Here is a 72,089-nt window from a genome sequence, read left to right on the forward strand (position 1 = left end):
AATGAGCTTTTCGAGATAGAGGAATGATGATATACAGGACCATTCCATAAAAGAACAGTTAATGACATGATAACGAATAACAAAAAAATAAAACTAAAAATAAAAAACCTCATCAGGTCACTTTCCATTTGGAAAGTCGGTGCACTCAGCGACTGTTATGAAATTTATAAATGATAGAGCATAGCAATCAGCCAGAAACATTTGCGTCGATTATGGGGATATTGATATTGAACAGAGCACGGCAAGAAAATGGTTTTCTTGTTTTAAGGAAGATTGTTTTCACATTAGTGACTCTTCACGTTGAGGAAGACATTGGGGTTTAGTGAAGATCGTTTAAACGCATTAATCCACAGTGATCCACGTCACTGTACTCTAGAACCGGCAATGCGATGAACTGTAATCTTTTCACCGTCATTTGACATTTGTACGCAGTAAGGAAGATTCAAAAACCGGTGCATTGTATCGCATGCTCTAAGCCAATATGACAAAAGACGGTGGGTGACCATGAGTGCATCTCTGCTTGTTCGCAATTGGCTCGTGAAGAACACCGACCATTCCTATCCTGTATTGTTACTAATGACGAGAAATGATGTCTTCATGCTAACATCAGAAAAAGAAAGGAAGAAATGGTTGATCCTAAACAAAGCAGTAACTCTCCGTACAAAGACCTCGGTACATCCACAAAAGGTAACCTTATGCATGTGGTGGAACAGTGACGGTGTAATGTACTACGAAATGCTTTCCCTAGGTGTGACCCTCACCGCTGACATTTATTGTCAACAACTGTGACGTCTTGCAGACACAATCCAAGAACAACGACCAGGAAGACGGCGTGCAGTGATGCTATTCGATGTCAACGCCCGCCCGCATTGTGCTAGACTGACAAGTAACACTATATGGGGTTGGGTTTGGAAGTCATACCACACCCTAATTATTCATCTGATCTTGCGCCCTCAGATTTTCACCTTTTCCGCACTTTATTGAACAACCTACATAGAACTTCCTTGCCGCACGATAATGCAGTCCGAACACGGCTCGACGAATTCTCCGACTCAAAACCACGTGATTTCTACAGTCACAGAATCGAATAATTACCACAGTATTGGCAGACTGTTGTAGATACTGAAAGAGAGTATATTACTGATGACTAAAGTCCCTGTTATGTGTAAACTTACGGAAAGACGCTACGAACTTAAGCACCAATCCAATATATTTTGTCTGGTAAGTATTGTCAGTTACTTTGCTGCGATAATAGCAAATCTCATCTACTACTTTTAGGTTCTCATTTACTAACGTAATTTCTTCAGCATCATCTGATATAGTTCGATCTCATTCCATTGCCCCTGTTTTACTTTCGTTGATTTTTATCTCGTAACCTCTTTTCAATAACACTGAACTTATGTTAACCGCTCATGCACGTCGTCTGATGTCTCTGGAAGAATTGCACTACCGTCAGCAAATCTCAACGCTTTTATTTCTTCTCCCTGAATTTCAATTCCACTTCTAAATATCTACTTGGTTTCCTTTACTGCTTATTCATTGCATAGACTAACAGAGCGGATAGGCTACAACCGTGTCTCATACCCTTCCCAACTACTGTGTTCCCTTCATGTCATTCGATTCATATAACTCCAGTTCAGTTTCTGCTCAGGTTGTAGGAAACTTACCGCTCTCTGTATTTTACCCCTGCTACCTTCAGAATTTGAAAGGTTGTATTTCAGTCAACATTGTCAAATGTTTTCTTTAAATCTACAAATGCTTTGAACGTAGGTTTGTCTTTCTTCAGTCTATGTTCTAAGGCAATTTATAGGATCAGTATAGCCTAACATGTTCCCACATTTTGCCGAAACTCAAATGGATCTTCCCCGAGGCCGGTAACATTGATTTATAAAATTGATAGTTCGGTAGTATTCACACGTGTCGTCCTCGTTAAAATCTGAGCGTATTTCACCTTTCCGAAACGTGTTCCGTTTGCTAGTAAATCTTCAATCTAATGGAAAAGCAGGGCTGTTATTCCCTAGGGTCCTATTTCGTTCGTAGTTTTATATTACGATCAGTTCTAATGTTATTGAGGTGTGCATCGATATTTAGCAGAAAGTGGTAAGCAGTCAAATCGAGTAATTGTTCAAGAACGTTACAAGTAGAGGAAATACAAAATCAGTACAACTAGGAAGGAGGTTTTACTAGTGGCTCCCCTCACGTATAGGGAGAGAAATATGAGATGTGCCACGATTTAGGCTTGAAGCGGGGATTACGCAAGGCGGCGTGCCGCCAGCGAGCTCTGGTTACGGGAAACCAGAGAGGACCTTCACACGTCACCTCTGTCGCGCCAATCACTGCGCCGCCGCCGTCGCCGCTGCCGCTGCCGCCGCCGCCGCCACCACCCACGCAAACACGCTGGGCAGCCTTCCAGCGCGACCAGCGTCTATCTTAAGAGTGCCGACCGCTTTCTCCAGGCTCGAGCCACGTGCATTCGTGTTCGGGACGAACGGAACCAATGTCTCTGAATATAGCTTCCCGCACTTAACCTAAGCAGACCGGGCAAACAGTTATCCGCAGGAAACATCACTCTGATACCGGGTGACATCTCCTCCAGCCTTGATAATTTAGCTCAGGTATGCTGTAAGCAGTCGCTGACGATTACATCCCGTAAAAATACCAAACTGCGGCGACGCTTCGCCGGCTAATCGCAAGGGTCCCAAGCGTTTAATGTCCGGTGACTGAACGGACCATTCAACGTGCGATAGTGTTCTAGAATGTTTGTCAGATGAGGAACTTACATGTGCGTCCCTGTAAAAATGGCTGTTGTCATCTTAGAAGAAAGGAATGTCCACAGCACACTCATCATAAAGGTATAAAAGAAAGGGCAACACATGCTCAGCGAGAGTGCTGGAGAACACATCCTGGTCCATGTTCACAGTACCCTGAATGAGTGGGCAAAAGATGTGGTACGATGAACACATCCACATCGTTACAGAACCACCTCTGCTTTGTATTGCACCCTTCACACATAGTATGTTAAACGCCTCATTCTGCCATTAGTGCGCTCAACGTTCTGCATCATTTATAAAGACTCAAAATCGCCTCTCGTCGGACTACACTACTCGCCTCCAGTCAGCTACGGTCCACTTTAGTGTTGTTTGGCGCATTACAGAGGTACAGCTGTATGTGCCGCTGTCAGTAATGACCTTTAGCGAGGTATCTCGATGTCCATTGCATGTAGCGCAGTTCTCTTCGCAATGCCCACTCGGAAACTATTTGAGATGGACCTCTATTCACCGACAGCAGCATTTCCTGTCGGGTTTTAAATTAACTGTCATTAACAAGGCGTGACGCTCGTTTTCGGTTCTTGCCGGTTACGACCTTTTTACCACCAAAGTTCTCAGGGTGTGTCTTATAGCTGCGAACCATTCCTTCTAGACGTGAACAGTTCACATTGATGCACCAGCACTGGACAGTACACGTAGATACACCAGCAAACAAGGTATACGGTAGCTCGTTTACGCCATTCTGTCACCTCTCAACTTCGACTCATATTACTGCGCTGATTCCATACATTCTCAAGAAAGTAAGAATGTATTGATTGTTGGTGTTAATAGCGATCATCCTCCTTTACCTCCTCTGCATTACTGCAGATGACGTGTCACTGAGCACATTTGTTCTGTGCATGCAGTACACGTGAGGCGCCTAGTTGTTTCCACTGCGCTGTGTGGAATACAAAGGTTCTGTTATAGTTCACTAACCTGCTGTCTTCAAGTTGATGTCCCCAGCGCAGAAAACAGCACGCAGGTCGTAGTTTCTGTATCTTGAGGCTGAAACTGACTTTTGGCGAGGTTCTGTTCTGAAATAATGTATCACTTCTTTGGGATGCCACACGCGTATTTTAATATAGCCACACGAGAAGACTACATGATCTTAATACAACACCTTCTGATACAGCAAAGTACATGATCAAACACAATGTTTACGAAAATGTATCTTTACACTATTTGTGGCACATGTCTGTGCCTCATGATTACCGGAGTGAATCTTTTAATACTGAATACTGGCAAACACATCCTGCCACAGACGACATGACTGTACATCTCGACTGCCTAATCCAAAGTGAGGAACAGGAACTTAAATAAAAAATGGAAACACATCCTACGACAGACCACATGTCTGTTCTTCTCGACTGCCTAATCCAGAGTGACGAACAGCCGGAAAAACTTCGCGTGCCATACCAGAAAAGGCGTGACCCGAACGCTTCCGAAGTGCTTCGTCTGCAATTTCGTCAATCTTTTGTTTTTGATTTAAATTGTTTTTAATAATTCTAAAATGACTGATTGATACTCAGCTGTTGAGAGATACTTATATTAAAAAGTGAAGTCATTCCAATGAGTAGTTTAACTACTAATAATAACTATACTTTAACGTTTTGGCGCCCTTGGTCCGAACACAGCAGGAAATCACAGAGCAGTGGCATTATGCAGGCAGTCTTTCTCACGGGAATGATACCGAATCTAACATCTGTCACAGGTACCTTACACCACATTTCGTCATCTATATACTTCTTGCATCTCCATTGCTCCGGGAACAGCTTCTTGGAGTCTAATATGATGGCTGACCAAGCCAGAAATATTACACAGTGCATACACATTATTACACTGTAATGACTTAACGTCAGCGCCGGAAGGTGACATGACCGCCTGGTACCATTTCTACACCTTCTACAGTGGTCCAAAGCGACCACAATGCTCTTTTAGTGGGGCGAGAAATATTTTTTCCAGAGAACTTGCTTGCGCAGTTACCTATCCAACGTTTCGACCTCCAAGGTCATGCAAGACACAAAAGAATTAAGACATGTAGCTGCTAGTGGGCACTGATTTACGTCAAAGTTGAAAACTTTCCCCGTTGTTGTAAATTAATGTTCACTAGTAGGTACATGCCGTAATTTCTTTGTGTCTTGATTGATAATAGCTGCAAGATCCAAATAGTGTCCGTCCTTTCGGACATGCCGGAAAGAACAGACACCACATGTACACTTGACAGCAAAAATAGTGGGTCACTGCCGAATACAACCAACATAACGTAGCTGTGTTGCAGGTCCTCTAAACACCAAAACCCCGTCGGGTACAGTCGTTTGACTACACACAATGGGTACCGCAAGAGACTACTAAGAGACCAAAGGTCTTTATGGCAGTCAATCTAAGCGTCAACTAATATCGTCATACAAAACATATTAGAAAACACGTTCTTAGCGATGAGACACCCCATAACACTCATAAACTAACCTTAATTATAACAAGTGACATTCCAAAAGTTCTGAGAAAACGGATTATTTTACATATATCGTACAGTAATCCTTAGTCAAATTTAAATACTTGAGATAATATATGGAGTTACAAAGCTGTACGGCAATTGGAAAAAAGTTTTTCGCTCTCTAAAAGGTTTTCCATCCACGTGCTGAAGGTCGCACAACGGCAAGTGGCTCTGGAAACTGGATATTGGACGAAACAGTAGAAAAACGCGATTAACGGCAAGCACTCTAAGGAAATCTCAACATTAACAGCGAATCACCAGTAATATCATTGTTCTCGTAAAACATCAACAGCTATGTGTACACAAATTTGAACTTTAAATGACATGACCAACGTCGTCGTTCTGGATAAACCCAGCACCTATAGCCATTGCTAACTAAGCTAAGCTTTGTTTGTGCCTTATTGAGACCCGATCACTAGGCATAAAGAGACGTGAAGTACAGACGTTTGCACCAGTATCAGTTATCAATTCAGATCCTGAAAATAAATGACGAAAATGTTTGTACTGAACTGGGAATCCTGTCATAACAGTTGCCGTCCTGGGAACTACCCCCAACGACATTTAATATGGTGTCATTCACAAGGAACAAAGTATGCTCATGTTTAAAATTAAAACGCCATCATATAAAGCTTGTGACAGGAATGCGAACCCAGCACCTAATCGGATTGTTAACGAAGTACAGTCATGCTCAAAAGTATCCGAACGACCTGGATTGCATATCGCCTGATTCCCATGACACCCACATAAAGCAGCTGTCTAGCAGGTCCTCTAATCGCTCCTTGATACAGTCGTTTGACTATTGAAAATGGTTCCAACGAGTCACCACTAGAAATCACTGCTCTGTATCGCAATAACTCAGGATGTAAAGTAACACCACGATACTAAAAATATCAGGGAACACCTCATCATAGATAAGACTGTCCTTAAGGCTTGTAAGCTCGCATTTATTGCAATAACTGACATACCCGAAATGTTAGCACTCTCATTATTACGTCACATAGGTAATGCACGTAGTAAGTTCGTCGTATTCATGATTTCCTCTTCAAAGTAACATACAATACTTGTAATTTAACACAAAATGTCATTAAAATTTTTCGTTATTCACGAGCAGCTAGTTGACAATATGTATGAACTTCAAATGACACGACGAGCCGACTCGTTCTGCATATGGATTCAAACCCAGGTCATGCAAAATAAGATTCGTGGCGCACGGAAATTAACAGTCATTCCTGATTAGGCATAAAGAGAGTGATATACCTCGATTTTAGACAGTATCAGTTAACAAATATCAACTTTAAACTACATAACGTAAACATTTTTAACGGTCGCGAATTGCTACTTAGCATTTATTGTCCCTGTTAACGAACTACGAGTGATGTTAAATACTGCTTTTTCACAAGCAACTTACTTGAAACGCAGTGAGGTAAAGCTTTGTGTTGGACAGGGATTCGAACCCAGAACCTAATCGGATTGTTATTGAAGCACAATCAACTTTGACATATCGGATTTTCTCAGCAGTAGCTAGATGTTTTAACTGAAATGACGAGACAAAACATTAATTTTTTCCTTCCCAGTACTCCAACCCGGCACGTATCGCTGTTATATTCTAGAGAAAAGGAACATTAAGTATGGGTTTGTTACACCAGCAGCGACATGTGAGCATGTTTGAACTAGAAATAATATGACGAAGTGTTCGGTGCTGACTGAGAATCGTACCCCAAACATATCGTTGTTGACTACACACAAAGAGACGATACTTACCGAATTTTTCTCCACAGGAAGCTCGGAATAACATCCTTCAACTTACAGTGATCTCGCAAATAGTTCTGTGTCTCACTGGGAGTCAAAAACGTCAGATATCGTTAGTGTTGACAACGAATGAAAATGCATTAAACATAAAAATTATTATCCACCAGCAGATAGCTGTTCTCATGCTAGAGCTTGATAATATATAGTGATAAGTTTAGTGCTGGGCCAGGATTCCAACCCATTCATGCGCAATATGTGGATATGTTGAGGAATCTGCAGTTTTGAACAAACAACAAGTTGTAGTCGATCTGTATTGTCACGAAGGGATCAAATTCCGCGTTAAGGGCGGTCTGAGTTGCATTCCCAGTTCGGAACCAATTTTATCGACACACAGAAGCTCAAATAAAAGACGGAATAAGTGTCCTGTGACCATACACAGGGTTTGTTTCGTCACTAGAAATAAATAACTAGTATAAGAAAGGTTACTGGTGATAGAGTTTCTACATGTCGCCACTCCTTACTTTATTGTGGTTCCACCTAATGTCTACTTGGTAGAGAAGGAATATCATGTTTAATGTGATTTTCAGACCACAATGCCATTATACCTTCTTCACTTGGCGTACCCAGAGGAGAATAGAACCTGCCTCACCCTATCAAAAAACATCGGCAGTAGTTGGAATCGAACCGAGACCAACATCATATGAAACTATCATTAAAAAAATGGCTCTGAGCACTATGGGACTTAACTTCTGAGGTCATCAGTCCCCTAGAACTTAGAACTACTTAAACCTAACTAACCTAAGGACATCACACACACCCATGCCCGAGGCAGGATTCGAACCTGCGACCGTAGCGGTCTCGCGGTTCCAGACTGTAGTGCCTAGAACCGCTCGGCCACTCCGGCCGGCGAAACTATCATCAGTCCAACAGACCACCAAACCCTCTTCTCTACGACTCATTTCTCTATCATAACACTGTTGCGGCACACAAGATGAGAATTCTGACACACAGGCTCCCTGTAGTGGTTTGCAGGGTGTTCAGTACATTCATTTACTTGGTTGACCGAATCGCAATGAACTAGCGGCCTTGGCTACCCAGTGCATACATTCGACTCTATTTTGTAATCACCGAAATAAAATAACGTAACTGCCACATACACAGAACTGGCAACGGTGTAGGATGCAGAAATTTAAATAGGAAGTGTTCGTTTCCATTTGAGCTACTCTATTGCGCTATCTGTTTGTTGAAACCATCGTGCAGTGCAAAAGAAATGCTGTAACTGTCTGTCTCTTAGAAGTTTAGATCCGGCCATATGCATTATCTCACAGCACTGTGGAATGCCGAAGTTCTGGAGGAGCTGTTGTTCACTTCCAGAGGTGTTGTAGAAACGTTACAGCCAGTAGCGTAACGGTAAGCGTCGCGCATTGTTAAGACGTCGCGTGTTCTATTATATTCGCTACTACATTTTTTTAAACGCAATTCTACTGTGTGCTGAAATTAACAATTTAATGGAACTTTGAACATAATTCTCCTCACTTCTCAACCCAAAATAGTCGCATGTGGATAAAAGGCTAACTTCTGCGCCATTTTGTTCTTTTCAGGTTTAATAGACGGCCAGGCAGCAGATACGTCTGGAAGCTATTCTATTATGTATGGGGAGAGCGCATCGTGACAAAATAGTCAGAAAAGTGTTGTCTACATTAGCTGTCGTCTGGTAGTGGCATTTTATTCTTCTTCAAACCTTGTTTAACTCAGACCTTGTTTAACACAAACCTTGTTTAACTCAGAATAAGGTTTCTACATGCATGTAATCAATAAACTGCATGTGCATTGTCAGACTGTTACAGATAACATCAGAGAATTCGCATATATCGTTGATGATTAATTTCTCTCTCATGTTTAGTATTGTTTTAACAACACTAAAAGAAACCTTACGAAAACTGTGCACTGTATTGTAAGAAATGAAATAAAAGTACCTACGATAACCTTACGACGAAAGTCTGTTTTAACAAAACTGAGTATCTGTACACAAGCGTGCCTCTGTCTACACGGATTCGTAAAACACTATTCACTTAGATTTCGATTGGGTCTGTGTTTAAAGGGTATGCTGTGTCATACTCAACAGGTATGCAAATGTGGCATTTCATAAATAAAGTTACGTATCCCTAGAAACCCAAAATTTGCTTTTCAGCAGCGGAAAGAGGCGTTGCCTGTTGTGCAGCTTTGTAAGCTTTTCACCATTGCACTATGAGCTGAAAGTATTTTCTTACGATTTGCTTACCGATGTTCGATCTGACTGCTTGCAGCTCTTACACAGAAGGGATAAATACGTTACATTCAACGAGGCTGGAACCGCGAACAGTAACAGTGGCGTTTCCACAGGTCAGCACGTCAACACACAGCTAGCGGATAGATTTGATTCGCGCCTTCCTCTTACGAGGCCAATAGTGGCTAGAACTCGTAAACCGCTATTTACAGGACGAGATTAGTTGCGATTGCCGCGTTCAATGACTTTGCTGGGCTGAAAACCGTGAATTTACAATCTTCTGTTACACCTCAAGCGATTACAACTCAGGTTATTCTATGAAAATGACACGAGAAATCAAGTGAACTTTGAGGCTTAATTCCGTGCACACCAGGAAGTAACTCGTCGATCATGGAGTTGCCAAATATACCTTGCGTTGTTGCCAAATCTCAGTTACATTAACAGCCGGAAGAAGACGAACCGATGTGATCCTACAGCGGGCTGGAAAGTGACCATAGCTGGCGCCTCAAAGACGCGGCTGCTACGCCCTGGAATACGTAATGCGTCTGATTCGCATTTCCGTGACTAGGTTTAGGGCCTAGAGCTTAGTTGCTAATAATACTCAGAACTGACTGCTACTAACAAGGGAACCTCCCCATCGCAACCCCATCAGATTTAGTTATAATTTGGCACAGTGGATAGGCCTTGAAAAACTGAACACAGATCAGTCGAGAAAACAGGAAGAAGTTGTGTGGAACTATGAAAAAAATAAGCAAAATATACAAACTGAGTAGTCCATGGGCAACATAGGCAACATCAAGGATCATATGGGTACAGGAGCGCCGTGGTCCTGTGGTTAGCGTGAGTAGCTGTGGAGCGAGAGGTCCTTGGTTCAAGTCTACCCTCGCGCGAAAAGTTTACTTTCTTTATTTTTGCAAATTTATGATCTGTCCGTTCGGTCATTGACGTTTCTGTTCACTATAATAAGTTTAGTGTCTGTGTTTTGCGACAGCACCGCAAAACCGTGCGATTAGTAGACGAAAGGACGTGCCTCTCCAGTGGGAAACGAAAACATTTGATCCAGGAAAACACGTCTGATATATTCTATACGACACTGGTGACGGCATGTGCGTCACATGACAGGAATATGTTGTCGACCCACCTAACTTGCACACTTGGCGAATGGGTAAAAAGATTCTTCTTACCTTGCCCGATTTAGGTTTTCTTGTGGATGTGATAATCACTCGCAAAAAAGTGATGAAAACATAAGAGTGTGTCACATAAACTGCAACAAATGATTGCAACAGTTTCACAGTCGCACAGTTTTCTCTGTGCTCTGTCAAAACATATGTTTTTAACGTTTTCAAATTTTTCCGTGTATAGACCGTCAAATCCTGCATATGTCCAAGCAAATCTGAACATATCCTGGAATTTTGGAGAGCGAAATTGGTTGTGTGTGAGTGCCTGAACTCTGATAATTGTCTGAAAATAAAAATTTAAACTTTTTACTGGAGGGAAGATTTGAACCAAGGACCTCTTGTTCCGCAGCTGATCACGCTAACCACGGGACCACGGCGCTCCTGTGCCCACAACATCCTTGATGTTGCCTATGTTGCCCATGGACTACTCAGTTTGTATATTTTGCTTATTTTTTCATAGTTCCACATAACTTCTTCCTGTTTTCTCGATTGATCTGTGTTCAGTTTTTCAAGGACTATCCACTGTGCCAAATTATAACTAAATCTGAGGGGGGTGTGATGGGGAGGTTCCCTTGTAAGCATCATAAATCAGTAACTCTCATAGTTGTTTTTATATTTCTTTCGTAAGTGTACTCAAAACTAAGAAACTCATTCAGAGGCCGATAGTCGAGCACAACAAACAATTAAAAATAGAAAAGAATGTGTGTGTGTGTGTGTGTGTGTGTGTGTGTGTGTGTGAGAGAGAGAGAGAGAGAGAGAGAGAGAGAGAGAGAGAGAGAGAGAGAGAGAGAGAGAGAAGGTAAAAAATTGTTGTAAAGAAATTGAATACTGGTATGTAAAGAAATCTTTCATTAAAATGACTCGTTCGACATCATTACGAAATGTCGTATTCATGATCTATGAAACAAGTATTAATCTAATCTAATCATGATTAGGTTCTGGGTTCGAATCCCTGTCCAACACAAAGCTTTACCTCACTGCATTTCAAGTAAGTTACTTGTGAAGTAGCAATATTTAACACCTCTCGTAGTTCGTTAACAGGGACAATAGATGCTGGGTAGGAATTCGCGTCCGTTAAAAATGTTACGTTATGTAATTTAAAGTTGATATTTGCTAACTGATATTGTCCAAAAATGAGGTATATCACTCTATTTATGCCTAGTCAGGAATGACTTAATTTCCGTCAGCCACGAAATCTTAGCCTGCATGATTGGTTCAAATGGCTCTGAGCAATATGGGACTCAACATCTGAGGTCATCAGTCCCCTAGAACCTAGAACTACTTAAACCTAACTAACTAAAGGACATCACACACATCCATGCCCGAGGCAGGATTCGAACCTGCGACCGTAGCAGTCACGCGGTTCTGGACTGAAGTGCCTAGAACCGCACGTCCACCGCGGCCTAGCCTGCATGACCTGGGCTTGAATCCACATGCAGAACGAGGCGGTTCGTCGTGTCATTTGAAGTTCATACATATTCTCAACTAGCTGCTCGTGAATAACGCAAATTTTTAATGACATTTTGTGTTAAATAACATGTATGGTATGTTACTTTGAAGAGGAAGTCATGGATACGACGAACTTACTACTTGCATTACCTATCTGACATAATAATGAGAGTGCTAACATTTCAGTTATGTGATTTATTACAATAAATGTGAGCTTACAAGCCTTAAGGACAGTCTTATCTGTGACGAGATGTTCCCTGATATTTGTAGTATCGTGGTATTACTATACATCTTGAGTTATTGCGATACAGAGCAGTGTTTTCTAGTGGTGATTTTTTGAAACCATTTTCAATAGTCAAACGACTGTACCAAGGAGCGATTAGAGGACCTGCTAGACAGCTGCGTTATGTAGGTCGCATGGGAATCAGGTGAAATGCAATTCAGGTCGTTCGGATACTTTTGAGCACGACTGTACATAAAATCAGAAGTTAAATATCAAATGTTTTCACCAATAGCGAAATGCTGGAACCTTAATTGACGATAGAATTGTTTTTGCCTGACAGGAGTTTCGAACCCAGCATCTAGCACCGTCGTTTTCTAGCCAGGAACAGACGATAAATAGTTATTGTTGGTTCACCAATAGCGAGATGGGCGCATGTTTAGCTAGACATCAGGCGACGAACAGTTCTGTGCTGAATGGAATTCAAACCCCGCACACGTGGTCATGAAGAAACCTTAACTATCAAATTTTTTTTCCAATAATAGCTAGAAATGGCATGTTTTTACTTCCAATGATGTGATGGAAAATACTCTTCTGGCTAGAAGTTGAATCCACATGTCGTCGTTGGTGATCACAACGAACACAACGTCAAACCCAAATCCGTTTTCACCAGTAGGATGGAGAGGAATGTTTGAACTTGAAAAGATGTAAAGAAACGTTTGATCTTGTAATGTTGTGATAAAAAGCTCATCATGTGGCTGTGAGTTGAAACGAACACGTTGCAGCTGACAACTCACGAAGAGACGATGAAAATGCCACTATTTTTCACGAGTAGTTCGGTGTGCACATGCTATGGCTTGAAATGAAATAGTGAATATTTTGTGTTGATCAGGATTCAAAACAGATAGGTGCCTTTCGAGGAGGCGTAGAAAAATTTGCTATCTTGGGGAACACAGTGAAATCGAATTCGAATCCCAGTCCAGCACCACAATTTTTCGACGTCTCACTTTCAAATAAAGTAAGAGCCTTGTGAACTTACATGGCCATTGGTTCATTAAATGAAATACGTTTTCTAGTTTACGACGGCTTGCTGGTGACAGAGTCTCTGCCTTCCGGGGTTTCTACATCTGTCACAGCTCAAACGAATGCCGCTCTGCCCCTGTCGGCAGCGAAGGGATGTTATCTTTACTGCGGATATTGAACTACGGAGCTTACTGGCGTTCTGCACTTGTTGTTACTAGGGGTGAAGGAGAGCTACTTGAGTGTGTTAGAAATCAACGCCTGACGTGAGATGTGAACCTACACGTTTTACACATCAATACAAGATTAATCCACCAGACCACAGAAGCCCCTGTCAAGCACATAATTATGAATTGCAGAGTATTCATTTATATGTAGATGCAGATGTCAAGGGACGGGTAACAGGAAGGAGGGTGGGATCTGGGAATGGATAGAAGTGCAGAAGTGCAAAATATAAGCGTGAAATGCTTGCAAAGTATTGCTTACTTAGATGTGTGCCACAGTTCGTTTTATCTTAGGACCGAGAGATAAGGAAGGACTGTTTTCAGAACGAAGAATGAGTTATAGGGAAGGGGAGACCAAAGAATACGGTTTCATAGTTGTTGAGAGGAATGATAGAGAGTAAAGACAGCAGCAATTAAAGGAGAAAATGTAGCGTCATTGGAAACCGCTAGATTTGTTTACAAAGTTTTGGGGGAGTGTAATAGAAGGGCACTTGCGGCGATAGTGTCAGAGAGAGAGAGAGAGAGAGAGAGAGAGAGAGAGAGAGAGAGAGTGAGAGACAATAGAAGAGATATTAACAACGAGTAAACATAAATGTTCAAATGTGTGTGAAATCTTATGGGAATTAACTGCTAAGGTCATCAGTCCCTAATCTTACACACTACTTAACCTAAATTATCCTAAGGACAAACATACACACCCATGCCCGAGGGAGGTCTCGAACCTCCGCCAGGACCAGCCTCACAGTCCATGACTGCAGCGCCTAAGACCGCTCGGCTAATCCCGTGCGGCGAGTACACATAACATGAAATCGTTGGCGTATTGCGTGGAGGACGGAGGGTGTATTCATGGATGGAGGGGAAGAGAGAGACGTATTTAAAATAACAAAAACTACTGTAACAGAGTCCAACCACGCTGATTAGTTTGTAAGTATGTGGACAGGGTATTAATGAAATCAAAATAGAATACTTAACAAACTGTATATTCAAAAGAAACACACTTGAATTAAAAGGGCAACTCAAAGGAAAGCTAACCCATATTGTATCTTTTCTGTTGCTACGCGATCTTCCACTAGCTCCCAATGAGGAAAAATGACGAAAAAGAAGACATAACGAAACATTTTAAGAACTCTAATATTTTATCCAGAATCCTTCATTATTTTGTACTTCTATCACGCGTCTTGGCATAGAATGTATAAGCCGTCGGACTTAACAGCCTGAAGAAGCAACTTCCTCCCAGGCTTTCAGAACGCAGTCCCAAAGAGCGTCCGCAGTAGTTGGTTGGTTTCGTGGCCAGTTCTCTGTTAATGTTCTGGCGACCTCAGCTCACATGTTTTCCATGGAGTTCATATCAGCCGCCAGTGGCGGCCAGTCCATGACGTTGATGCCAATCGTGGAGAGCCGCTGCTGAACAAATGCAGACTTGTGAATGGGAGAATGGTAATCTTCCAATGTGACGTCCCCGTCTTCGTACGGCATTCGCACTGAAGGAAGCATCACATTTTCCAATATGTGGGCATACTGCGCGCTGTCCAGAGTTCCTTCTATCCTGTGAAGAATTCCCGCCCCTCTCGCAGAATTCCAACCCCAGCAGGTAACAGATAGCCGGCCACTTCTTCTCGTCGTGGTTACATATTCGCGTCGATGGCGAGTCCCTTGCGGCCTGTAAGTGATTCGTGGACCGTCGTTACTGGTGGACAACACCTTCTCATCAGTGAAAATGACGTTGTCCCACGACGCCCTCAGATGGAGCTCCGCAAATGCTACCTGGTATAAAACGTTGTCTTCGCTGAGCTCTTGTTTCACGGCGGATCGTCGTGCATGCAGTCCAGCGTCCCTCAGCCTTCGGCGAATCGTGTCACTGGAGCCGGGGAAGTTGGTCTCCCGCCGCAACTGCTTCGCGTTCAGAAAGGGATTTTCTCTGCTCCCAGACACTGGGTCCCTGTCTTCCTGCTGTGAGATCACTCTCTTCCTGCCTGAGCCAGGAGCCCTGTTGGTGGTGCCTCTTTCAAGGCAGATCCTCCACCATCTCGTTGCAGTGGTATGTGGTACGCCATACCATCTGCCAGCTTCTCTGATGGAACATCCTCCTTCCTCAATGAGAGCGACGACTCTACCTCGACCGGCCGAAGTGGCCGAGCGGTTCTAGGCGCTTCAGTCTGGAACCGCGCGACCGCTACGGTCGCAGGTTCGAATCCTGCCTGGAACATGGATGTGTGTGATGCCCTTAAGTTAGTTAGGTTTAAGTAGTTCTAAGTTCTAGGGGACTGATGACCTCAGATGTTAAGTCCCATAGTGCTCAGAGCAATTTGAACCATTTTGTGACTCTACCTCGAATAGACCTCTCCCAGTGAACCATTACGGCAGACAGTCTGATGTGTATTTCTGCTTGCCGCTCTTATACTGATTCCAGTAGAGGAGGTAAACATATTTACGTCAAACGGAGCGGCAGAGGCAGAGGCATGCGGCGCAGCCGTGCTGGCTCGTCCCGGGCTGTTGGCCCACCAACGCCACCGCCAGCTCGCTCTCTTGCGTCTCGCCTCGGCCAGCCTGGCTGGCCCTAGCTCGCGAGCCGCGGCTAGTACAGACCCGGGCCACATGGCCACGATCACTCCTTGAAGGACCAAAAGTTATACCTAACCTACCCAAGTCTGTAGTACAAACTAACGCAGCTACAGCTATTATGCTATAACATGTGCAGGCACACCTAAAGTTGACGATTTATTCATATATTTGGCGAACAATACTTTCAAAAATACATTCATTTTAAACATAGCTACCACAAAATATTTCACCTAGCTAGCAATAGCATGACGCAGGAAACTATACTTTCTTGTAAGCGCTGTGCATTAGATGTAGCCTCAAGAAAACGTGTATTCAACAACGACAACTAAGCGGAATGTAAAAGTAAACAGGTTTGGCGGCAGATTCTCCAAATAATATTATATACTTAGTATATAATACACGTTTTGTGCACTTATAACATGTACTCAGTATCTCTGAAACAATACGTGCCGCACGACGGAAATTACTTTCTGCTGAGGCACTTCATTTACATCTCAATGATACACGAATACTAGAGAACATTGCACTTTACGGCAGTCAATCCACTTGAAAATTAACATTATGATATCGCAGATGTTAGGCAACACGTTACTAGGGATGAGTAAGACCTTAAGGTGCGCAACTAAACATGCTACTCCTAGCTACTACTGAATATGAAGTTGATTATTAACGTGTCTTCATAACCATGTGTGCGGCGTTCGACTCTCAGTCAGCATAGACGTTTTCGTCACCTTATTTCTAGTTAAACGTGTGCACATCTCGCTGATGGTGGACCAACATTGGACATTTCTCGTCTGTTCCTGGTTAGACAACGACGGCGGTAGGCGCCGGGTTCGAATCCCGGTCAGGCAATACAACTTCAGTCGCCATTTAAGGTACCAACCCCACTACTGGTGACAAACTATAATATCTACATTCTGATTTTACGTTCTTATTCAACAATCCGATTAGGTGCTGGGTTCGCATCCTTCTCCCCAGCATTACATGATGGCATTTCAATTTTAAACATGTGCATCCTTTATTCTTTGACAATGCAACGCTATACAACGTCTTTCGAGGTTAATTACCAAGAAGGTAATTGTCATGTTAGGGTTCCTGGTTTCGTACAAACATTATCGTCATTTACGTTCAAGTTGAGAATTGATAACTGATACTGGTGCAAACGTCAATATTTGACGTCTCTTTCTGCCTAGTGATCGTGTCTCGATAAGGCACAAAGCTTTGCTTGGTTAACAATGGCTTTACGTTCTGGGTTTGCATCCGGATCCAGAACGAAGACGTAGGTCATGTCATTTAAAGTACAACTTCGTGTACAAGTAACTGTTGATGAGTAATGTGAACAATGATATTACTTGTGATTCGCTGTTAATGTTGGAATTTCTGTAGAGTGGTTGCTGCCGTTAATCACGTTTTCTTTTAACTGCTTAGTATTACATAAAGTGATGCGAAACCACTCCCCGTTGAACGTTGAAAGACGTTCAGCATGTGTTGGGTAAGCCTTTTAGACAGCAAAGAAATTGTTTCCAATTGCCATACAACTTTATAAATCCATATACTGTCTCAAATATTTAATTGTGCCTAAGGATTACTGAACGATTTATGTGACAAAACTAGTTGTCCTATAACATTTGAAATGTCACTTATCGTAATTAAGTTTAGTTTACAAACGTTAAGGACTGTCTGATCTCTCCTGTACTATCGTGGTGTCACTTTACATCTGGACAGATTGTCATAAAGACCGGTGTTCTCTGGTAGTCTCTAGCGGTACCCATTGTGTATCTTACGACGACTGTACTGTGGAGGGTTGCGACTATGTGCAACACAGATATGCTATTTTGGTTGCATACATTCAGGTGCAGCCTACACGTTGGAATTCAGGGGTGACCCACTTTTTTTGCTGTCGAGTGTACATATCAAAGAGCATGCGTCGATTCCATTGTATGACAGCAGTCACCGTACGCTTGGGCAGTTTGGATCAAGTTCGACTAAGCCCCCAAATGTTGTATCTCTGTCATGATTTCGTCCACTCATCGCCTCCTGCCACTCGATCATTATAGCTTAGCCTAAATGCTCTAAGCTGTCCAGGCACACGACAACCACATCTACACTTGATTTTCATTTTAGCATTGTAGATGCTGGTTTACTCACTTTCATCTTCAGGGACATATGTTTCATCTTTTTAGTTTACTTAGTCCTGTCATGCTAAGACTCAGTCAGAAGGCGTGATGCACAAGGGCTATATAAGAAAGAAATCTCCTGGAGTTCTCCTGTTTTTCTGAGGCTCTCTCTTGCTGTCTATGCCTTCCGCATATGCAGCTCATGTTCTTTCTAGAGTTTCCATTCGTCTTTGCCGGCCGCAGTGGCCCAGCGGTTCTAGGTGCTCCAGCCTGGAACTGCGTGACTGCTACGGTCGCAGGTTCGAATCCTGCCTCGGGCATGGACGTGTGTGATGTCCTTACGTTAGTTAGGTTTAAGTAGTTCTAAGTTCTAGGGGACTGATGACCTCAGATGTTAAGTCCCATAGTGCTCAGAGCCATGTGAACCATTCGGCCTTCATTTGCAGTCTGGTTATCAACTTTAAATATATCAAACAATTGCTAGGTGTATTTTTTTGGAATATGGAAATACATTAAACTCTTCATTTAAAAGATTGGCTGTGGGCACATTACTTGATGGGCTACATTTCTCTTTCTCAGCAAAGACTCTAAATACAAATAATTTCAATGTGAATCGAATCGCTGAAATTATCCTCTTCTCTATCGTACTAAACATAAATTTTAGCTTAAAACATGAAATATACAAATACGAAACGAACATTATTGATTTTATCGACTTTTACCGTCTCCGTAATTATTGTAAATGTGAAACTCCAATTCAGATTCCACCACATTCAAACGTCGATGGATACGGCCCGTTATATCACTGAACGGAGAGATTAACTCAACCGTCCACATTTCCCACGTATCTGTCTTCTCGCCCCCACAATCTGAATAAAATGTGGTTGGAGCTTCAGCTCATCCAGTTCATCGTTCTTCCTTCTTCTCCTGCCTATCGTATCTCGCTCTGGGCCAAATAGTTCCCAAATTTTTCGTTCAAGATCCGCAATAGTTTTCCATGGTTTCATAAATCACATCAAACCAACCCCGAAAGAGTCTTTAAGCAACGGCGTAGGCCGATTCCGTCCGCATCATTGTTGAATCAAAGCAAATGCAGCGTCTCTTACGACCTAAACTCAGACCAAGCTTAAGCACTAGTTGGTAGAACAATTCTACAGAGTGACAGTTATTTAACTACACAAAAAAAACGTAAACTTGTTACAAACTACGACGTGTCCATACTTTATTCAACATGTAAACGACACTACAGATATTCGGATTTGGGTTATGACGTGTTCGCCGGCTGGAGTGGCCGAGCGGTTCTAGGCGCTACAGTCTGGAACCGTGCGACCGCTACGGTCGCAGGTTCGAATCCTGCCTCGGGCATGGATGTGTGTGATGTCCTTAGGTTAGTTAGGTTTGAGTAGTTCTAAGTTATAGGGGACTGATGACCTCAGAAGTTAAGTCCCATAGTGCTCAGAGCCAAATTTTTATATGACGTGTTCGATATGCCTACCATCATTGGCGATGATGTGGTGCAAACGAATAGCGAAATTCTGCATGACCCGCTGAAGTGTCGGAACATCGATGCTGTCGATGACCTCCTGAAAGGCTGTTTTCAGCTCAGAAATGGTGTTGAGGTCATTGCTGTGCACCTTGTCTTTAATGTAGCAGCACAAAAAGGAGTAGCATGTGTTCAGATCCGGAGAATACGGCAGCCAATTGAGGCTCATGCCAGTGGCCTCTTAGTACCCCAGAGCCAGAATGAGGTCTCCAAAGTGCTCCTCAAGGACATCAAACACTCTACTGTTTAGATGGCGTCGAGCTTCGTCTTGCATGAACCACTTCTTGCCGAAATAAGGGTCACTTTGGATAATAGGGATGAAATCATATTCCAAAACCGTCACGTACCGTTCGGAAGTTACATTGCCATCAAGGAATATCGCACCGATTATTCCGTGACTGGGCATTGCACAACTCACAGCCACCCATTGAGAGTGAAGAGACTTCTCGATTGCGAAATGCGGATTCTCAGTCCCCAAAATGCACCAATTTTGCTTATTGACGAACCCATCCGAATGAAAGAGGTCTTCGCCGTTAAACCAAACCATACACGTGCATACTAATTCCCATAACACCCTACCGCTAACCGTACGGTTTGACCGTCCTCACGCAAACATTTCAGAAATTAAGACGATTTTATTTCACATAGTTCAGCAATTGTCACTCTGTATAAACCAGGGGACCGGTAATTCAAATCTTTTTTATTATTTATTATTATTATTATTATTTACATCTCCATTGCCGTTTATCAGGAACCTCTTCCCTTGTAAACGCTAGTCACTAGTTATGGGCTCATCAAATCCGAAATGATCAGTTAAGCATTTGATGCTACGTGCAAGTAAGGCAATGAAGTGAGCGTCATATCAAGAAAATCAACGACATGGGTCATAGGTCAGTTTTACCTTCTGTGAAATGGAGTTAACAAAAAACTACAAATTAATAATACTTAAATAAGAGGGCATTTTGCATGTATGTTCTGTTCCAGTATGTTTCGCTTCATTAAAGTACAATGAAGAGTTGTAGGAAATGAGTTCTCAAATGAAAATACAACATTCCTGGACCGATTCCCATGGAAGATGTTTTTGTCTTCTACACGGTGGAGAGAGTTCTGAAGGTCTGGCCATCAATTTTATTTAGCACACTGCTTATGAACAAAAGTCATCCTCTTGCTACTGAGATCAGTGCAATGGGTTCAGTGCTACTACTGCCCAGCACTTTATTTCGTTTAGTAGTACGTTTGTGACAATATGTCTTTCTTTATCTTGGCATATAAATCCTCTGGGGGCTGAACCGCACAATAACCCTGGGTTCGTTGTGGGCGGAGGTGGGGTGGGTGGACTGCTGTGGCCTGTTGTGAGGCTGTGGACCACTGAGGGCTACGGCGGGACGAAGTCTCTCCGTCGTTTCTAGGTCACCAGTTTAATAATACAACACACACGCAGTCGAATTTGGTGGCCAAGGCATCTTGATTCCACCATTATGCTCCGCAAACCTTTGTAGCACGATTCTGGGCTTGCGACACAGACAATTGTCCTGCTGGCAGCTGCCATCGGTGTAAGGAAAGACATCAAGATGGAGGGATGTAGTGGTCCGCAGTAATGTTCACCTAGTTCACAGCTGTCGTCGTGCCTTCGATTACTAACGCAGATCCCATGGAAGCCTAAGTGAATGTCACCCACAGCATAATATTGCCACACCGGCCTACGTCCGTGGCACGGTGCAAGTTTCGAACTGCAGGTCGCCTGGGTGATGGCGTACCCACACACGGCCATCAACCTAGTGCAAAAAGAATGCAAGTTTAGAGCAGCAATTCGCCTCGATAACGGCGTATCCAGACACGGGCATAAACCTATCGTAAAAATAGACTTGATTCATCCTATCAGGTGACACGTTTCCATTGCGCCTCGGTTCAATCTCGATGATCCTGTGCTCACTGCAGTCATAATTGACGATGTCGTTTTTGTCTACGTGGGAACACGTAGTGGTCGTCTGCCGCGATGCCCACGGTCATCATTGTGCGCTGAATGATGGGCTCCGAAACACTGGTGCCTGCTCCAGCATTGCACTCTGTAGTCAGATCTGCCACAGATCACTGCTGTCCTGCTGTACAGAACAGCCGTCCTGCGAGCTCCACGCTCTGTGATGAGCCATGGACATTCAACATCCTCTCGCCTGCTCAAGGTTTCACCGTCCTTCAGCCACCTTCCTTAGGTGCTGGTGACTGCACCACGCAAATAGCTGGTTAGCTCCACCTTTTTCAAGATGTCATTTTCCAGGCCCCAGGCTACAAAAACTTGCCCTTTGTCGAAGCCGCCTATGGCAGTGGATTTCACCTTTTTCTGTCCGTACTGATGCTAAAATGATACCACATTTGTCCCCGCTGCTCTTAGATACTCCCCTTACAGCGTCATGTGTCCGCAGTGCCACCAGGTGACATTCAGTCTCGTAATGGACAGTGGTCGTAATGTGTTGCCTTAATACACAAGGTGGTCAGAAACAGTGTGAAAAGCTTGTAAGGGTGTGTCGGGGTAGGTTGTGATGAGAAATTATTATTAAGAAATAAATTCGATAGGCTGCGCGATTACCGATTTAATTACCATTGAAATTAGCCGGTGAAGCCGTTGCGCAGTCTGCTAGAGACAGTGTCGCCAAATGTGTTCTTCGTTTGGTTTCCTCAAACAACAAACGTAACATTTGCTCACCTGGCTGAAATTTATCACTTTCTAAAAGTGGAAATTTTAACTGTTAGTGAGCATTTGAACGTAGGGTAATTTATGGACCCACAGTTGTCTGTGCATTACCACATTTTAGTGCGTGCAAGTGCTTGAATTTTCGTGCTCAGCGACCTAATTGGCTAATATCAATGCGAATTAAATATTAAACAGCGCAATTTGTAAAATTTTTTCTTAACAATAATTTATCACCACGACATATTGTTAATAGGTAGGAGACAATATGTTGTGAATAGGTGGGCGATGCTTAGAGGCATAGCAAATAATAGCAAAGCATACTAGCCAATACTCAACGTACAGATTTTTTTTTTTTTGCTATTCCCAGTCAACGTGAAATCCATGTGGATTCAACATAATCGAGGAAATAGACAAAAGTGAAGTTATCCTTGGAACAGCCTTAAAAGACCTTAGCTTGGTCTGACGCAGTAATTTTCAAAGAAAACTAAGGACCAAGGCAAACTTAGCCCAGAAACTTGGCGCCAAAACCTCATACTCTGTCATTCATAAGAAATAAAGTGCAGATTAAAAATAAACAAACATTATAGAAACTGCGTGATGTGCCTATGTTGCTTCGAAACGAATCTTGCAAATTAAATTTAAAAATCTTTCATGCCTGGGAGTTGTGTATGGATTTTTCCCTCTTTTATACGAGTTAACATATGTGTAACTCCTCCACTCCGTCTACAGGCCACAAGTGGCCCATCGGGACCATCAGACCGCTGCGTCATCCCCAGAGGAGGATGCGGATAGGAGGGGCGTGGGGTCTGCACATCGCTCTCCTGGTCGTAATGATGGTATTCTTGACCGAAGCCGCTACTGTTCGGTCGAGTAGATACTCAACTGGCAACGCGAGGCTGAGTGCACCCCGAAAAATGACAACAGCGCATGGCGGCCTGGATGGTCACCCATCCAAGTGCCGACCACGTCCGACAGCTCTTAACTTCGGTGATCTCGCGGGAACCGGTGTATCCACTGCGGCAAGGCCGTTGCCTATGTGTAACTCTTCACTGTCCGGTTTCATAAATTTTTCGAAAATGCAACTGAATATATGCTAGGTGGCCATACAAGTGGTTCGAAACAACAAGATGAACACTGAATGGTACTTTCGCCTCCATAGCACTCCGTGGCTCGGCATGATGTGTGACTCGAACTCAATTGGAGCCCGGGTACAAACAACACTTTCTTTTCAGATCTTACGGCAGAAGCAATCACCAGAGATAACCTAACCACCGTACGACTCTCGCCTGAAAGAAGTTAGTGCGCCACCGACCCAATGACATAGTTGTCACCTCCATGCATGGGAGGCAGGATACAAGTGATGATGAAAAACGTATTTAGTCAATGATTCAGTTTCCTTCGTTATTATGGACTGTACGTATATTCAGCACACGGTAATGGACTCCATTCGCTGTTATATTGAGGGTACGTTCACACCAGACTCTGCCAGCTTTGGGGTAAGTAGGCATGGTCTGTCTGTGAACTGAAGAGTGAGCAACACTCGTAGTGGGGGAAGTGGCCTATCCCGATAAAACGCTGCCGTAGAGGATGACTTCAGTTTCACCTCAAGCAGCTCAGTGCAGCGTGTGGTGATTGACGTAGTACAGAGTGGGGCAGATAAAAGTGACCTGGAGAACAGAGACCCAGGGTACAAAGAAACGCAGCAGAGGAACGGAAATACATTACTAACCTGACTATAGCAGATGTTGAAAGTGACCACCATTCATCTCTTGGCACTTTTGGGTCCTGGTCAGCTACTTGCTGAAAGCGGATCGAAACTGGACAGCTGAAATTGCTGCAATCTCTTCCCAAATGTTCTGTTGCAGTTCTTGAGGACTGAGGGTTGTTGCAATACATCTTAGGCGTCAAGGCTCCCACACAAAGTAATCACACGCTGACAGATCAGGTGACCTGGGTGGCCAGACTGACCTCTGCTGACAACTCCGTCAGGCGTGAAGATTATGTAAATTTGCTCCAAGATTCGGCCGGCTGTATGGGCAGTTGCTCCTTCCTGTTGGAAGTAACTATAGGTCTTTCCCTCCGCCATTAATGCTGCCACAAATGGTTTCAAAATGTTGGCAATGTAACTCGACGAAGTCAGCCACTTGTCCTGGCCAGTTTTATTTGCTCCACCCTGTATGTACTCATACGCGTTTCTTGCGTTGCTACATTAGTTACTAATTTTGTGTATACTGTTCAAAGATTTGTAGGCACGTTGCAGAAGCTTCGGTATAGTTTTATGAAAGAGCATGTAGGTTCTCCATGTGACGTAACAGAGTAGGGCGAGTAAGGACCCGCCTGCTCGCTCTTCAGCTCACAGATAGACTGTAGAAGTAGGGAGAGCGGTAAGCAGCTTTAAAGGACTCAGGTACTTAAGTGGGATCGGCCACTCCACACGCTGCGAGGATTTCCGAGGCCAGGCCCTGCCATCCCGTCTGCTTACCTCTCTGCTCCACAGTATGAGGCGTTGGTTATTGCAGAGCTCCTTACGTCAATGGTGCCAGGATCGGTCACGGCAGAAGCTTGAATCAGTGCTGTTGCTAAGTGATGCTTTCAAGGAGCCAAAGGCACCCAAGAATAATACGATCGCTGGCCGGGGTGGCCGAGCGGTTCTAGGCGCTACAGTCTGGAACCGCGTGACCACTACGGTCGCAAGTTCGAATCCTGTCTCGGGCATGGATGTGTGTGATGTCCTTAGGTTAGTTAGGTTTAAGTAGTTTTAAGTTCTAGGGGACTGATGACCTCAGAAGTTAAGTCCCATAGTGCTCAGAGCCATTTGAACCAATAAAACGATCAACAGGAAAGTCTGGGAAGAAGTAACTACAGAGACAGGAAGTGAACGTATATTAATACTATGCATATTAATAATATGCACTTGAGTTTCACATAGGGTTATAGGTTCATTTAAAACTTTTATTTTTTCAGAAATTGATTTAAAGACACATAAAATAAACTAGTCTTTTATTTGACATAACATTTAATATAAACTTTTAAAATGTAAGGTCACGATGACAAACACTGCGAGATAAGTTTGGCCGAGAAACAAATAAAATAGAAAAGCCAAAATCTGGTGCCGATGGAGATGGGATGAAAAGTACTTGGCAATATTTCCAGCTGATGGGCTTTCTGAGTGACACCGTGGTAATTGAACTCAGAATTTGCAGTTTGTGGGTTCACTCATTATCTTTTTCCCAGATAAATAAAAGCATCACTACGTCGTCATCTCTGGACATCACTTCAGTATGGTATTTCTGACATCAGGGAACTTAGAGACGATTTGCCGAGACAAGAGGGAAAGGGCGCACCCATAAATAGACGCAATTGCAATAACGATGCTTTGAAGGCAACAGAACAAATAAAGACCCAGAATTTCTGCAGAAATACATGTGTGAAGACTAGGATGGCAATATTATGTTTTCAAAACACTGGTAGCTGAGCTCTTCCATGTTCAAGAAATCGTGCAGTGCGACTAAAATTTCAGGAAATGATAAACAATGAACTACGATGCGATGGAATTGCGACATACCACTCTTAACCTTAATGACAAAATAGATTAGGGCCTTATTTCTTCCAAACTTTAATTTAGAATTCATTTATTTCTGTATTTAAATGACATGTAGACATCTTTAGTTTTAAGATATATATGCTGTTTAACACTTATGAATGAATTTCCCAATTATAATCTAGATATATTATCGATTACGTATCTCAGGGTAATGACAGGTTGTTCCTCTAGCGTTGTTGGCCTTCTATGGTTTGTTTCTTCTCCTTAAATATGTCTCTCCAGCCTTTCAAGCGGTGAACCAAATGCTTTTAAAAGCATTCATAAGCAGTTGAACAACATTATCACTGTACCTTCGAGCACAATGGTAGAGAAGGTTGGATTCACCGTGAGTGTATCTGGACATCGTGAAGTAATGTATCCGAGTACTAGATAACATCACTGGATCGTGTAATTCAACCGTTGCACAGTACTGCGATTAAATTTTTACAGCATCATTGGTGACATCATTCTTCCACTCCCAAACGTTAGGGGCAAATGAGCAGCATGGCAGTACAAAGTATGAATGGTCCTGCTGCTGCCTGCCACTTTGCACTGCTTTCCTATGTGTAAGAGCGTTAGGAAAGCTGGAGTCTGCACATTGACTCCCCGCACGTCTGGATACAGTTAAATGTACTTGGAGGTGCACGCGGAGATCACTCTTAGCCTGTTAGTCATGGTGCAACATACTAATTTGAGCAGAATGTTGCGTGCACTGTGCCCACTCTACAGTTTTTATCAAACGGTCTAAAGAAGCTATTCCACAGAATATTTATTCTCTTGCATGCTATAGAGTCATTTGTCAGTTTTATGATGATCTGCCACTCCTTTCATTAACTGTCACTGTTAGTGTGATATTTCGAAATAAAGTAACCCACTACTCAAAGCACGAATAGACTCATATGAAAAACTGGAGTCGGTATAATTTTACGTTGAGTCCATGTTCAGTCATTCATTGCTGTGTATGAAAGGTAGATAACATATTAAAACTTAATTTATACTTGGGAAAACTCTCTGTTTACTCCAATCCCAAGGAAATGGATTGCATTAAGTTCATTCACTACTGCCGCTTGTACCACAATAATGTGGTAGTGAGCTGTTTGTATCATCTATTGCATCTCATAAAAATTCAGTCTACGAAACCAGTTTTTGACAAATAATTTCACACAAAGAGTAGAATACACTCCTGGAAATGGAAAAAAGAACACATTGACACCGGTGTGTCAGACCCACCATACTTGCTCCGGACACTGCGAGAGGGCTGTACAAGCAATGATCACACGCACGGCACAGCGGACACACCAGGAACCGCGGTGTTGGCCGTCGAATGGCGCTAGCTGCGCAGCATTTGTGCACCGCCGCCGTCAGTGTCAGCCAGTTTGCCGTGGCATACGGAGCTCCATCGCAGTCTTTAACACTGGTAGCAAGCCGCGACAGCGTGGACGTGAACCGTATGTGCAGTTGACGGACTTTGAGCGAGGGCGTATAGTGGGCATGCGGGAGGCCGGGTGGACGTACCGCCGAATTGCTCAACACGTGGGGCGTGAGGTCTCCACAGTACATCGATGTTGTCGCCAGTGGTCGGCGGAAGGTGCACGTGCCTGTCGACCTGGGACCGGACCGCAGCGACGCACGGATGCACGCCAAGACCGTAGGATCCTACGCAGTGCCGTAGGGGACCGCACCGCCACTTCCCAGCAAATTAGGGACACTGTTGCTCCTGGGGTATCGGCGAGGACCATTCGCAACCGTCTCCATGAAGCTGGGCTACGGTCCCGCACACTGTTAGGCCGTCTTCCGCTCACGTCCCAACATCGTGCAGCCCGCCTCCAGTGGTGTCGCGACAGGCGTGAATGGAGGGACGAATGGAGACGTGTCGTCTTCAGCGATGAGAGTCGCTTCTGCCTTGGTGCCTATGATGGTCGTATGCGTGTTTGGCGCCGTGCAGGTGAGCGCCACAATCAGGACTGCATACGACCGAGGCACACAGGGCCAACACCCGGCATCATGGTGTGGGGAGCGATCTCCTACACTGGCCGTACACCACTGGTGATCGTCGAGGGGACACTGAATAGTGCACGGTACATCCAAACCGTCATCGAACCCATCGTTCTACCATTCCTAGACCGGCAAGGGAACTTGCTGTTCCAACAGGACAATGCACGTCCGCATGTATCCCGTGCCACCCAACGTGCTCTAGAAGGTGTAAGTCAACTACCCTGGCCAGCAAGATCTCCGGATCTGTCCCCCATTGAGCATGTTTGGGACTGGATGAAGCGTCGTCTCACGCGGTCTGCACGTCCAGCACGAACGCTGGTCCAACTGAGGCGCCAGGTGGAAATGGCATGGCAAGCCGTTCCACAGGACTACATCCAGCATCTCTACGATCGTCTCCATGGGAGAATAGCAGCCTGCATTGCTGCGAAAGGTGGATATACACTGTACTAGTGCCGACATTGTGCATGCTCTGTTGCCTGTGTCTATGTGCCTGTGGTTCTGTCAGTGTGATCATGTGATGTATCTGACCCCAGGAATGTGTCAATAAAGTTTCCCCTTCCTGGGACAATGAATTCACGGTGTTCTTATTTCAATTTCCAGGAGTGTATTTTGACATGTTGGTAACATGCAAAACTTTATCCACCACAGTATAAAAGTACCTGTAGATTTTTTCAATAGCATAACGTAAATTTGTAGGGACATAAATTGGTTGCAAACTGAGAACTGGAGTGGGTTTACAATAGCATAACTGAAGAAATTATAAATGTTTGTTTTTGTATCTGAAATGGGATTTTTCGTAAGTTATTGTTTGTCTTCTTCTCAGTTGTTTATTTAATAATACACTGTCTCAAGATTCTGTCTCTATAGTAACTGGAGCAACACGTTTGTAAAGGAGTTGTGTAACCCTTGCTGCGTTGTGTTGCGAAGCAAGAAATGTAAGTGTTACTCAAAACGCGCCACGGATGATGACCTCTGAAAAGAATTAAGGGTTAACAAGTCAGGTGACAATAAACCACTCCTTTTATTCTAATTACAGTGGAGTTCAGTAAACCAGAGTGGTAAGATTCAGTCCCAGCCATTCATTATTAAAATCAAAGTATTTTCCTCAATTAACTGAGAAATATCCAGTTGGCTCTTACCATTCTGTCTCTTAGTCCACATGCTACTCATACCCACCTAGTTATAAACGTACGTCTCTCACAGATATTAGTCTCCTAAACTGTATTTCTTTTTTTTTTCCAACAATTCAAAGCACTCTGTCGTGTAAAGTTGGAGGAACCTAACAAGGAGGAACCATGCTAACTCATGATATGCACTGTTCATACTGTTCACAATAGGACATATCGGATGGTGACTTTGAACTGGGAACGCCATTTTGGGGCCTGTTGATTCATATTGATAAGCTGTTACAATTTTTTGAGGAGAGTAGTGTTTCGGAGCTAGATGAGGATCCGACCCCCATGATACAAAAAGAAATTAGGCTTGCTGTTAACCGCGCTACGGATTTGCTGACATAGTTTCATAAAAACAGCTTATTGATATAACTCTACAGGCCCCAAAATTGCGTTCCCAGTTCAAAGTACATAAAGTTCACCATCCGATACGTCCGACTGTGAACAGTATGAACAGTGCACATCATGAGTTTACCAGGCTCCTTCGTGAAAAAATAAAAAAAAACACTTTGTTCTTAGAAATAATTATTCTGTCGTCATCAGTCAAAATCTAGTCAGAAAAATCAAAGATCTATAGTCTAACGAAAATGCTGAATTGTTTTCATTAGATATTACGAACCTATATACTAACGTACATGTTCAAACAATCAATGACGTAGTTGAAAAAAACCTACTTACTTAAAAAAAAAACATATTTCTGATGTGCATATCACTAACCTAATTCGTTAATTACTTGGATCTCAATATTGCTGTTGACAACGACAGGCTTTCTTTCGGTATTTTTCGAAAATCCACTTATAGAGATCAAATTGTGCTCGCTAGTTCAGTGCAACTTCATTCCCACAAGTAAGTAGTTTCTGTACTTTTGTCACTTTACAAGCTAAATGAAGAGATGAATATAATACAAAGTATTGAAGTTACCAACAGCTATGATACCACGTTAGCTGACAAGATCTTCAAAGTTAAAACTGACGCTAAAGTGACCACTTTAGGCATTAGTGCTGTTTCTGACTGTAACGAAAGTTTTCTCGATTCCATTTTTAGGCCCTGTTTCGTATAAAATTCGTTGTCTTCTGATTAGAAAATATGGATTCAAAATTATCTTTGCCACGAGCAACAACTTGCAAAAAAATCTCATTCACAATCTTAAGTCCACAGTTGCTCCTAAACACAATTCAGGAGTGTATAATATCATTTGTGAGACGTGTCTCATTTATTATGTAGGACAAACTGTGAGCTCTTTTTAGTGTCAGATACAAGGAACAGTTATTGGGAAAAAGAGGCAGTAATGTACACAATTCCACTTTTGCTAATCATTTACTAATTTCCGGACACAAACCGAAATGCGTCGAAAAGATTTACATTTTACGAAGAGAATATAAAGGTCATAGACTGGATGTACTCGAAGAGCTGCAGAGTTTCAAGCATATTTCTAACAAGGAAAACTTCCCATCGCACCCTCTTCAGATTTAGTTGTAAGTTCACCCATTGGATTGCCCATCAAAAACTGAACACAGATCAAACATGAAAACAAGATGAAGGTGTACTGAACTGTGGAAAAAAGAAGCAAAATAGAAACAATGAACAGTCCAAATTTAATAAGTGCCATATCGAGCAGCGTTAATAACCGTCGTGTTGTGGTCGTGTGGTCACGGTCAGATACTACGACTGGGGAGATCCGACTTCAAATCTCCGTCGTACCCAATATGTATTTTTTCTTTTTTTTTTTACAAAATTACGTACTGTCCGACCGGTAATTAATGTGTCTGTTTTCTGTATTCAAATTTGTGTGTGTGTAGTGGTGTTCCGTTTTGTAAGCTTTGACTCTCGAATTCATCCGTTGTGACATAGTTCACACCCATTAATTTCTTATTTTCATTTCTTGAGAGGTCAATGCGGCATCTGTGATGCACTGTATTAATTCATGGCCTAAAAATATATATTTGCGAAAATAATGGAGATATACACTGCTTGACAAAAAGTGAATCATCCAGAAGGTGAGGATGAAACGAAATCAAACTATACCGATTGATTCAGTATGTGATGTTATCTCAGTGATTTAGAATTGATTCAAATTTATAAAGAACTTTGTAGTATGAGCCCACTTATCAGTATCACCTAGCACCCCCTGTGGAGTAGATGAACGCACGGATTCCGTTAGTAAGAGTGTCATGAAGACGTTGTATCGTTACTGAGGCAAACTTATCCACAACTGTTGTAACTGGTCCTCGATATCATCTGTTCTGGCACTGGGACGTAGTTGCCGCCGGAGCTGGTGTTCAGTCAGGAACAGATTGGAGGATCCTGCTAGCCGCGCGAGTACCTCAACATCACTCAGAAATTTCATAGAGAGACGTGCCATGTGTGGACGAACGTAGTGCTGTTTATAAATGCCACAATGACATTGTCGCCTGAGAGGCAACACACAAAGACGCAGAATGTCCATGACGTACCATTGAGCCTTCAGAGTTCCCTTACTCACTACAAGCCGTGACCTGAAGACGTACACAATGGCTTCCGACACGATGACACTAGGAGCTTAACATTTTATTTTTATATAGTTTTTTTGTTGATCTTTCTATATTTCATGCCTCTCCGACACTTTGGGTACTTCTCCCCAGGTCGCTGACATACTCACCCACGATTTTCATCCAGGGGAAAGCAGAACGGCCGAGAACAATGTGACATCATTCGTTCGCAGTCCATGCATCCCGACCACGGCACCAGTCCAAACGCAGCCGTTGATGACGTGGTGTTTAACGGCAGCCTACGAACAGGATAGTAACTGCCTAGTTCTTAGGCTGCTAGTCTCCGACCCATAGTGCTGTATGATACAGAATGTTGTAGCAAGTCCATTACTTATTCTCGTATGGCAGGTGCAGATGTGAATAGGTTACGATGAGATTGGTGCACAATAGGGTGACAACGTTGACTGGAATACTCTCTTTCAAATTCTGAAGATGGCAGGGGTAAAATACAGGGAACGAAAGACTATTTACAATTTGTACAGAAACCCGATGGCAGTTATAAGAGTCGAGGGGAATGAAAGGGAAGCAGTGGTTGGGAAGGGAGTGAGACACGGTTGTAGCCTATCCCCGATGTTATTCAATCTGTATATTGAGCAAGCAGTAAAGGAAAAAAAAAGAAAAATTCGGAGTAGAAATTAAAATCCATAGAGAAGAAATAAAAACTTTGAGGTTCGCCGATGACATTGTAATTCTGTCAGAGACAGCAAAGGACCTGGAAGAGCAGCTGAACGGAATGGACAGTGTCTTGAAAGGAAGATATAAGATGAACGTCAACAAAAGGAAAACGAGGATAATGGAATGTAGTCGAATTAAATCTGGTGATGCTGCGGGAATTAGATTAGGAAATGAGACGCTTAAAGTAGTAAAGGAGTTTTGCTATTTGGAGAGCAAAATAACTGATGATGGTCGATGTAGAGAGGATATAAAATGTAGACTGGCAATGGCAAGGAAAGTGTTTCTGAAGAAGAGAAATTTGTTAACATCGAGTATTTATTTGTCAGGAAGTCGTTTCTGAAAGTATTTGTATGGAGTGTAGCCATGTATGGAAGTGAAACATGGACGATACATAGTTTGGACAAGAAGAGAATAGAAGCTTTCGAAATGTCGTGTTACAGAAGAATGCTGAAGATTAGATGGGTAGATCATATAACTAATGAGGAGCTATTGAATAGAATTGGAGAGGGGTTTGTGGCACAACTTGACTAGAAGAAGGGGTCGGTTGGTAGGGCATATTCTGAGGCATAAAGGGATCACAAATTTGGCATTGGAGGACAGCGTGGAGGGTAAAAATCGTAGAGAGAGGCCAAGAGATGAATACTCTATGCAGATTCAGAAGGATGTAGGTTGCAGTAGGTACTGGGAGATGAAGAAGCTTGCACAGGATAGAGTAGCATGGAGAGCTGCATCAAACCAGTCTCTCGACTGAAGACCACAACAACAACAACGGTGATCCTCTCTTGTGTTGATCAGACGTGGTCGACAGGAACCTTCGCAACGAGTCTGCCTGACCTCACGTTCCCATACAGTCTAACATCGGGCCACTTCCATAGTCAAATGCTCCAGTAATCTGGATTTTGCACCATTCGACGAGCCGGTTGAATGGAGAGCCACAGTGAAGCCCCTTTCAAACTCTGTCTGGTGCTGATTACGTTACCTCACACAACTACGAAGCATCTCCTCGTTCATCTCAGTGATCAATACCTGACGTTGCTCACGCCCCTTGTATCCACTAAACACACACGAAACTGACGTTCTCTGGTGGCCGTCCTACCTGTTACAGAGAATTACAACTCTAACCATCTGCTTTCCCGCCGATGATGTGTGCATGTACGAATTTAAATTAACATCCGATCGTATCTCCTGGGCGCTTCACCTTTTTTGTCAGGTAGTGTAATATCCTTTAATTACATCCTGTAGATGACACACATTATCAATTTATTTGATACCTGTTGCAAATATAGTATCTGCGCAATTCACCTCTTCAAAGTTTACCGTATGAAATGTGTCTTTACTTAATTAACTTCCAAAAAGTGGCGCTAGCGAGTTGATCACTGTGGCTTTACAACTAGCGTGGCTTTACAACTAGCGGCTAATGATAAAATTGCGCTCTATGTAAAATGACACCCATTGTGACGTATGAACAATCTCTATCACCACAACGCTAATGCTCAGTACTGACGATGTTAATTGGGCTTTTTTCTTTTTGTTTCAGGTAAGTCTGCTTGACCAGCTGCACTGTGTGGGTAAGTGAAGTTATTAACATGAAAATCAGTATTGATTTTTAAAACAAGAGCATTAGTATTGTATGCGCGTGAAAGACAAAAGTCCCGTATTTTTCTCTGACGTGAACATTGAAACTACCACCGATCTATTCGCGCCCACCCATCCATCAGGCAGAATGTCAATACTAAAAATCTGCACTCTAGGTCACATAGAACCATATTTTTGTTTTGTTTTAATTTATCCAGGGCAGTATCGAACACTGAATAACAAAATTTGCTGCTATCATTCTGGAAGGAAGGTCAGACTTTCCAGAACGATTTTATAATGAAAACTGGTGCTTATATAGGATACTATATGATGAATTGTAGATACAATATTTACAAGATATGACGAAAAGTGTCACATTTTTGTGTAGAATCGACAGGTAGCTCTAAAGTTACTTAAAATTACACTATATACGAGGGTGGTTTGTTAAGTCTGGTAAATTCCCTTGAAAGAATGGAAAACATTTTTCCTCCTTCATGATAGGTAAGCTTGATTATTCCAAGGATCGTGTACAATATTTCACCAACGTGCAGTGTACAGTTCACTGTTGACCGTCAGCATTCGTCAGTGTGTCGACTGCGATTGACTATGGAAGAAACCGTTTCGTGATGTCACTAAACGTTTTCATTTGAAGGTTTGGATTGCTTCACAAAGCAAAACAGGATTGGATGAACTTCACCCGGACTATGTACCATCACTGATGACCATGTACTTTTAGATTAATGAATTAAAAAGCGCTCAGGCAATCACCGAAGACGAAGTGCGCTCCGGCCGTCCAATGGAGGACACAACGAATGAAACTCTTGATAAAATCCACGACATGGTAATGCAAGACCGCTGAATAAAACTTCGTAAGAGTGCTGAGACTGTAGGCATCTCAAGTGAGCGAGCACATAATATCCTGCTCGAAGAAACGGCTAAGAAGATGCTGTGTGTGAGGTAGATACCGCGACTGCACTGTCCAACAAAAGCGAATCCGGCACAGTATTTCAACACAATTTCTGGCGATGTTTAATCGTAGTTCGCAAGACTTTTGCACCGATTTGTGGCTACTGATGAAACCTGGATCCATCACTACCCACCACAGTGAAAACGGCAATCAAAACAATGGACAAAGGCTGGTGAACGCGCAACGAAGAAGGCAAAGCCTTTTTTGCCTGCTGGTCAGGTTATTATTTTTGGGATTCCCTAAGAAATAATCCTCATACATTATTTGGAAAAAGGTAGAATCGTAACAGGATCCTGCTATGCTTCATTGTTGTATTGTTCGAAACTTGCTTTGGCGGAAAAATGACCAAGGTTGGCACGCGTAAAAATGCTCTTTCACCCGGATAATGCACCATCCCACACATCTATGATAACAGTGGCGAAAGTGCATGAAAGCCGACCAGGGTGGCCGAGCGGTTCTAGGCGTTACAGTCTGGAACCGCGCGACCGCTACGGTTGCAGGTTCGAATTCTGCCTCGGGCGTGGATGTGTGTGATGTCCTTAGGTTAGTTAGGTTTAAGTAGTTCTAAGTTCTAGGGGACTGATGACCTCAGAAGTTAAGTCCTCTTAACTGCTAAGGTCATCAGTCCCTAAGCTTACACACTACTTAATCTAAATTATCCTAGGGACAAACACACACACCAATGCCCGAGGGAGGACTCGAACCTCCGCAGGGACCAGCCGCACAGTCGATGACTGCAGCGCTCTAGACTGCTCGGCTAATTCCGCGCTGCTCAGAGCCATTTGAACTGATTCCTCATTCGCACAGTTAACCAGAATTAGCCCCAAGGTACTTCATCCTTGTCCCTAACTTGAAACTTTGACTTCCTGGGAAGAAATTTTCATCATATGAGGAAGTGATAATTAAAGTCTGATTCTGACTGCTTGACAGTTCAAATGTAGAAGGTTGCTGCTGCGGTTCAGGCAATAGCAGTTCTGCCAGCGTTGTCATAACAACAACAAAGCCCTAAGTATTAGTCGATCCCAATATAATTGCACCTGGAAGGGAGGGTGATGAACCTCTTGACAGCATATACTCAACTGTCTTGAAATCATTCATGATGTGACATGTTTTCTTTAGTCACCTTTGTACTTTTTTACTGTACCCTCATCGGCCACAAGAGACAAAGTGCAATAATACCGTGTCGAGTAGTATAATGAGATACGCGCGTAATAATAATAATAACAATAATAATAATAGTAATAGTAATAGTAGTAGTAGTAAACAGTAATAATATTTAGAGATGGATGAAAACTTAGTGACATCATTTCCACCACAGCTCACAACCACTTCTTTCGTGGTGGGAACCTGGACAGACATTTTAGAAAGAGTGTAGAGTTCTAGCAAATCCGACACGTTGTGATGGCGGATCCAATCTTCTTGCTAATCTGTTGCATTGTCATTATTTATTGAAAAATATTCCTCTTTTCTGGAGTCATACGATTCTTCGTCCTCATGCCTTTCCGTTCTTGATGCAGAAAACTATGGTAACACGTCTCTGATAGATTTTTACAACAACGCAAGCGTCTCGTCAATTGGCTCAAATGACTCTGAGCACTATGGGACTTAACTGCTGAGGTCATCAGTCCCCTAGAACAGAACTACTTAAACCTAACTAACCTAAGGACATCACACACATCCATGTCCGAGGCAGGATGCAGAAAACTATGGTAACACGTCTCTGATAGATTTTTACAACAACGCAAGCGCCTCGTCAATTGGCTCAAATGACTCTGAGCACTATGGGACTTAACTGCTGAGGTCATCAGTCCCCTAGAACTTAGAACTACTTAAACCTAACTAACCTAAGGACATCACACACATCCATGCCCGAGGCAGGAATCGAACCTGCGACCGTAGCGGTCGCGCGGTTCCAGACTCGTCAATTGAACACATGGGATCTAGACGTACGTTCAGACAGCGAAGAAGTGACGGCACTCATGCTATCGAATTATAAAAATTAAAATTGCTCAGAAATTTTTGTAATGCTGTTCCCATCGTGTGTATGTTCCAGTTTTGTGCACCAGTTTCAGTTTTGCCCACCAGGTCGTAATCTGGCGTTGTGCAGCATCTAATCGACGTCTCTGGTGCTCATATCGAACAAACTGTGTAGGCAGTGGTCAATAAAAGAGTCAACAGTATGACTTTGTTACTTGTTTGACCTTTTCTGCCTATCCCGTTCCTAATCCATTACATATGGAAAAATTACTGTGTGTCCTTCTTGCATTCACAGCGCCAGATTTGCACCTGGTGGTCAAAATTGGAACAACTTTGTTCCCAGCATAAATCGGTTCCGCATTAACGCGTTAGAATATCTACCAAGTTTCGCTGCCATACGATGATTACAGCCCACATTGGACCTCTGCGAGTAGTTGCCTTTAATTGTAACCACCCGGTACATTTTCAGAAATTTATTTCTCAAATTAAAGCCGATGTCTGATTAGCTGGGCTCATATCCCCGCCGTGCCTGCCAGATTTAAGGGAGCGGTTAGCGCCGCGGTCTCTGTGTTTCACGCAGTGGCATAGTCCCGGTCGGCACTATGCGGGCGCCCGCGCTAGAGTGCTCTTGCCCAGAGCGGGCAGCTGGCGGGTTGTGATTTTCTGGAGACATCGCTGTGGGCAAGTGTGACAAATGTCGGAGTGGGCCGAAAATTTAATTGATTTGGCGCGTGGAGACGTAGTTTTTTACGATACATGTCACACCGAATTCGGAAATATGACGAAAGACGGCAACGTAGAGGAAAATAATCGAACTGCTATTAATTTAGCCGGCTGCTGTGGCCGAGCGGTTCTAGGCGCTACAGTCCGGAACCGCGCGACTGCTACGGTCGCAGGTTCGAATCGTGCCTTGGGCATGGATGTGTGTGAGGTCCTTAGGTTGGTTAGATTTAAGTGGGTCTACGTTCTAGATGACTGATGGCCTGAGATGTTAAGTCCCATAGTGCTCAGAGGCATTTGAGCCGTTATTAATGTATTCCATGTATTTACATGTAAATTCATACTTGTATAAAATGTACTGCCACACTGATATCTATCTATTCTATCGCTTGCGCCTTGTCCCGTGGTTACGCAGGGTAGGACATGGTTAACCGGATGCGGCATGTTAATTGTGAAGGGTGGCCGGATGCCCTTCCTGCCGCCACCCCGTATCCCCCAGGAAAGAATTAGTGTACCCCAGCCGTCTGCGTCTAGTGTAAATCGTGAAATAGTGTGAATGTGTTCCAAATGTTTGCGTGTCGCGTAACTGAGACGGGACGGGGTGACCAGCCCGGTATTCACCTAGTAGGATGTGGAAAGCCGCCTAAAAACCACATCCAGGCTGGCCGGCACACCGGCCGTCGTCGTTAATCCGCCGGGTGAATTCGATCCGGGGCCGGCGCGCCTACCCGAGTCCAGGAAGCAGCGCGTTAGCGCTCTCGGCTATGGCTCTGAGCACTATGGGACTTAACTGCTGTGGTCATCAGTCTCCTAGAACTTAAAACTACTTAAACCTAACTAACCTAAGGACATCACACACATCCATGCCCGAGGCAGGATTCGAACCTGCGACCTTAGCGGTCGCGCGGTTCCTGACTGTAGCGCCTATAACCGCTCGGCCACTCCGGCCGGCGGTCTCGGCTATCCTGGCGGGTGCTGCCACACTGGTATCGTTCTGTAAAATATAATTCTACTGGTACAATAATACGCTTTCACGAACTTAGGGCTAACAATGCTATGTTAACTATTCCTATGCACAATCAGAGTCCGTTCATAGTACTAATAAAATACATTCTGGAAGGGCCTTCAATAAAACTCTCGGATGTCTAATAATTTTCCCTTTTTACCTCTTGACTAGACTATTAATAATGCACAGCTGGAATTAGTCAAGAGTTTAGGCTCAGTGAGCCTGATAACTTCCTACATTTCATCTAAGACAGCACAAATAAAAGCAACAGTTTGTCGTCATCGAAGCTACTGTACAAGTTTACTCTACAGTACCTGACTCACTCACAACCAGCGCTATTGAACAGTTGGATCAATGCGCCCTCTTCGACCACAGACTGCAGCGTGGGTTCTGTCCGCGGGGGCAACCCTCTCTCTGTTTGACGGATCCTTTAAAATTTTCCGATATTTTTCTACGTCTATTATGACGTAAGCTATAATGATTTCTTTAAAGAAAGGCCTGGCCTATTTCCTTCCCGGTCAATGTCCTAACTAAGCTCTAATGACTCCAGTGACCTCGTAGTCTATGAGACATTAAATTGTAACCAACGTCCGCTTTTCACTTGTTCATAAACTCTACATTTTAACATGTAGTAGCTGTAATATACTCATGTGCTACGCGCTAGCGTGACGGTATTTCTGGATGAAGGATCTTCGCTCACGCTGTCATCGACATGGTGTGTGTGTGTGTGTGTGTGTGTGTGTGTGTGTGTGTGTGTGCGTGTGGTCTGTAGGAGAGGAGGGAGAGGGGGATGGTGCAAGAAACGGGGTGTCGTGTATGTACACAGTGGAAATGGATTTCTTTAAAAGATGGTACCTCAGTACAACAGACCGTGTGATGATGGGGTAACAGTATTGTAAGGTGCATTAAAAAGAAATGAGCCGGAGACAAAACCGCAGTTGGCCAAAACTCAATGTAAACAGCACTACTGTAAAGTACATAGAAGTAACCATCCAGAGGCACCAGTACCAAACAAAAAAGAATAAAAACCATATGACAGGCTGGGTTTCGTTGGGAGAGTCGTAAGGAAATGTAGCTCAGCCACGGAAAATGTGCCTTCCAGAGCACTTGTTTCGCCAGTTATTGGGCAGTGTTTATCAGTAAGGGACCTTTACCAAGTAGGATTCATAGAAGAGAGAGAAAAGAGTGGCGCGTTTCGTCATGGGGTCGTTGACTCGGCACGAGAGCTTTACAAAGATTATCAACAAACTTTAGTGGTAAAACCTGTAAGAGATCAATTCTAGATCACGGAGAGGTTTTCCACTGCAAATACGAGATAGTATGTTCCAGGAAGAGTCGAGAGTCATATTATTTCCTCTCGCATTCGTCTCGAGAAATGGGTTTGAAGAGAAAATCCGAGAAATAAGATCTCTTGTGGAGCTTTGCCGACTTCCCCCGCGCATTCGTGAATGGAACAGGAAAGAGAGGAAAAGATATTGACACAAGAAAATCCCCCCACAATACACCGTAAGAGAAATATAAATGTAAACGTAGCTAGGGCTATCACGCGTTGGTGTCTTCGGTGAACTTGTAGCGTACTTCTTTTTACTCCGATGGGCTAATTTCTAGAGAGTATGATTACAAGCCTGGTTAAATCGGAGATAAGGTGTCGGTTTCGAAGCAAGCTGAATCGAAGCGGTGAACGTGTACAGCTTTTCATCATAAATGACAGTAACCCACCTCACAGTTTTTTTTAACGTTACAATTGTGATTAATTAATAGTTAATACTAGTTGTGCAGTTCATGTTAGAACTAAACTGATTTCTGGCCCCACTCCCCATTTTTTTTTTTTTTTTTTGTATAAATAAAGTACAGATCTATTGACTCAAAGGTTTATGTGAACACTACAGTACTTTGCTACGAAATTTCCCATTATGTGTAGTACGCTGCCTCGTTCTTGTTTAAATTCGAATTTCATGCCAATATATATCCTGAAAACTACCCTGAACAAATTCCCACTTCAGAATAAAGCTTAGACCCAAGAAATGATATAACGCTGACTACATTTTTTTTAAACGGCCAGGCATCGACAACGTGTAACTAACTAAGCTTACAGCCAAGTTACTTGCAAAGAGCCAGCTTGGTTCATTCAGCTAACCTGTTTCGTAATCTGAAATTTAAAGACTTAAAGAATTTATGCCGTATATACCACCAGCTGTCTCGGCATCTCCAGCTGATGATTTAACTTCTGTTCTGAAAAACTTACAAAGAAATTGCCGAAGTGTAAAGCTGACTGCAGCTTTGAGAAACATGTATACTGATTGTGATAGTACCTCAGGAAGATTGCTATCTCTGTTGAAGACCGAACATTTATGACATTACGATGCAGATTTAAAAGTGCGCACTGTATCGTGAAGATATTAGAACCGTTAAATAGTGACAGGGGATCACGAATAAACCATGTAAAGTTGGTTCACGAGAGAATAATTTCATTTAAGGCGTAATCATGGCCATAGTGAAGCATACAATCGTCCGTTCATGGAACACGTGTTAAGGTAGGCACCAAAAGGTATTCCATATGCAGTACAAAGTGTTGCAAACTGTTCACTAAACGTTGATGTGATGAACTCGACGGCCTAGTATTTGCATAGATTAATGTAAAACCAATACAGTACCATGGTTCAGAAACCGACTATCACATCCGACAACGAACGTATCGTTTGAGAATACATTAAACTGATCATCTGGAAATGCTGCAAATATTATTACGTCATGCTACGTGATGCAAGCCAGAACCTGGACAAATATTTATAGCTTGAGATATGAGAACGAAGAAGAAAAAGCGATTCCAATTCTACTTAATACCGGGTGACATAATTAAAGTGCAGCTACTCTCAGAGGTTCATTGTGGGCTGTAATTATCGTAGGGCAGAGAAAATTTGTAGATATTCTAACTATTAATGCGAAATCGATTTATGCTGGAAAAAATTAGTTCCAGTTTTGGCCAACAGGTGCAAATCTGGAGTTGTGAATGCAAGAAAGGCGTGTAGAAACATTTCCATATTAATAGGTTAGGAACGGAACGTGGGAAAAAAGGTCAAACAAGTGAGAAAGGCGCAAATTTGATTTTATTATTAACCCTTGCGTACCTGCGTACACAGTTTGTTCAATGTGAGCACCGGAGATTATGACGACGACGAGATGCTGTACGCCGCTAGATTTGTACCTAGTCACCATAACTGGAAATACACTGGCGTCCAAAATTAAAGCAACAAACCGCTATTTCAATGTCATGTGTTTAATTCACGATATAATCATAAATACCTGTCAACAAATGTTCACCGCTTTTTCAATGTCATGTGTTTAATTCACGATATAATCATAAATACCTGTCAACAAATGTTCATGTTCTGCGCGAAAGATGGCATTACGGTCAAAGGAAAACCACTGAATCGATGACGTCAGGGCACCTATCGAACGGAGTAATGTTTGTCGGGTAGTCCCTCTGCAATATGACGCAGAGAAGACGCTTACCAGACTCTCGGCGGTGGAGAGCCACAGAAAGTATGGAAGAAGCACAATCGAAAACTGATGTGGCCCGATGGCTTAATGTGAATCGTTCCGTTGTTTCTCGGATGTGGTGACAGTTTATAGAGAGCGAACCTGAATGCCGAAGACCAGGGTGGGGCCGACCATGTGTGACATAAGAAAGAGAGGACCTTTATTTGGTTGTAAGGCTCGACGGTGCCGCCTTAGTACTACATAGCAACTGGCATCTGACCAAGCAGCATCCACTGCACGTGTATTATCGAGGCAAACGGTGTAGAGAAGGCTTCGACAGAGTGGCCCATATTGTCGGTGCCTCTGCCACGTCTCCACAGAAGGGAACGTCTAGAGTGGTGTCAACATGCGACCTGGATAGTCGAACAAAGAGCCAATATTCTTTCGCTGATGAATCCCGATTTGGTCTGGAGAGTCATTCTCGACGGATTCGCGTATGGAGAAAATGTGAAACACGATTTCGAGACCCGAACGTTGTGCAGAGAGACCGATATGGAGGGTGATCGCTAATGATGTAGGCAGGATTATGTCGAACACTTAAACACTTCGTCATGAAATTGTACAGATGAATCGGAAAGGTATAGTGACGAGGTCTTGAGATCTCATGTGCGATTGTTGCGAGATGCTGTGCGCCCAGTCTTCGTATTGATCGAGGATATTGCTCGACCTCATAGAGCACGAGTGGCTGACGTTTTCTTGGAAACTGAAGATACTACACGCATGACGTGGCCTGCTCGCTGTATCGATTTGGATCCCATAGACCACGTCTGGGATGCTCTAGCGAGACAGGTTGCATCACGTCAGCATCCATCAACTACTCTCCCAATCTTGCTACAGAATGGGCGTTATTGCCTCAACATGACGTTATTCAGAGAATGCTCCGTCGTTGTGAGGCCTGTATTGCTGCCAGAGGTGGTCACACTCGATAGCGAGTACACCAGTTATCGGAATATGTGTGCAAATCCGTTAAGTTGGAAAAGACGAAGTATATTTTCGTCTACTATTACACATGTTACAGTTGATTACGTTCTGTATTCTTTACATTGCTTCTACTTTGCTATCATCTGTTTATACCGTTTTTCTGGCAAAATAAGGGCAACATTGTAAAATTTCCGTTTGTTGCTTTAATTTTGGACACCAGTGTGATTTTTCCCAGCGTTAATCGGTGCCACATTAACGCATTAGCATGCCTATCAAATTTTGCCACGATACGATAATTACAGCCCGCAATCTATTTCCGAGAGTAGCCGCACTTTAATTATCGCCTCTGCACAACGGAACATGTCGTCCGGAACCCAGGAGAGACCGACTAGAACTCGTCTTGTCCCGTTTAAACCGCCAGTTCCCAGCGGAACACGCAGCGCACTCGCCGCTGATTGGTTGCCGTTGCAGCTCGCCAAAGTGTTTCACCACTTATATCCCTAATGAGTTCGTCAGAGACACTGATGTCTTCAAATATCGATTGCTCGGCACAGTATCATCTTTTCAGATTTTCTGCTGTGTAGCAGATGGGCAAGAAAAATCAGTTATGAAAGTTGCAGTTGTGACAGAAAACTTTGAAGGTGGTACGCTGTAGCTTTCATCCGACTTCTGAACCGACGTATACAACCAGTTATAGGGGACGCACAGTTATACATGGACTCCGAACCGTTCTGCAGTTCCGCATCAACAAACATGGCAGAGGTAAAAACTGGTAAGAGGCGGATTAATATCCTAGGAATGAGCTGGGATTGAACCTGTTGCGGTTTTAGTATGAATATATCATTAACAACATTTCATACACACGCACATGCACGTACACACACACACACACACACACACACACACACACACACACACACACACACACACACACACACACGCGCGCGCGCGCGCGCGAAAACCAAAATACACTCAAAGAGGGTGGGGGGGGGGGGGGGGAGGGAGAGAGAGAGAGAGAGAGAGAGAGAGAGAGAGAGAGAGAGAGAGAGAGAGAGAGAGATTTATCCAAATAGCACGGGAATTGGTACATGTACAGACAAACAAATGATAACAATTTCAGGAAAATTGGATGATTTATTCAAGGCTTATGTCCTCGACTTATGTGTCAGCAAGATAATGCCCACCCGCACACGGCGGGAGTTTCTACTACTTCTCCTCATGCTTGCCAAATCCTTCCTTGGCCAGAAAGGTCACCAGATCTCTCCCCTGTTAAGAACGTATGGAGCATTATGGCCAGGGCTCTACACCCAGTTCTGGATTTTGACGATCTAAGGCACCAATTGGGCAGAATCTGTCACGATATCTCTCAAAAGGACATCCAACAGATCTATAATCAATAGCACGTCAAATAACTGCTTGCATAAAGGCCGAAGGTGGACCAACCCTTTATTGACTTGCTCAATTTGTGAATCCGTTTCTCTTGAATGAACCGTCCAATTTTCCTGAAATTGTACTCATTTGTTTGTTTGTACAAATACGTCACTTCTACCGATTTCTGTCCAGTTCGGATAACTCCTTCATGGTGAGTCTTTTCTTTTTGTCTTAGTGACTGAGAAAATTTAAACCATAGAAATGAATATGTGATCAAAAAATAATCACCAGTCTGCGATAACATTGCATTACATATATAAATCACGTCTTTTTCGGTTCGATCGCGTCCGTATTGTTACTTTGTGCCAGGAAAGGCTCTCAACAAGGGAAGTTCAGGCGTCTTGGAGTGAACCAAAGCGATGTTCTTCGGACATGGAGGAGATAAAGAGAGACAGGAACCGTCGATGACATGCCTCGCTGAGGCCGGCCAAGCGTTACTAGTACAGCGGATGACCGCTACCTACGAATTATGGCTCGGAGGAACCCTGACATCAACGCCACCATGCTGAATAATACTTTTCGTGCAGCCACAGGACGTCGTGTTGCGACTCTAACTGTACGCAAATGTCTGCATGATGCGCATCTTCACTTCTGACGTCCATGACGTGGTCCATCTTTGCAGGCACGACACCATGCAGCGCGGTACAGATGGGCCCAACAACATACCGAATGGACCGCTCAGTATTGGCATCACGTTCTCTTCACCGATGAGTGTCGCATATGCCTTCAACCACACAATCGTCGGAGATGTGTTTGGAGGCAACCAGGTCAGGCTGGACGCCTTAGACAGACTGTCCAGCGAGTGCAGCAAGGTGGAGGTTCCCTGCTGTTTTGGGGTGGGATTTCTAGAGGCCGACGAACACCGCTGGTGGTTATGGATGGCGCCATAACGGTTGTACGATAGTGGATGCCATCCTCCGACTGATAGTGAAACCATATCGGCAGCATATTGGCGAGGTATTCGTCTTTGATCTACGCCGATTCGCCATTGAGGAGTGGGACAATCTGGACCAACAGTGCCTTGATGAACTTGTGGATAGTATGCCACGACGAATACAGGAATGCATCAATGGAAGAGGACGTGCTTCTGAGTATTAGAGGTATCGATGTGTTCAGAAGTCTTGACCTACACCTCTGAAGATCTCGCTGTGTGGTGGTACAACATGCAATGTGTGGTTTTCATGAGCAATAAAAATAGCGGAAATTATGTTTATGTTGATCTCTATTCCAAATTCCTGCTCCAGTTCCGGAGCTCTCGGAACGGAGGTGCTCCAAAACTTTTGTTTGTGTGTGTATATTCGGCCACACAGAAGCTCGCTTAACCTGCCTTGCCGTGCCCCCTGTGGGTCCAGGGGTAAGAACAAGCCCGAGGTATCCCTCCCTGTTGTAAGAGGCGACTAAAAGGAGTCTAACAAAATGGTTCAAATAGCTCTGAGCACTATGGGACTTAACTACTGAGGTCATCAGTCCCCTAGAACTTAGAACTACTTAAAGCTAACTAACCTAAGGACATCACACACATCCATGCCCGAGGCAGGTTTCGAACCTGCGACCGTAGCAGTCACGCGGTTCCGAACTGAAGCGCCTTGAAACGCTCGGCCACCGCAGCCAGCTTCCCCTAATCCGAGCTTGTGCTCCGTCTCTAATGACCTCGTTGTCGACGGGCCGTTAAACACAAATCTCCTCCTCCTCCTGTCGGTGTATGGAAAACTGAGAATACGAAAGCGCACGACCTATCAACATTCCACGGACTGAAGACCACCAATAACAGCGAATAACAAACGACGATCTAAGGAGACGAAACCCACTGGCACGTTATATGGCAGCCAGACACGGTGAAATGACGCCAAGACACCACAACGATAACTCTTCTGATTCTGAACACTCACCAGTACCAGCCACCGAATCAAATTGGGAACTTCCCCAACTGTCGGACAACGACGGAGACGAACGATTTCAACTTGCCCGAAACAAACGAACCGGAAGAAAGAGGAAGATATCGCTGATGCCACTAATCAGCAAATGGCACTGTCAACCTCCAACCCATTCTCCCCTTGCGTGTGGAGGGTGAACAAATAAAAGTGACGAGTCAACCAGCTTAACTTTCACCGACGAGACTCTTTCACTAAACTCTGAACTGAAGACTCATATGGCTTAACCAATCAAGGCCATTTCTATAGAGAAATCGATGAAGTACCGTTTAGGAACGATGATGGACCAACGGACAGCACTTCCATAATGAAAAAATTCCATTCTATACGTACCAATCTCCGAGTGAGAAGATGTTTCAGGTCATCATCAAATATCTCCCGGCCGAAATTACGCCGAAACAAGTTTCGACTGGGTAAATGTAAATGTCGTGTGGCTAGGGCCTCCCGTCGGGTAGACCGGTCGCCGGGTGCAGGTCTTTCGAGTTGACGCCACTTCGGTGACCTGCGCGTCGATCGACTGGGTTACACGCCATTTGTTTTACGAAAACTGTGGTGCACCAATACAAGACGGGGACGCCAAACCGAAGAGATTGGCTCAACATGGTTCAAATGGCTCTGAGCACTATGCGACTTAACTTCTGAGGTCATCAGTTGCCTAGAACTTAGAACTAATTGAACCTAACTAACCTAAGGACATCATACACATCCATGCCCGAGGCAGGATTCGAACCTGCGACCGTAGTGGTCACTCGGCTCCAGACTGTAGCGCCTAGAACCGCACGGCCACTCCGGCCGGCCCGAAGAGATTAATAGAGCAACCAGTTTACCGTGCGTCACTTCCTGCTGGCTCAACGAGTGACCCAATTCACACACATCCTTTACATCATAGACACAAAAGTGAAGGTGGAAACTTCCAATCCTAAGGAGAGTCCTCCACAATGTAAATGCTGCCAGCGCTATTTCCAGAGTACAGATTACTGTTCACTTATCACTAGCTTCATCAAATGTGGAGGTGCCCACCAGCCACATAATTGTACGAAATCTCCAACTCAAAACCAACATGTGCAAATTGCGTCGAAGAACATCCAGGCACGTTTCTACAAGCTCTGCGCAACTACACTGCCCAAGGCCAAGCCGCATGGATACGTGAACAGTAAGCAGGAAAACCAACTCAACCATCGGCTCTAAACTGTATAAAGTACTTCCTTCAGCGCGGCGTAGCCGCGCGCTGTATCGCGTCTTGTCGCGGTTCGCGCGACTCCTCTCGTCGGAGGTTCGAGTCTCCGTCGGGCATGGGTGTGTGTGTTGTCCTTAGCGTAAGTTAGATTAAGCAGTGCGTAAGACTAGGGACCGATGACCTCAGCAGTTTGGCCCCATAGTACCTTACCACAAATTTACAGTTTATAATTCACAGAACTGCAGACCAAACAGGCTCCGTCGGCCTCCTCGACGAGACAGTCGGTATGGCAAGAAGGACGAGGACCACCAACGGCAGCTCCACAAGAACAGTCCTCGTCGCTTTACATACAACTTTTGTAGACTTTCTCAAGCATTTCTGACTTCGTCTTAAAGTTTCAGCACCAGAACATCTTTTCCATAATTACGACTAGGTGGAAGAAATTTAGCGAAGCACCAACTATCATCTCGAAATTCAAGAGGATTTCCTGGTGATATTTGGCCGTTTTGGGAAATTCTTAGTGTGTGGTGACCTCGATGCAGAGCAATTCGCATGGCTCTCTTGACTCAACAACCCACGGGGGAAATAACTGTTGCTAAAACTTTCGCACCTGAGGATCTAAAGCACATTCTGTCGAACCAACACCGTATGTTCTGGATGTCGCAGTATTAAAGAATCTGAGGCTGGATTTGCAATAGCAGACGATCAGTGACTTATATCTAACCTTCAGCCCATCTTGTGCATGATCATAGAGGCCTTAAACACGGTGCCAAATCCATCAAGATCATCCACGAATGGGAACCAGTTTCAGCAGTGGCTGCAATACAATGTCAGGCGCACTGCAGACGTTTCATCCGTATTCATTGACAAACTAATTGGGCAAATTCGACATGCATACAAACAGATATCACTCACCACCAACTACCTCATAACTTATCATGAGAATCTCTCTCTAATCACCCAATATTTGAAAACTCTCAAGAAGAAAGCCAGGTGTCACTGGTAGCGCTATCGCAGCACAGAAGATTGGAGGGAGATGAAACGCTTATCATGTGAACTTCACCACCGTGCATTATAATATCGCACGAAGGTGTGGGAAGACGATATGTCCATCTTGTTTCTCAAATCCCGGAGCGATTGGAGTCCTGTACACACCCTACGGAATCCACGATCACTGAACCGAGCACTTCAGGACCGACGTATGATCCACTCGCCAAAGCAGAACTTGCCACTTCGACTTACGAAGCTCGGAAGATGTGGACACCCTAGAGAGTGATGGTTACGCAGATGGGATTAGGCAGAGAGCGCAGATAATCAGCGAGACTTTCCTGCACGTGGTATCACTGCTCACGACTCCGGTGGAAATCCGACGAATAATCCGCAACCTTGGCGTTCACTCTGCTCCAGGACCAGATGGCGTCACGAATGACCTAGTAAAGCACATCCCCGCAACGCACTGTTTTTGCTAACACGCATCTGCAACAGCTTCACATCGTTGAGGTACTTCCCACAACTCAAGAGATTGTTCAGGTGGTACCTATTCTGAAACCTGCAAAAGATCTAAGGCAACCCTCCAATTATACACTAATCTGACCCTTGCCTACGATGTCCAGAATGGTCGAACGGCTGGTACTCTAAAGGATACGACCTTTAATACTAGACCAGTGCGTGATAATTCTGGATCAGTTGACCTTTCAACATTGGCTTTCAGCGGAATTACATCTACATCTACATTTATACTCCGCAAGCCACCCAACGGTGTGTGGCGGAGGGCACTTCACATGCCACTGTCATTACCTCCCTTTCCTGTTCCAGTCGCGTATGGTTCGCGGGAAGAACGACTGCCGGAAAGCCTCCGTGCGCGCTCGAATCTCTCTAATTTTATCGTGATCTCCTCGGGAGGTATAAGTAGGGGGAAGCAATGTATTCAATACCTCATCCAAAAACGCACCCTCTCGAAACCTGGACAGCAAGCTACACCGCGATGCAGAGCGCCTCTCCTGCAGAGTCTGCCACTTGAGTTTGCTAAACATCTCCGTAACGCTATCAGGCTTACCAAATAACCGCCGGCCGGAGTGGCCGTGCGGTTCTAGGCGCTACAGTCTGAAACCGAGCGACCGCTACGGTCGCAGGTTCGAATCCTGCCTCGGGCATGGATGTGTGTGGTGTCCTTAGGTTAGTTAGGTTTAATTAGTTCTAAGTTCTAGGTGACTGATGACCTCAGAAGTTAAGTTGCATAGTGCTCAGAGTCATTTGAACCAAATAACCCTGTGACGAAAGGCGCCGCTCTTCTATGGATCTTCTCTATCTCCTCCGTCAACCTGACCTGGCACGGATCCCACACTAATGAGCAATACTCAAGTATAGGTCGAACGTGTGTTTTGTAAGCCACCTCCTTTGTTGATGGGCTACATTTTCTAAGGACTCTCCCAATGAATCTCAACCTGGCACCCGCCTTACCAACAATTAATTTTATATGATTATTCCACTTCAAATCGTTCCGTACGCATACTCCCAGATATTTTACAGAAGTAACTGCTACCAGTGTTTGTTCCGCTGTCATATACTCATGCAATAAAGGATCCTTCTTTCTATGTATTCACAATACATTACATTTGTCTACGTTAAGGGTCAGTTGCCACTCCCTGCACCAAGTGCCTATCCGCTGCAGATCTTCTTGCATTTCGCTGCAATTTTCTAATGCTGCAACTTCTCTGTATACTACAGCATCATCCGCCAAAAGCCACATGGAACTTCCGACACTATCTACAACTTCTACTTCATGACCTTCATGTCCTTCCTGATTACTGTATCAACTCGATCATCAGCATCCTCCAGGACAGGAAGATAGTAATCAAGACGTGACAACGCTCAAATCTCAAATATCTTCAGAAATCATTCCATATGGATCGGTTTTTATGCGTGCATGCACGCCTGCTTTATACAGAAATTACTGTCAGCTGAAGGGGGGTTGCATCCCGTTACCTTTTATACTGGGCACCGCCGAACTTATTTGGTGAGTACAACACAACTATACAGTATAGGTTCATGTCCTATCTTACAGCTTGATTTCTACCAGTACCTCTTTCTTACACTTCCCGCTAAAGGGTTGGAATCCTGGGATGGCACACTGGTTTGCACTGCCAGAAAATTATAAACGGAGCAAACTCCGCTGCAGAATAAAAGTAGGCTCTTGAGACACTGTCAAGCCCTTAAATGTGATTTGCAGACTAGCCATTTAGATGCAAATTTAGATTCAGGAGGTACTGGCGGAAGTAAAGCTCTGAGGGTGGGTCACGAGTCGTGCCTGGATATCTCAGTCGGCATGAAAATTATTACCTCCCCCTCCTCCTTTCCGCCATGCGCCAAATTTGAGACTCTGAGTTGGATTCTTAGTCTCGCATACAGTTTTGATCTGCCAGATAGCTTCAATACAGCGCACAATCTGCTGTGGGGTGAAAGTTTCATTCTGGAATACAATTAATTTCACTAGCAAACACATTGTATTATCACTTCTGACGTAGATTCCTTTATTCAATTTTTTAATAGTTGATTCTGTTAACCCAGGGAATTTTTCTTGTTATTTGCCCGCTGAAGCCTCTGCTGCAGAGTAGCATCTTAATAATCTCCTAATATTCCTGCTACTCCTGTCAAGTTGTTCTGCGTTCAGACGAGGGATTTCTTTATTTTACCCCCGTCCAGGCGTCTTTCTCTATCTTTAGGCGTATGTGGCGCCCTTTGTGGCAGTGACACGAATCGATTTTTGTTTCCATATCGGCGACCAGAGAACAAAGATATTTCTTCTGTATTACGTGCTTATAAATATCACTCATACTCTGACCATATCCATTTTTTCTAAGTACAAGCTGTAAGAACAGTTATTGTCATATCACATATGAATGATCTTTTTTCATACTATATACACACTGACGGAAAAAAGTCACAACACCAAAAATTTATTAACGTAGAGTAATGAAATTTCGGGAATACTTTTGTGTAGTTAACATACTTAAGTGATTAACATTGTAAGATCACATGATAATATAAGCACGATTTAAATCACTGCAAATGTGAAATGCTGGAACATTAATAACTGGTGTAACCAACAGAGTTTTGAATGCATGTATGGAAACGTGGATACATAGTGTTGTACAGGTGCCGGATGTCAGTTTGTGGGATGGAGTTCCATGCCTGTTCCACTTGGTCGGCCAATACAGGGACGGTTAATACCGTTTGTGGATGACGCTGGAGTTTTCGTCCATTGATATCGTATATGTGCCCCATTGGAGGCAGATCTGGTGATCAAGCAGGCCAAGGCAGCATGTCGACTCTGTGGAGCATATTGGATTAAGACAGCTGTAAATAGACGAGCGTTATCCTGTTGGAAAACACCTCTGGAATGCTGTTCATGAACGGCAGATCACCAGATTGATGTACAAATTCGCTGTCTGAGTTAGTGTGCTCCTCTGTCATACAAACTCGCTCCCTAAACCATAACTCTGGATGTAGCGTGTCTAGCACGCAGACAGGTTGGCTGCAGGTACTCAACTAGCCTCTTCTTAACCAACACACGGGCATCACTGGCACGAAGACAGAACCAATTTTCATCAGACAACGAAACAGTCCTCCACTCCGCCCTCCAATGAGTTCTCGGTAGGCATTAAGAGGTCGCAAATGGCGGTAGTTGAAGTAACCAGTTTGTAGCAGTTCGTTATGTCACTGTGGTGTCAACTGCTGCTCGTATTGTTGCTGCAAATGCAATACGATGCGCCAGAGACATACGCCTTATCTCTCGTAAGTGTCATGTGGTCGTCCGGAGCCTGGTATTCATGCCACCGTACATTCTTATGACCATCGCAGTCTGTACAGTGGCTGTATTCGTTCTAGGTTGTTCTACAATATAGCTGAAGGAACTTCCAGCTTCTTGTAGCCCTACTACATGGCCTCGTTCAAACGCAGTAGCTTTAAAGGCAGCCTTGACTAACAGCAGCTCACCACGTCCAACCTCAGATGCATGTATTAAAAGCAAATCAGATTTGCATTTTTTTTTTTAGTAACGCTACCATCGCCACTCTTATGCGTTTGGCACGAAATTTGAACAGACATCATCTTTGAAATGTAGAAAGACGCGTACCAGGTTTCCTTTATATCACGCAACTCCTTGCTGCTGCGATGTTTTTTTAGGTCAGTGTGTGTGTAGTGTCTGTTCTGTCGGACATGGGAGTCAGAACAGACACCGCACATACATATAGTATAAAAATGGCTCTGAGCACTATGCGACTTAACTTTTGAGGTCATCAGTCGCCTAGAACTTAGAACTGATTAAACCTAACTAACCTAAGTGTGGTGTCACCGCCAGACACCACACTTGCTAGGTGGTAGCTTAAATCGGCCGCGGTCCATTTAGTACATGTCGGACCCGCGTGTCGCCACTGTGCGATCGCAGACCGAACGCCACCACAAGGCAGGTCTCGAGATACGGACGAGCACTCGCCCCAGTTGTACGACGACTTTGCTAGCGACTACACTGACGAGCCTTTCTCTCATTTGCCGAGAGACAGTTAGAATAGCCTTCAGCTAAGTCCATGGGTACGACCTAGCAAGGCGCCATTAGCCTTACATAGTTTGATAGTTATCGTATGAAATGTCTCATCAAGAATGCTGTACTCACAACGAGGATAAATAAAAGTTAAGTATTCGAGGAGCTGCATACTTTTCTTATTAGCATTCAATACTTATCCTGTTCCAGAATTCACGCCCGTCTGCATTAGATAGTGTGCATTTCGGCCTCCTCTATCTACAAGGTGTTGGCACATTTGCCAACACATCACTAAGCACATCACACACATCCATGCCCGACGCAGGATTCGAACCTGCGACCGTAGCGGTCGCTAGATTCCAGATTGTAGCGCCTAGAACCGCACGGCCACTCCGGCCGGCACATATAGTATATCTGTAGGTACGACTGCCTAGATAATTTCAGTGTGGATGCATCGTGACTCCTACGGGAATGGAGGTCTTACTGCGAGCAAGTAGGTGAATGGACAGTGGATGCTACTAACGTGTGACAAATTGATGACTTGGGTCGGATGGGAAGCGTGTCCGGATGACCGAGGCGGTTAAGGCAACTACTTGCGTTAAGCAGGAGATCCGGGTTCCAGTCCCGGTCATGTACAGATTTTCAACTTTCACCATAAAATTATTTCAGTACCCTGTTTCACCCGAAGTCGACCCCTACTTCGAAATTTGACCTTTTTCTAATTTCGCGATGGGCATCGCGTAAGAAGGCATATATATCTTCATACTGCACCAAAAGATATCAATTACTATTTTTGTGCAACAAGTCCTCTCGTATTCCTTGATAATGCCCAGTTACCGCATCAAAACTATAAAACAGCTAGTCATAATTATTGATGATGTCTATCTAAACTGAGAAGGACGACCTGTCCATGCATGTGCGAATCTCGTATGGATGCAATATACTCGTATAAATTCATAAAAACATTTCCATCTAAAATAAAACAAGGTCTAATTTAGTCATTACTCCTTACGAGCACTTATTTCCCCCAAGGGGCTGGCGCCTCTATCGTGAGTTCGTGCATGGCGCACACGGGGCCCCGAGCTGTTGAGCCCCATTCTTCCGTCACAGGCTGTATTTCCATCGCCGTACCCCTCACTCCTCATTCTCGCTTCTTTCCTGCTGCCTCCTCGTTCTCTCTCTGTTTTCTTTATTTCTGTCATACTGGCTATCCACCTGCTTCCTTGTATTCCATGCAGTTTTGTTCCTCTTGCCTGTTCTCTTTCATTCTTTTTGGCGTTTTTGGTCCCCTCTCGGGGTTTGGCCTCTACTTTACTATATTCTCTGTCTCAAGTGTGAGCCATTTGGAGGATCATTCCCTCCCTAGCGTCTGTGGCATGGATTCGATCCCTCCTTCCTTCCCCTCTTCGTTCCCTGCCATAACCCTCCTCTACTCCATCATCTCACCAGCACGTGTAGCCAATCATTGTGGTAGGGCTGTTATGTACCCATCTGGCTGAGTCCCCCGATACCCCAGGAGCAACAGTGTCCCTAATTTGCTGGGAAGTGGCGGTGCGGTCCCCTACGGCACTGCATAGGATCCTACGGTCTTGGCGTGCATCCGTGCGTCGCTGCGGTCCGGTCCCAGGTCGACGGGCACGTGCACCTTCCGCCGACCACTGGCGACAACATCGATGTACTGTGGAGACCTCACGCCCCACGTGTTGAGCAATTCGGCGGTACGTCCACCCGGCCTCCCGCATGCCCACTATACGCCCTCGCTCAAAGTCCGTCAACTGCACATACGGTTCACGTCCACGCTGTCGCGGCATGCTACCAGTGTTAAAGACTGCGATGGAGCTCCGTATGCCACGGCAAACTGGCTGACACTGACGGCGGCGGTGCACAAATGTTGCGCAGCTAGCGCCATTCGACGGCCAACACCGCGGTTCCTGGTGTGTCCGCTGTGCCGTGCGTGTGATCATTGCTTGTACAGCCCTCTCGCAGTGTCCGGAGCAAGTATGGTGGGTCTGACACACCGGTGTCAATGTGTTCTTTTTTCCATTTCCAGGAGTGTACGGGGGCTAAGCATTTTGCCGTTGACTAACAGTACAAGCCGATCCAGAACTTTATTTAGGCAACCAGAGCCTAAGTGTTGTAGTAGAGTCCCGTTTCTTGGGCCTTATTTTTGATAAAAACTGAAGTGGCACCCCATATTCGCTACCTGAAGACTACCGGCGTGTGGGAGTTAGAACGGAAAAAATCTTTTTTACACATTTTCGGTTTTTTATCCCATTGTGAAATTTGCAGTTTTCCGAATAATATATACAGGGTGAGTCACCTAACTTTACCGCTGGATATATTTCGTAAACCACATCAAATACTGACGAACCGATTCCACAGACCGAACGTGAGGAGAGGGGCTAGTGGAATTGGTTAATACAAACCATAAAAAAATGCACAGAAGTATGTTTTTTAACACAAACCTACGTTTTTTAAATGGAACATCGTTAGTTTTGTTAGCACATCTGAACATATAAACAAATACGTATCAGAGCCGTTTGTTGCATTGTAAAATGTTAATTATATCCGGAGATATTGTAACCTAAAGTTGACGCTTGATAGCACTCCTCCGCTGTTCGATCGTGTGTATCGGAGAGCACCGAATTACGTAGGGATCCAAAGGGAACGGTGATGGACCTTAGGTACAAAAGAGACTGAAACAGCACATTACGTCCACATGCTAACACCTTTTTATTGGTCTTTTTCACTGACGCACACGTACATTACCATGAGGGGTGAGATACACGTACACACGTGGTTTCCGTTTTCAATTACGGAGTGGAATAGTGTGTGTCCCGACATGTCAAGCCAATAGACGTTCAATGTAGTGGCCATCATTTGCTGCACACAATTGCAATCTCTGGCGTAATGAATGTAGTACACGCCGCAGTACATCTGGTGTAATGTCACCACAGACTGCCACAATACTTTGTTTCATATCCTCTGGGGTTGTAGGCACATCATGGTACACATTCTCCTTTAACGTACCCCACAGAAAGAAGTCCAGAGATGTAAGATCAGGAGAACGGGCTGGCCAATTTATGCGTCCTCCACGTCCTATGAAACGCCCATCGAACATCCTGCCAAGGGTCAGCCTAGTGTTAATTGCGGAATGTGCAGGTGCACCATCATGCTGATACCAGATACGTCGATGCATTTTACCAGATACGTCGACGCATTTCCAGCGGGACATTTTCGAGCAACGTTGGCAGATAATTCTGTAGAAACGCGATGTATGTTGTAGTGCTCTGCGATACACACGATCGAACAGCGGAGTAGCGGTACTCAAGCGTCAACTTTAGGTTACAATATCTCCGGATGTAATTAACATTTTACAATGCAACAAACGGCACTGATTACGTATTTGTTTATATGTTCAGATGTGCTAACAAAACTAACGTGGTTCCTTTTAAAAAAACGTAGGTTTGTGTTAAAAAACATACTCCCGTGCATTTTTGTATGGTTTGTATTAAACAATTACACTAGCCCCTCTCCTCACGTTCGGTCTGTGGAATCGGTTCGTCAGTATTTGATGTGGTTTACGAAATATATCCAGCGGTAACGTTAGGTGACTCACCCTGTATATATCACTTATAAACTCACGACGGAAGTATTTTATTTTAGTTTTTTTAAATATAATGTACACCAGTTGAAAATGTTGAAGTTTTTACGTGCATTTGTTCAAGATCTAATGAAATCGGTAATTTTTTATATAGGAGGTTTTGGATTGCTGTATTATAAAGGTCATGTCCAGGTGAGGATGGGCACCAGGTTTAGGAAGTTGAAACAAAGTTTGAGAGACAAGAAACTTTCTGATGGTACAACCATAAGAGGCAGGCTGACAGACAAAATGATTGATAAACTACATCAGTATTATGGGATGGCCATTAGAAATAGTAGTGAGGATTTGTTGAAAATGAAGCAGGCAGCATGGCTACCTTCTTCTACAGACTGCCAACTGATGAAAAACTTGTACACCACCTTTGCACTCCTGGACCTGATTCATGGTGCAATTACCGCAATGCACAATACTCAAACAGTTCATACAACCATAAACATTCCATCCCAGTAGCAGTCCTGGATATCATAAAACCTATTTACAGATACCTGGAAAATCCTGAATTACTGAAGAAGTGTGTGCATGGTCAGACTCAAAATCCCAATGAGTCGTTCAACAATCTTACATGGACTCGCTTACGAAAAAATGTTTTTCTTGGAATGAAGACACTAAAGTGGGGGTCAGTGATGCTGTTATTGCTTTTAATGATGGCAACATTGGTAGCGTGAAAGTGCTACAGCATATGGGAATTAATTCTGGACCAAACTGCATCAGAGAACTTGAACGGATGGACAAGGTTCGCATTGATAAAGCAGAGTATGCAGCACAGTTGACCACTAAGGAGTCCAGAAAGAAGAAAATAAAAAAAGAAGAAAAAACTTGGAAAATGATCAAGAGGATGATATACAGTATGGTGCGGGGTGCTTCTCAGTGACTAAAAATAAAAAATTAAGCATATATTAAGTGAGTTACAGTCTTTTGAAATTTTAGATGCCGTTTCTGAAAATTTACATTTTTTGTTGCATTTTACCCTATGTCTCAGAAACCACTAAGATTAGAGTATTCAAATATTCTTGGAGTAATAACTTACATATTGTTGTGGATTGGCAAGACAGCCAACCCACTATGAGAGGAAGCCGAAAGGCACGCGTTTTAGCTCACGCAGGCTGGCGTGAGGTCTGGAACAGGTCAAGGAAATGAGACTAACAAAAAACGTACGTAGCTGCTGGAATACTTAACTTTAATCCATAATTGGTGAACATCGCTCTTGACGGTACATGTTTTACAGCTTCAATAGTAACTGGTAATGGCGCCTTGCTAGGTCGTAGCAAATGACGTAGCTGAAGGCTATGCTAACTATCGTCTCGGCAAATGAGAGCGTATTTTGTCAGTGAACCATCGCTAGCAAAGTCGGTTGAACAACTGGGTCGAGTGCTAGGACGTCTCTCTAGACCTGCCGTGTGGCGGCGCTCGGTCTGCAATCACTGATAGTGGCGACACGCGGGTCCGACGTATACTAACGGACCGCGGCCGATTTAAAGGCTACCACGTAGCAAGTGTGGTGTCTGGCGGTGACACCACACATATCCTTAGTCTATTGAACTAAAAGAAGAACATAATGTTATGTATAATTACAATTATTTAGGAGAACGTACAAAAAAGCACACAAAATTTTAACTGTATAATTAAAAAATTGTGTTTCCGAAAGCAGTGGCTGAAATGCAATTACTGTAATTCAGTAGACTAAGAACATACAGTTTAATGTCCTGTAAAAGTTTCATGTCAATGGCTACAGTGGTACCTGAAATACAGGGAAGCCAAGCCACTAAATTTAACATTGTTGGGACAGGGCGTTCCAACTCGCCTTAATGCTCTCCGCCTCCTAGCTCACACATCCTGGGGTGCAGACTATGCTCTGGTTTTGTCCAGACTAGAGAATGGTTGTCAGGCTTTTGGCTCAGCGACTTCTTCCATTCTGAAAATACTTGACCCTGATCATCATTATCGGGAGCGTCTGGCTATCGGTGCCTTACACACCAGTCCCATCGACAGCCCCGTGCAGAAGTGGGGATTCCTCCTCCACAAATACGAAGAAGCAAACTCCTGGTTTCTTACGCAATCACCATTCGACGATTCACTGACATCCCCTTTACCCCATCCTCTTTTCAAAAGAGGGATGACTCCCTCCTGATACCCGCCTTCGGGTGGGACTTCCGGTTGGAATGTGTCTCACTTCCCTCTCTCGGGATCTCCATCTCGACTCATTGGGATATGCGCTGTGTATTTCCTTCCGCATCCCCCTTGGACCACGGATTAGGACCGATCTATTCCAGAGTCCTAAGATTTCCGTCGGCCCTATGATATTCTGCCGTCTTGTACATTCCTTCCTTGAAGAGTTACAGGGTGTTACCACCTCCTACACTAATCGTTCTGAAACGATAGATAAGATGGGATACGGTTTTATGTCTCCTACTGGCATGGAACACCATTTACTGCCAGGATCATGTGGTATCTTCACACAGAGCTGCTAACCATTAACAGGGCCCATTTTATTATTCAAGCCTCCCTCCACAGCATTTTAATTGTCGAATAACTATCATCATACCATTTCTGAAATACAAGACCTAATACGTCTAGCATCTTGACACTATCTATGCATAGCATTGTACCTTTCTCCATAGCCGTCTTCATATAAGTCATGCGACTGCACAGCGAATTACCCAGTTACCTGATTTTAATAAAAAAAATGGCTCTGAGCACTATGGGACTTAACATCTGAGGTCATCAGTCCCCTATAACTTAGAACTACTTAAACCTAACTAACCTAAGGACATCACACACATCCATGCCCCAGGCAGGATTCGAACCTGCGACCGTAGCAGTCACGCGGTTCCGGAATGAAGCGCCTAGAACCGCTCGGCCACCGCAGCCGGCTTCCCCTAATCCGAGCTTGTGCTCCGTCTCTAATGACCTCGTTATCGACGGGACGTTAAACACAAATCTCCTCCTCCTCCTGTCACTCTACGGAAAACTGAGAATACGAAAGCGCGATCCCCATACCGTGCGCGGATGTGGATTTCCGGTGGAGTCATTCCAGTTTTCCAGCGACCGTGCACATAATAGGCAGATACCTCTAATTAGGTTGTGCATACAGGCAGCTGCCTGGACGGCGATGTTATGTGAACGAGGCGACCTTGGGGAAGTTTTAATTGATATTCTTTTCCGCAGGAATTTGAGTGTCGTGTTTTATGTGTCTTTTTCCGCGACAACTCTAAACTGTATTCCTGTTTTGTTGTTGGTCGGTAGTAGCTGCGCGAATTTGCAGAATCAAGTTGGGGAAGGGAAGGGGAGAGGAGGGTGAGGGGAGAGGGAGAGTGAACCTACTGCGGTGCACATACAGCGTGTTCATAAATTCATTGTATAGAAGTACCCTTTAATTGTGAAAAAGGTACATAACTTACAGAAATGTTTGATACGGCACTGACTACAGTATATCCTCATGTTTTATTTACAAATATTAATTGTGGCTACCTTTTGTAACAGGACAAACGTCCCATCCGTAATTAGTTTCCTGCCAACACCTATGAAGGAAGTCTTGATGTATGGTGGCAACTGCTTGTGTTGTCCGTTGTCGCAGCTCGTCTACGTTTCCCAGAACTGGAGAAACAACCTTTCTGCCTTTAATGTAATCACATACACAGGTCTTCATTGGCGTTAAATCAAGTGATCGAGATGACCAGGATATTGTTCCACGTCCAATCCAAGTCGGCACATTCCTACGGAGATACGCGACAACTTCAAAATGATTATGTGTTGGCGCGCAGTCATGCTGGAAAATAAATTCCTCGCCCAGATACTGTTGTAATTGAGGTATTAGATACCCAGACTATGAATGTAAGACTGCTGAACTTGATCGGTTGCTGAGTCAGAGACTGCTGGACGACCCTGACCCCGCGTCCTATGTGATACACAGCCAGTTTCGATGAAACGATTGAACTAGTAAATAAAGAGTTTGTGTTTGAGGTGGTGGCGTGTGATATTTAGTCCAGATATGTCTCTGAAATGTAGTACCGGACTTGGATTCATGAAACCATAAACGTGCTCTGCACCTCTGTACTTTCAAAATGATTTATGTATTTTGACTAAGGCATCGGTTTATAAATGTTGATAATTTTTATAAATATTGGATTGAGTAAATAAAAATTGACATATTGCAATACAAAATACAGATGTGTTCATATACAATAGATTACGCCGAGTCCTCAACTTCAAGGAAAGAGACACACTTCACAATTTTTTCTGAATGTGTGTTACACACATGTTTATGACACTGTCCACAATACTGTTTTGGTTTACTTAGATTGTTGTACTTCTGCTTCTTTTTTTTTAGCTTTTCTTACACAAATATGGCACCGACATTTCCCTGCAGGAGGCTGACGTGCTTCTATTGTCACGTCTTTGATTTTCTTTTGTAGAATAGTCTCCATTGATTGAACAATTCGGTTAGATAACTCTCTTGCATTGGCACTTCTTTCTTCTACCTGCAATTTCACTAGTTCCATCCCAGCTTTCAGAAGATAAAGTTTCCGTTTGTTGTTTCTTTTCGTTCCATCTTGGATGTTGCTGGATGTATATGGTGGTTCCATTGATAGCACAAATGACGACGAGAGAGTAAAATACAGATAGAGGCCATCTATTTGTTCCCCTCTTGCAGGTGTACATACGCGCCATTTGATCAATTGTATCAATTCCACCTTTAGTGGAATTATAATATGCATTTATCTCGGTTTTATTCTTCTCTCCTCCAACAGTGCCTTTATCTTGATGCACTGTTGCCAAACATCAGTAAGCTTTTACTTGGTTTCGTTTTTGCTGTGTAGGACACCAAAGTTACTGGAGGCCTACGTGTTGGGAACTGCACTAACTCACTGCAAGTTTACGAGATAAATAACAGCTTACTGACATCAGCAATCACTTCCTCTGAAAGTAAACGGATTGTTGTGAATATCAAGAATACCAACCAACAAGAAACTAACTTGCATTGCTGTAGAGATGAGAAATACGAAATCCTACAAAGGGAAATTTTCTATAGCATGGAAGCCTAAGGGGGGGGGGGGGGGGAGGGGAGGGTTTGTTGTACCCATAATAAGTTTATTTTTTTTTCTTTCAAAGCAGGAATTTCCTATAAAATATATTGACACTAACGTTTCATAAAATAGCCAACAAACAATAACTCAAAGGGAATATGTAGTATGAAAGTTACTTGGGCAAAAGCAGGGGACATAAAAAAAATTGTGGGTACAACGAACCCCCCCCCCCCCCCCCCCCACCTTAGGCGTCCTAGGGTTAAGATATTGTTTGGAACAATGAGAGATGCTACACTGGATGGTAATTGTAGATAAGATCTGTTTAACTGCTGTGTGAAGTCAGTTTGCTAGTTTGCATATAGCTTATATTGACGAAAAACAAAAATGTATTGGTATTCCCTGTTTTCCTATTTGTAACGATACAGGCTCTAGGGAGCACATGTAAATTTTTTTTCAGTATTTTACTTTATTTATTATGTTTAGCAATAAATGTCAGTACATTCAAATTCACTGCCTATAAAAAGTGAAGCACACGGAACACACACTCGGATGTCAATGTAATTTCGTACAGCATCGGCTGGTATATAAATGATTTGCAGTTGCAATTATCTTTGACAGGTAGAACAGCCATTAGACTGCATTAGTGTTATTTGTGTTTAATGTTGTTACTAGGATTGGTAGGACATGTGAGGGGCGTGAACACATCATATGTTGAGTGATCACTGGGAAGGACAAAAATGGTTCAAAAGGCTCTAAGCACTATGGGACTTAACATCTGAGGTCATCAGTCCATTAGACTTACAACTACTTAAACCTAACTAACCTAAGAACATCACACACATCAATGCCCGAGGCAGGATTCGAACCTGCAACCGTATTAGCAGCGCGGTTCCGGACTGAAGAGCCTAGAACCGCTCGGCCACAGCGGCCGGCTGTGAAGGACATCAAGATGACACGCACTTTTATGAAACAGCATCATCAGTACCTGCAAGAGTTTGAAAAGAACCTCATCATGGGCCTTCATTTGGCCAAGCTGGTGAAATTGTGCTACATCCAGATTTGTGTAGCATTCGAATGTGGTCCGATGTTGAACATCATGGGAACGTGAGGGCAAGCATACTCCTCGTCAAGGTTCTGACCTACCACGTCTGAACACCGCAAGAGATGATCACTTGTTGTGCACCAAGCACATTGTAACTCCTTCATATCTGCCCCTACTATTTGAGAACAAGTAATGAACCTGCGCAACATTCTGTGTCATACCCAACCATTGGTTGGAGACTAACAGCAGCCGGGCCACGAGGTTACCATCCCATACGTAAGATGCGGTTAGTACCACAACACAAACGGCTGCGTTTGGAGTGGCGGCATGCGTAGAGTGCTGATGAGCGGCATCGCATCTTTTTCGGACATGAATTTCGATTCTACATTGCCCCACTACCCCTCACGATCATCGTAGACGTGTATGGCGGCAACATGAGGAGAAATCCCATTCTTCCAAAGTTTTGGAGAGACACAACACTGTTAGTCCTGGCGCCACGGTGTCGAGAGTTACGGGTATGACTTCAGGCTACTGCTGATAGTGATTGAGAGAACTCTGGCAGCACACTAGTACGTCATGGACATCTTGCACACTCACGTATAACACTGAAGAGCGAAAGAAACTGGTACACCTGCCTAGTATCGTGTAGATCCCATGAGGGCACGAGGAACTGCCGCAACACCACGTCACATGGACTCGACTAATGTCTGAAGTAACGCTGGAGGGAACTGACACCATGAATCCTGCAAGGCTATCCGTAAGAGTACGAGGGGGTGTAGATCTCTTCTGAACAGCATGTTGCAAGTCATCCGAAATATGATCAATAATGAAACTTCCTGGCAGATTAAAACTGTGTGCTGGACCGAGACTCAAACTCGGGACGTTTGCGTTTCACGTGCAAGTGCTCTACCACCTGAGCTACCCAAGCACGACTCACGCCCCGTCCTCACAGCTTCAGGAGTGCTAGATCTGCAAGGTTCGCAGGAGAGCTTCTGTAAAGTTTGGAAGGTAGGAGACGATGTACTGGCAGAAGTAAAGCTGTGAGGAAGGGGCGTGAGTTATGCTTGGGTAGCTCAGATGGTAGAGCACTTGCCCGCGAAAGGCAAAGGTCCTAAGTTCGAGTCTCGGTCCGGCACGAAGTTACAATCTGCCAGGAAGTTTCATATCAGCGCACACTCCGCTGCAGAGTGAAAATCTCATTATGCTCAATAATGTTCATGTTCGGGGAGTTTAGTGGCCAGCGGAAGTGTTTACCGCAGAAGAGTGTTCCTGGAGCTACACTCTAACAATTCTGGACGTGCGGGGTGTTGCATTGTCCGGCTGGAATTTCCCAAGTCCGTCGGAATGCACAATGGATTTGAATAGATGCAGGTAATCAGACAGGATGCTTACGTACATTTCACCTGTCAAAGTCGTATCCAGACGTATCAGGGGTCCCATATCACTCCAACTACACAAGCTCTACACCATTACAGACCGTCCACCTTCGGTTCCGAAATCCCACATCGATGACCTTCGTTGAAAGGTTCGCACGCTGACACTTGTTAATGGCCCAGCACTGAAATCGACAGCAATATGCAGAAGGGTTGCACTTCTTCACTTTGAACGATTATCTTCAGTCGTTGTCGGTCCCATTCTTGCAGGATCGTTTTCCGGCCACAGCGATGTCGGAGATTTGATGTTTTATCGAATTCCTGATATTCACGGCACACTCGTGAAATGGTCGTACCGGAAAATCCCCATTTTATCGCTACCTCGGAGATGCTGTGTCCCATCGCTCGTGCGCCGACTATAACACCACGTTCAAACTCACTTAAATCTTGATAACCTACCATTGTAGCAGCAGTAACCGATCTAACAACTGCGCCAGACACTTGCTGCCTTATATAGGTGTTGCCGAACGCTTGAGCATTGTCCTGCAAAATGATGGTCAGGTCGTGCAGAAAGTGTCATCACTTCTGTCTCCATGCTTTTCATTTTTGAAAAATAGCCTACGACCAGCTTAGAAACAGAAGTGATGACAGTTTCTGCAGGACCTGACCATGATGTTGCAGGACAATGCTCAAGTACGTACATTGCAAGCTGTTACTGATTTGTTTGACTGATAGGGCTGCTAAGTGCTATACCACCTACTGCATTCCCCTGACTTAATCCCTCGTGAATACAACTCGATTTCTAAACTAGAGGAAACACTTCACGCCATTCGCTTCAGAACTACTACAAATTCGTCGGGCAATACACCGCGCCGCTCTTACAGTCAACACAACTGGCACTGCTAAGAGTATCCTACGACTTCCACATCGCTGGCAACGGGTTATACACAACGCTGGTGACTATTTTGAAGGTCAGTAAAGCTGTGAAACACGTATCTATTTTGTACGAGCTGTAAAGAAATAGTTGCCACTGTTATAGTTCCAACCCTCGCAACATCACATACCCCCTCAACCAGTGAAGTTTCATTTCGTGTCTTCCTCACTTTCTCTTTGCTTCGCTCTTCTGTCAGTTAGTGTAATACGTCCATCAGGAAATAAATGCTTCAATATGTCTGTATATATTTTTAACATAACAGAGCCTATTTTCTGCTCTCAAATCTGAACAATCGAGTTTTAGGGTGGTGACGGGAAGAACGGTTATTGTTGACGGTCCGTACATTGGTTTTCGACAATGAAGACACGTATAAGACTTTTAATTCGGCGTATACATCTGATCGTGTGACCTGCAGAAAGACAGTGATTAATACTGAGTGCACTTGAACTGTGCGCTCTGCTTTTATAGGTAGACGAACGAAGACAGTTTACGCTTGTGCAATAGGCGAGAATCTATGAGTCACTGGTGAAATAATCTATGTGCAGTATACCACGTTTGACCATTTCGAGGACTGTGCTTTGATGTGAATAAGCCTTGTCATGTGTCAGATCAATCATTGAACGCGAACTGTTTCGCGGGTGCCATAGAGTTGGATATTGTTTGGAGGAATATACACCGCTGTTCCGATTTCAAATTGTGCACAACTAGAAACTGCAATCCCACGACATCAAGCTCCAGGCTCACGACGAAAGCTGTGATAATACAGGAGTTTTATCATTACCTGCAACAGATTTAAAACGGATATCAAGACATTATTTTCAACGGGGAGTCGTCACTTCAGAGTCTGCACACTGTCTCGGAATCCGGCAAACGTGGTAAGACGTAAACGAAACAAATTTTTTTGAAAAAGGCTTTTAAATGAGATTAGGCTATCTGTTTCAAAAGAGATGTAGTACCAGTTTCCTCTTTAAACTAGAATGTTGTGCGATACGTGGTCTTTAGGTCATATCTGGAGAGAGGTGACCAGTCACATTCGGGTACATTGCCGAGTCTTCAGTAGTAATATTGTAACTTTTTCAGTCTACGAAAATATTGTCAGTGCAAGATTACCAACATATGAATGTAGTGTGTGCCCATTATCCCTCCCTACAATTCTTTACTGTTTAGTAAAATAATACACTACTGGCCATTAAAACTGCTACACCAAGAAGAAATGCAGATGATAAACGGGTATTCATTGGACAAATATATTATACTAGAACTGACATGTGATTACATTTTCACGCAATTTGGGTGCATAGATTCTGAGAAATCAGTACCCAGAACAACCACCTCTGGCCGTAATAACGGCCTTGAGATGCCTGGGAATTGAGTCAAACAGAGCTTGGATAGCGTGTACAGGTACAGCTGCCCATGCAGCTTCAAAACGATACCACAGTTCATCAAGAGTAGTGACTGGCGTATTGTGACGAGCCAGTTGCTCGGCCACCATTGACCAGACGTTTTCAAATGGTGAGAGATCTGGAGAATGTGCTGGCTAGGGCAGACGTCGAACATTTTCTGTATCCAGAAAGGCCCGTACAGGACCTGCAACATACGGTCGTGCATTATCCTGCTGAAATGTAGGGTTTCGCAGGAATCTAATGAAGGGTAGAGCCATGGGTCGTAACACATCTGAAATGTAACATCCACTGTTCAAAGTGCCGTCAATGCGAACAAGAGGTGACCGAGACGTGTAACCAATGGCACCCCATACCATCACGCTGGGTGATATTCCAGTATGGCGATGACGAATTCACCCTTCCAACGTGCGTTCACCGCGATGTCGCCAAACACGGATGCGACCATCATGATGCTGTAAATAGAACCTGGATTCATCAGAAAAAATTACGTTTTGCCATTCGTGCACCCAGGTTCGTCGTTGAGTACACCATCGCAGGCGCTCCTGTCTGTGACGCAGGGTCAGGGTTAACCGCAGCCATGGTCTCCGAGCTGATAGTCAATGCTGCTGCAAACGTCGTCGAACTGTTCGTGCAGATGGTTGTTGTCTCGCAAACTTCCCCGTCTGTTGACTCAGGGATCGAGACCTGGCTGCACGATCCGTTACAGCCATGCGGATAAGATGCCTGTCATCTCGACTGCTAGTGATACGAGGCCGTTGGGATTCAGCACGGCGTTCCGTATTACCCTCCTGAACCCACCGATTCCATATTCTGCTAACAGTCTTTGGATCTCGACCAGCAATGTCGCGATACGATAAACCGCAATTGCGATAGGGTACAATCCGACCTTTATCAAAGTCGGAAACGTGATGGTACGCATTTCGCCTCCTTACACGAGGCATCACAACAACGTTTCACCAGGCAACGCTGGTCAACTGCTGTTTGTGTATGAGAAATCAGTTGGAAACTTTCCTGATGTCTGCACGTTGTAGGTGTCGCCACCGCCGCCAACATTGTGTGAATCCTCTGAGAAGCTAATCATTTGCATATCGCAGCATCTTCTTCCTGTCGGTTAAATCTTCGTGGTGTAGCAGTTTTAATGGCCAGTAGTGTACTCACACCTGCTTCCATCCATTCAGTGCATTTGCCATATTTCGCAGGCTCTGGTTTCTTTCGTATAAACAGCGAACTTTGTGAAACAAACAGATTAGCAGCAGCCATCATGGGGCGTGAGTGGGAACCTATCTAAAGCATGCTTTGATCAGAATGACGGAGATTCGCAGTTCGCACTGTATTCTAATTAGTCAGCCTGTTTACACATTCAGCGGAGGTGTGGCTGGCTCTTGAGCACTATGGGACTCAACTGCTGAGGTCATTAGTCCCCTAGAACTTAGAACTAGTTAAACCTGACTAACCTAAGGACATCACAAACATCCATGCCCGAGGCAGGATTCGAACCTGCGACCGTAGCGGTCTTGCGGTTCCAGACTGCAGCGCCTTTAACCGCACGGCCACTTCGGCCGGCACGCGGAGGTATGTTTAAACGCGAGTTGCATGGGTTGGGCGCGTCAGTGTATTTCAAGGAACTCAATGCATATATGCGTGAATGCATACTTATTATTCAAAAAATTGATATTATACACGCGTTGCAACTATATTTAATAACAGAGAATGAGGTAGAAATAATTTTCTTGGTCATGGTTTATGTGTGTTTGAGTAAAGGTACAGGATGAGTATGTGAGTATAGTGTTGTTGTTTTTGAGTGCACAGTAAGTTTAATTTCGTGCTTTTCCCGTCACAAACCCACACGTGGAATTAATCACTGTCGACTAATACTTTTACGTTTTATAAGAATAATGTGATTAGGTCACCACTTTATTAAATGGTCACTTATACTATTTAAATTTAGGTCATCTATTCCCATCGTCTTTCATTATGAGTGACAGGACTTGAGAGATTTATATTCAAGTGTTCTGAAGCTGTAGTTGAAGAGGAGAAATCAGATACTGTTTAGTGAACAACAGAGACGCTTTTGTTAGGTTTTACGTTGATTGTTCACAGCGACTCTCGGTGAAGAAGGGAGGAGACCTAGTTTTCAAGTACTAGGGTATACAGCAGCAGGGGATAGCAAGCAAACAATCAGTAAAGAGAAATAAATGGGATTTGGTAAGAATACAAATCGTTATGAGAACAAGGGCATAGATGGTATATTGCAAACCGTATGACAGGAAATTCATGATGTCATTGCTAAAGTGAAAGGTTTTTAATCTAAAATTATTCATGAGGTCCAAGGTGAAGTGAAATCTAGAATGGAAACACAGAAGCAGTCTATGAAACTGTTACGAGATCTATTGATAGCGCTAAAAAAGGAATGGAAATGTTTACATTATAGATAAAGTAAGAGGATGAAAATAAGCTTATGACAAGAAAAAGTATAGGAAATTACAGATGAGGTAACAGGATTTGAAAATGAATTGAAGGGAATAATTTCAGAAGTTACAGATGATATCCAGAGGAAACAAACGAAATTAGAATTGAGAGTAGAGAGACGAAAGTAAGACTTAGATAAAGTTGACCAAATGAAAGCATATAGGTAAGCAAAAACAAAGTTATATCTTAATATTGGCAAGTTCTCCAACAGCAGAGAGAACAGGGCTGTGGAAGAGGTGGAATAAAGACCACCTCTGCAATACAGAGTAGAATGGACTTACTTAAAAGGAAAATTCAGATAGGAAATATTTTGTTAAACTTGTGGTAATATACGTAACTTATTGGAACAGTTTTAGCGAAAGGTGTAATAGCATCCAGTTACTTCCATAAATGCTATAGGAACAATTAAAGAAAGAAAGATAAATTAAGAAAAGCGAGTGCATCACTTAAAGGGTCAGATGTTCTAGAAAGTTTTGAAAATTTTGATACTCTTACAACAAGTTTTCTCGATAAAGGCTTGTCGAGAGCCAAGCAGGAAAAAGTAAACCCAGATACCTCAGTCAGTCAGCGAAATTATTAAATGAACATTTTCAAGAACTGGACAGAAAACTAATACCCTTGTAGCATTTCTGGACAGAAAAAGGTATTATAAACATATTAATAGAAAATTACCCTTTGATAACAGAACAAATTAGACAGGCAGTGACTATAGTCAAGTAGAATTTTTTAAAAGATTGGGTGAAACGTATAGGTACTAGAGTACTATAATTCCAGACACAGTGGAGGGTTGCAGTTTAGTCCGGAACTACGCAGCCGCTACGGTCGCAGGTTCGAATCCTGCCTCAGGCATGGATGTGTGTGATGTCCTTAGGTTAGATACTTTTACGTAGTTCTAAGTCTAGGGGACTGATGACCTCAGATGTTAAGTCCCATAGTGCTTAGAGCCATTTGAACCATTTTTTGAAATGTGCAGAGGACTATTTGATGTTATAAGCAACCCACAACTCAGTGCATACTACCTGTACCCTAAGTCTAAATAGGAGTATGCTCTGAAAAACATTGTTGAGCACAACTGTATGAAACAAGAGAAAGCCATACAAGAAACAGTAACACTATGTCGCAGCTGGTGAAAAAAAATATTAAACAGTAATACGATGAAATGAACAGGAACAAATCATGTATATGATCCAGGGTCTGAAAAGGGAAAGATTGTTATTAATAAAGCTCATAGGAAATGTATTCATTGTTTATTTAAAAATGTATCAGTATCAGTATAGCAAAGAGACATAAAATTGAGTAACACAAAAAACATAATAAAACTATTTTTTGCTTTTATTTATTTATTTGATTTAGAGGTAGTTGAAAGATTAGCGACAACCATTGATTTTGAACTGTGTATGAAATGGTAGATTTGGCAAAATAAATGGTGCAGTGAGAACTGTATTTGGAAAATAGGACAAGTTGCCAGTGTAAAACAGAGAGCCATCGAACTTAGATGGAGCCTATGATAAAAGAATTTAATAGAAAGCAACCTCTGAAAAAAGGGAACGGACAGAATTGTACAGTGTGACTCTGAGTGATTGGTCGTTGTTTTCTTATTTTCAAGAGACAGCTTATACTTGGTATACAGTCACGGTTTCAAAATATCGATTTTCGACAAGACACTATTAATTTTTTAATTTCATGTTAATCAGTTTCTATGCTTACATGATTTTTGTAAAATTATTGACTGGGCATAAACATTTGATCACATTTTTATTAAAAACAAGTGATAAAATAGGAGCTACATGTAAAGGTGTAGCTCTAGGCGGCCTACATTAATAATTTTTTCGTTTTATACTTTGCTTTGTTCCTCATGTTGGGCAATAAATGGCAATAAATATTAATGATAACATCTGTAAGAACGTAAATGTTCAGTTTATCTGTCTGTGCCTTTACCATAAGAGGATCTGTTTCCAACTATCGAAAGTGAATAATCGAGTGGTAGGACGGTGACGAGAAGAATGCTGTTTGGTGATGTAACGGCGTGGCTGGTGTGGGTTTCCATGAGTAAAGACAATTATAAAACATTTCAAGTTAGGGTGTGCACCATATCTTGTGAAATGTAGAGACACAGTGACTAATACTGAGTAAACTGTGAACTGTGCATACTGCGTTTGCGTGTGGATGAAGTAAGACACAGAAGTTGCAAAATGTTTCCCATAGCTTTTCTTGGCGTTATATTAAATAACTCCTTCTCTTCTGGGTCCGCAGCTTGCATAAGTTCCTAATACGACATCTTCTTTAAAATTTTTACAAAATTAGCTGCAAATTGTGTATTTCTTCTTGGTTAGATAGGTTCACGACAACCTTGTTTCGGCATATGTGCCGTTCTCAAGTGTTGTAATTTTTTTCGATCTATGAAAACATTGTCATTGCAAGACTACCAACATATGAATGTAGTGTTCTTCGCACCCCGACCTACGATCTTCTGCTGTTTGGTAAAATAATAGTCTCACCTACCCCCATTCTTTCAGTGTATTTTTCATATTTCGCAGATTGTTATGTATCACGTAATACATAAATTACTTACAACCCGCCATGATACAGCGCTCGCACGAATCTATCGTAAGTGTAATTTCTTCTAACTGACCGAGAACGGCAGTCTTTGCAGTATTCCGGTTTGACAGAATGTGTACACCCTTTTAGGGTTGGTGAATTAATCACTCTCGACTGTCACACTTAAGTTCATTCACTATAACAAGATAGGTCACCTACACTATTGAAATTTAGGTCGACCATTCCCATGGTGTTGCATACTGTCTCTCCATCACGTTCACAGTGTATTCGGTAAAGATGACTGGGAAAGGATCCCTGATTGAATCTAATACGAATTATGGAATTCATGATTTTTAAAGTGATGGGGCACCAGATGCAGGACTGAATGTTTGCATGTATTTGTCCACGATATTTTCCTGAACTGCATTTCAGTGATTGATGTTAGTGGTCCCATAGGCGTCTTACTAATCCATATGACGCTACTAAATTCTTTTTAAATACGTCTTTTTAAGTAGCGGTCTTCGCTAAGTCATTCCTATCTTCGTTATATTTAAAGTTAGCATATCCCTTGATAAACATAAATTCTA

This window comes from Schistocerca serialis, chromosome 3 (assembly GCF_023864345.2).
Source record: "Schistocerca serialis cubense isolate TAMUIC-IGC-003099 chromosome 3, iqSchSeri2.2, whole genome shotgun sequence".
In the NCBI taxonomy this organism is placed as follows: Eukaryota; Metazoa; Arthropoda; class Insecta; order Orthoptera; family Acrididae; genus Schistocerca; species Schistocerca serialis.